Source organism: Pelophylax lessonae, assembly GCF_965119305.1.
Source record: "Pelophylax lessonae genome assembly, chromosome: 5".
NCBI lineage: Eukaryota > Metazoa > Chordata > Amphibia > Anura > Ranidae > Pelophylax > Pelophylax lessonae.
In genome coordinates, this window is record NC_138772.1 from 224,968,170 (window position 1) to 225,029,117 (window position 60,948).

The following is a 60,948-nucleotide window of genomic DNA, read 5'->3' on the forward strand; positions in this document are numbered from 1 at the left end:
ATGTTTCATTGTATTCATATTGCTTAGCGAAACCCATTAGCAAGTGTTGCAAATATTTTTTTTTTTTATGTAGATTTTGTTTAGTTTTTATGTCACCCATCCAACTATTTATTGAGAATACATGTCTTGTGAATAAATATATATTCCCTATTTAGTCTGTATTTGTTTCGCTTGGTGTACGCTTTTAAAAAGAAATTTGATTGACGAAAAGAACTCATAATTATCGTAGTACATTGAAAATGCACTTCAGTGTCTATCTAGGGCAAAGCGGTTCAGTGTGCTGTATTTGAAGAGTGGGTACTACCAGATACCTATGCACCCTGACGATAGAGAAAAGATGTAATTTATTTGCCCACTGGGGTTTTAAAAGAAGTTTAACAGGATGCCTCGGCATTGTCGGGAGCCCCAGCCATGTTTCAGCGGTTGAAGAAGCACACTGTTGAAGGCATGATCTGTTGGAGATCCTGGTATATCTGAATGATATCATTGTCTTCAGAAGGACTTTGGAAGAGCATTAAGCAAGGCATTGGAAAAATGTCAGTTCCACCAGACTTCTGTCATCTACCTGGGACATATTGTCTCGGTGAAGGGCATTGCCACAGACCGAAAGAATCAGGAAGCGGTTACTACCCTGGCCAAAGACTGTGACATAGTTGAGATCTTTCCTTGGGTTTTGCTCCTATTATCGGAGATTTGTGGTGAACTTTGTGAAAATCTCCTGGCCACACAACACAGCTTCAGACGGAGGTGGAGGGTGAAGATTGTGGGATGAATCATTGAGACATTTGCCCTGAAGTCAAATGAGTCAATACAAGGACAATGGACTTCTTAATGTGAAAAAGCTTTTAAGCGCCTCAAGAAAAGCCTCACAGTAGCCCCAGTATTGATCATGCAGATCCGGTTCATATGAAGTCATATAAACTTCATGTGGACGCCAGCCGAGAGGGATTGGGTGGAGCCCTATATCAGGAACAGGATGGTGAGCTCAGGTACATTACCTATGTAATCCGGATTTGATTCCGTCTGAAAAGAACTACCCTGTGCATAAACTAGAGTTCCTGGCCTTAAAGTGGGCTGTAGTGGCCAAGCTGAGAGATTATCTGGCCCCATAGCTGTGTTCGTGGTGAAAACAGATAATCTTCTGTCATATCTGTTGTCTTCAGCCAAGCTGGATGCCACCAGGCATAGATGGTTGGCTGTTTTGTCTGTTCCAATTCAGTCTGAAGCATCAACCTGGGACTGGAAATAGAGACGCAGACGCTCTGTCCTGAAAGCAGCAGAGTTCAGCCAGAGAGTCAGAAGACTGGACTCGTGTCGACTGACGGAGTGCGAGCTCTGTGTCAGGACGCTCCCAGAGGCTCAAGGGTGCTGTTGGAGTCCAATCTATGGTAGTCCAGAAATATGGACTCCTAAAGTGTTATTGTGACTTAACTCAAGTAATAAGTATACAGCTTCCTCAGTTGTCTAAAAGAGACGTGAAGTCAGATCATAAGCAAAGATTTGCTCTGTCGCTTGGCCATAAAAGCATTGTCAAAGCAAAGTCCTAGTCTATTGTCTAAAAGTGCTATTGTGGGCAGGGCCGCTGATAGGGGGGGACCACCAGCCCTCTTGTAGGGGGCCCGAGCACACAGGGGGGCCCACACATAGAGGGGGATTAGTGATGGACAACAAATACAGAAATCTTCCTCCAGCACCTGAATCTGATCTGTCCCTCTCCCTGCTATCAGCTTTTATCTGTTGAGAAAGACAGTCGTCCCTCACTAATCCCCCTCCCTTGTGTGGGTCCCCCCCAGCACTTATCTCTGCTCAGGAGTTTATTTGTAAATTGTAACTTTGTTTCTCTCTCTCTGTCTCTCTGATCACTGAGCTCCAACTGCCCAGCCTGTATATTTTTCTCATCTCATCTTCTTTTTTATTTAACATAGTTTTTTTAGATTTAGCAGGAATTATGCGAGTTATGTTATATTTGTGTCTGCGAATAGTAATTTTAGCTAAATATATCTTTAATATTTTCTTGGGGGGGCCCTGCCAGGTAGTTTGTACGAGGCCCCGCGATTTCTAACAGCAGCCCTGATTGTGGGCTCTAGGATAGTGCATCAGTGAAAAAAAGTAGCAGTTATTCCTCAAAGAAAAACATTGGCAGACAGCGCTGGCTGCACTTCGCGATGAGCATGGACACTTGGGCCCAGATAGGACCTTTTGGTTAGTTAGAGATAGTTTTTGCTGGTCCAATATGAGAGCTAAGGTAGAGAGCTACTGCCACTCCTGTTTACCATGCATTCAAAGGAAGACTTTACCAGTCACAGCTGCACCCATAGGACATTTACAAAGTCAGGGGCGTATGGAGTTAGCTTGCATTGACTTTCTGCATCTGGAACCTGATGTTGGTGGCAAAGGCAAAGTTTTGGTGGTGACTGATTATTTCATCCAATATGCCCGAAGCTTACCCTACCAAGGATCAGCAGGCCACCAGTGGCACAAATATCAGTGGAGAAGGTTTTTGTACATTATGGTCTAACCAGGTGAATACTCTCTGACCAAGGCAGTAGAGATGTGCCGGTTTTCAGTAATGCGATAAATCACGGTAATGCATAAGCACGGTATTGTTATCGTGGGCAGTTTAAAATACAGTTTGTTTTTCATCAAATAAAAGTATCTAAACCAGGAGTTCCCAAACGCGAGCTGCATTTTAATGGGTCGCCGGCAGGCCTTCCACGTTATGCCTGAGGCTCACTGACACCCGCTAGCGCAGCCCGATATCCTGGCTGCACTTGTCAGCCGTCAGTGAACCCATCAGTGAACTCGTCAGCGCTGCCGCTTCGTCAGTTTGGCTCTTCCTGTCACAGGCGGAGTAATATTGCACTCCGCCTATGACAGGAGGAGCCATGATGACGCGATTGGCTGAACAGCGCGCCACTGCACTCTGACACCTGCAGCTATCCTGTCAGTCGGAGTCCCCTGCCTGGAATCAATCCTTCCACATGCTGATGAGAGGTGGGGATGGGACCAGCATGTGAAGAACACACAGGTAAGATGGGTCACCTTGTACCATTCAACACCTCTACCTAGGTAGCCAAGACACCTCCTGTTCATGCCATGCCTCCATCATGCCATGGCCTCCTTCGTCATGCCATGGCCTTCTTCATGCCATGGCCTCCTTCTTCATGCCATGTGGCATGGCATGAAGGAGGAGACAAGGCATGAAGAAGGAGGCATGACATGAAGGATACAAGGCATGAAGAAGAAGACAAGGCATGATGCCCCCTTAATGACCAGGCCATCGGATTGGAGCCGAGCTCCAGGACGAGTCACCAGGTAGGCCAGACACTGCTTGATGGCTTATTTTAGGCCTGGTTCACATGTATGCGGGTTGGCGACCCACATTTGCACAGGCATAGCAGCCCATTGATTCGAAAGGGCTGCTACAGAAGAAAAAGAAGGAGAAGGACCTCCACTTGAAAGGATGACTAATGAATTGTTTGATGCATGTGTCTTTACAGAGGAAGATGTTCTAAGATTGCTGTCTAAAGTGAAGACAAATAAGTCACAGGGTCCTGATGAGATACACCCAAAATTATTAAAAGAGCTTAGTGGTGAGCTGGCAAAACCATTAACAGATTTATTTAACCAATCATTAGTAACAGGAGTCGTCCCGGAAGATTGGAAATTGGCAAATGTCGTGCCCATTCACAAGAAAGGTAGTAGGGAGGAATCGAGCAACTATAGACCAGTGAGTCTGACATCAATAGTAGGCAAATTAATGGAAACCCTATTAAAGGATAGGATTGTGGAACATCTTAAATCCCATGGATTGCAAGATGAAAAACAACATGGGTTTACTTCAGGGAGATCATGTCAAACAAATCTTATAATTTTTTTGACTGGGTGACTAAAATAATAGACGGTGGAGGTGCAGTAGACATTGCATATCTAGATTTTAGTAAGGCTTTTGACACTGTCCCACATAGAAGACTTATCAATAAACTGCAGTCATTGAGCATGGACTCCCATATTGTTGAGTGGATTAGGCAGTGGCTGAGTGACAGACAACAGAGGGTTGTAGTCAATGGAGAACATTCAGAACAAGGTCATGTTACCAGTGGGGTACCTCAGGGATCTGTACTGGGACCAATTTTGTTTAATATCTTCATAAGTGATATTGCAAAAGACCTCGATGGTAAGGTTTGTCTTTTTGCTGAAGACACAAAGATATGTAACAGGGTTGATGTTCCTGGAGGGAACTGCCAAATGGAAAAGGATTTAGGAAAACTAGAAGAATGGTCAGAACTCTGGCAACTGAAATTTAATGTGGATAAGTGCAAGATAATGCACCTGGGGCGTAAAAACCCAAGGGCAGAATATAGAATATTTGACACAGTCCTGACCTCAGTATCTGAGGAAAGGGATTTAGGAGTAATTATTTCAGAAGACTTAAAGGTGGGAAGACAATGTAATAGAGCAGCACGAAATGCCAGCAGAATGCTTGGATGTATAGGGAGAGGTATAAGCAGTAGAAAGAGAGTGCTTATGCTGCTGTACAGAACACTGGTGAGACCTCACTTGGAGTATTGTGCGCAGTACTGGAGGCCATATCTCCAGAAGGATATAGATACTCTAGAGAAAGTTCAGAGAAGAGCTACTAAACTAGTACATGGATTGCAGGAAAAAACTTACCAGGAAAGGTTGAAGGACCTTAACATGTATAGCTTGGAAGAAAGAAGAGACAGAGGGGATATGATAGAAACTTTTAAATACATAAAGGGAATCAACTTGGTAAAGGAGGAGAGCATATTTAAAAGAAGAAAAACTACCACAAGAGGACACAGTTTTAAATTAGAGGGGCAAAGGTTTAAAAGTAATATGAGGAAGTATTACTTTACTGAGAGAGTAGTGGATGCATGGAATAACCTTCCTACAGAAGTGGTAGCTGCAAATACAGTGAAGGAGTTTAAAGTGGAGTTCCACCCTAATTTTATACTTACCTCCATCTTCTCGCTCCGGGTCACCTGAAAAAGAAATGGATAATCGCATTATTTATTTTTTTTTACTTACCTCGTAGCGAAGAAAATATACTTACCTTACTTCCTTCTTCCTCCTTCCTCGGCCGCGGCCTGTCGTCACTTCCTGGCTCTGCAATGATTCCTGGGAGCTGAACGTCATAGCTCCCAGGAATCATTGCGCCTGCACCGGCCCCGACGTCAGTTCCGGGGCGCGCGCGTCATCCCCTTCTAAACAGCTTCTGGGCATTCTGGGCATGAGGGATGACGCGCACGACCCGGAAGTGACCTCGGGGCCGGCGCAGGGCATCGTGGGACCGAAGAAGGCGGAAGAGGACCCCGAAGAGGATCTCGCTGGCTTCAAGCTGCCCACATCTGAGATGGCAGCGCTGGACAAGACGTTTTCAAGGTAAGTATTTGTCCTAACAGGTAAGTGCAACCCGGGACAGATCAGGGGCTAGCCATTGTGGAATGCACTAGCCCTGACTGTCCCAGGGGTATTTAAAAAAAAAAAATAAATCCAAGGGTGGAACTCCGCTTTAAGCATGCATGGGATAGGCATAAAGCTATCCTTCATATAAGATAGGGCCAGGGACTATTCATAGGGTTTAGATATATTGGGCAGACTAGATGGGCCAAATGGTTCTTATCTGGCGACACATTCTATGTTTCTATGCCTGCGTTTTTCGGCTGAAAAAAAGGTGCATGCAGAATTTAATAAAATGCAGTAGCTGTGACTTACCTGCAGTTCCTGCACACGCAAACTGTGTTTTTAAATGCTGGACCCACGTATATAAGAACGCAGAAAGCTTGCCAGTGCAGGAACTGAAGGTAAGTCACATGGTGCAAAAGCAGGATGGATTTCAAGGCCACTGCATTTTTTTTTAAATGCTGCATGCACCTTTTTTCTGTGGAAAACGAGGGCATAGCAGCCCATTCAAATCAATCGGCTGCTATGCCTGTGCAAATGTGGGTCCCCAACACGCATACATGTGAACCAGGCCTAAAGCAATAGTAAAGTAATTTATAAATAAAAACACCGGTCCTCCTGCAGGTTTAACTACTTCTAGACCGCAATGATTTGCCCCCTTAATGACCAGGCCATTGGATCAAGGCCACTTGAAATGATATAATTGAATACCGTGATAATACCATATACCGTGGCAAAACCTTAATCAATTAATCGCAGTATGGAAATCGGATACCGTCACATGTCTTATATATATATACATATAAATACACACACACACACACACACACACACACACACACACACACACACACACACACACACACACACTGCCTAAAGTATTCGGCCCCCTTGAACTTTGCGAACTTTTGCCACATTTCAGGCTTCAAACAAAGATATTAAACTGTAATTTTTTGTGAAGAATCAACAAGTGGGACACAATCATGAAGTGGAACTAAATTTATTGGATATTTCAAACTTTGTTAAATAAAAAACTGAAAAATTGGGCGTGCAAAATTATTAAGCCCCCTTAAGTTAATACTTTGTAGCGCCACCTTTTGCTGCGATTACAGCTGTAAGTCGTTTGGGGTATGTCTCTATCAGTTTTGCACATCGAGAGACTGAAATTTTTGCCCATTCCTCCTTGCAAAACAGTTCGAGCTCAGTGAGGTTGGATGGAGAACATCTGTGAACAGCAGTTTTCAGTTCTTTCCACAGATTCAGGCCTGGACCTTGACTTGACCATTCTAACACCTGGATATGTTTATTTGTGAACCATTCCATTGTAGATTTTGCTTTATGTTTTGGATCATTGTCTTGTTGGAAGTAAAATCTCCATCCCAGTCTCTGTTTTTGTGCTTATAACAGACACCAGAGCTGACCTGCCTATAAGTGGGGCTCCATTACGTTGTCCTCTAACCCCTACATGCACACTTCTCTTCTCTTTTATTCCTTATGTATATAAAATGTTGATTGATTGGAGCATGGCAAGGATTGTTTGTCGCTCTATTTTGTAATGTTTCCAGGAAAAAAGTTTTCAATAAATACAATTGAAAACAGAAAAATCACAGTATTATTTATACGCACAGTTCTAACACAGAAAGAAAAGGTCTGAGCAGTTAAATTAGGAATGACCAGCAACATTTTTGACACATTCAACAGGTCCCACTTTCAATAAGCTGGAATCATTGTGGTACAGTTAGTCTGTCTTTCTATTTCTCAATCCATCTGTGTAACCCAATTCACATAAAGATAACTGTCTAGAATTCTAAGTTAACATGGAAGCTGTCAATCAAGTTTCAAAACGTATATTTGTGTACGATTTGGTGACAGATTCTTCTGTAGAGGTTTATGACAATGTCATGTTATATATTCATCAAAATATGAATCCTATTTTAAAATGTGATGCAGTAAAACTTTTACTCAAGATTCTATTGCAAACTCTTCAGAAATTACAGTCATAAAAATATAGAAAATTATGTACATAATAAAATGCATTCAACATTTACAAATTCTCTTTGCAAGGATTTACTGCCACCTAGTGTATTTCCAAAATGTTTGCACCTTTAATACATATTATAGGCTTTGCTTTATTTAACAATTATTTCCAATAAATACTTTTTGGTAACAAATGCCTAGCCCAACAGAAAACATGCATTAATCGGCTACTGATAAATTATGACAATACACCATAAGGTCACTAAGGGCACTCAATAACTACAATGAACAACTGGTTGTGTTTCAACTAGACATGGATCAAACTAGACACAAAGCAATCCTTTTCTGCCTAATTCTGCCATCAGCCTTTTATATCTCTAGGTCAGAATACCTATTTATCCCTGCCAGATGATTGCAGTGCAGCTCCCTGCCTGCTGGTCTATCAGCAAAATGATGTGTTGTGAATGTAAGGGGGGATACTGTCTCTCTTGTAATAAATTAGTGCACTGCTCATATAAATATGAGAGGTTTGTAAAAAAAAAACAATGTACAGTACCTTGCGTGAGCAGGAGGAATTTACTGCTGTCCACGTCTATAAGAATGGCAGGAAAACAATTGACTATGTTAACTATTCTGTCCAACTATTGGAAAACAAACAATGTAACATATGTAAATTACTCAGCCAAGAACAGCATATAAAAAAAAAACAGAGTCTGAAGGTCTTTTACTGATTTTCTTGTTTTGTTTAACGGAAAAATATTGGATATTTTTGTTGCATTAGACATGAGCCCCATTTCAACTACTGCATTAAAAACGTATTTTGAATTCAGTTTGCTTCTGGTTTGTATGCACTTTGCCTGGGGCTAATGTGTAGTCTGTAGAAGCACTTAGTACCAAAATGAATTCAACCACATAATAGCCAATACAGCTTGGTAATGGCCACATTATGAACACTACAGGCAGGATAAAACTGACACAACAGACAGAGACTAATTACCGCCATAGTGAACAATACAGATGGGGAAAACAAATACCACAAGCAGGGAAAAAACAACAGACCACCAAAGTAAACATTCAAGTTACTACCACAGTCTTACCATTAGATCATACCCACTTTGCTGTTATTGGTAAATCACAAGGTAAATACACCTTGTTCCTCAAAATAAAGTGAATGGCCAGCATTATTTTCTTGCTAAGTGTCATACAGTGCATCCAGAAAGTATTCACAGCACTTCACTTTTTCCCAGGGCTTTTTTTCAGCTTGAACTTGATGGAACTCAGTTCTCCCACCTCCGGCTCAGGCCCTCTGCTTTCTGCTCACCACTATCACTTGTAAACACAGAAGTTCGGCTTCTGTGTTTACAAGTGACAGCTTATCCCCAAGTGGCTCCCATTGAGTTCGGGATCGAGAAAAGGTGGATGCAGGTGCCCAGGGTGGAGTCTGGATGCTGACATCCCCACTGAGTGATCTCCCTGCAAGTGAAATAGGTGAAGGCACCTACAGTGTGTGGGGGAGGTACTAGAGCCTACTTGGTGCTTCAGCTCAATACAGCAACAAAAGTAAGACATGTGGAAGGTGGTGCCGCTTTTAAGGAGGGGAAGAAGATTGGGGCAGTGGGGAGGGGGGGGGGTTGCATGCAGAGGTCAGAGCTGAAGAGGGGTGAAAGTGAGATGTGGATGGGGGATGCAGAGGTAGGCAGCTGTAGAAGAAGGCTGAACTCTGCACTGTGTATTAACATTCCCAAACTCTGAACTCTGTATGTAATTCACTCCTTGTACTTTTTGCCCCTGTAAGACTCACTCACTGTTAGTGAAATTAGATCACACCCACAATTTGATGCAGTTTGGAGGTTGTGTGTAATATGGGGGGGGGGGGGGGGGAGTCATGGTTGAGTTCCTGCACCAATTTTCTGAGAAAAGAAAAGCCCTGCTTTTTCCACATTTTGTTATGTTACAGCCTTATTCGAAAATGCAATAAATGCATTATTTTCCTCAAAATTCTACAAACAATACCCCATAATGACAACGTGAAAGAAGTTTGTTTGAAATCTTTGAACATTTCTTAAAAATAAATAATAAAGAAGGGCAAAAAAGAGGATTGATAAGTGATATGATTCAGAGGATAGTGGGAGAGAACTCCCCTCACTGCATCCACCATACTTGCCAAATGTTCCGGATTTACCGTGACAGTCCTAGGCTAGGCTTGTCCCAGGCAGTGTCCCAGAATCTGGGCCGTGGGGACAGCAGCAGTCTGTCACTGGGGTAAATTTACAGTTGGAATGACATTGATGGCATTTCCTCACACTGAGTGCCATACCCACATGTGGCCATCCACTTGTCTAGTCACATTGGACCCCAAGGACTTGGACTGTAGACTCTGAGGGGTTCAACCGATTTGTTGCAGGCCCGTCATGGGTCTGGCCACAGGACTGTCCATTTCTATGGGGGGGGGGAGATATGGGATGGATGGCCTGATTTGTTTGGTGTGGGCCACAAGCTTGTGGCGCCATTTTTGTGACTGTTCTACATGTGTCTATTAGGGGCACAGGGTGACCGAGAAAATGATGGACAGCTACTTAATGGACACTGAGAATATGGTTTGGGTTACTTCAAATGGGGCAGTAATATTTACTCGCAATATCCCTCAAGAAATCTAAGATACATTAATTGCACTGTAACAGAATGATAGAACATTGTATGAGCTTTGCCTCAAACTATTGTAGACTAATGCCATGAAGTCTGTGACCCCTGAATAATCAAAGCATTGCTTACATGTGGATTCCATGTACTTCAATGTAGGACACGGACAGTTTGCCACTAGGGTCTCCTATTCTCTGTTTAATAAGGTGTTCTGTGTTTATACTTAGGATAATGTGTAATGTACTTTGTTTTAGCCTGTGCTGAGTTAATTAGCATGTTAATTATAACATTGTCTAGACGTGGATTCCCATTCACCTATTGTTTCTTTCCAGATGGCTAGTTAATTAGCTCAAGTTAATTATGTTTCTGTATACAATTACATCTGCATATGATAGTGTAAATCAGGCTCACCTGACCTGGTGGGGTATATATTCTGTATGGGTTTGTTCAATAGAGTCACTCCTGTAGTACCCTTCATCAAGTCTTGGCTGTTTGGGTAACCAAGGGCTCTTATCAATGATTTACCTGGGAATTGGGAGACTTAGAAGGCATATACTCGGTCAGAGTATAGGGGATCTGTTACAGAAATCCTCCCCCCCATGATCACATGGGGTGAATAGGAGAGATGGGCCAGCAGCGATCGGAGCCCACACAAGCAGCAGCAGCAAAGTGGGGAAAACCTGGGGGTGAGGGTAAAGAGGGGAAATGTCATTCTGATTATAGATTTAGCCCAGTGACAAATCAAAAAGCATGCATAGTGATCAAAGCATGCGTAGCGTTGGAAAAACACAGCCAAAGCCGACACTTGGCCTTTTACAGTACCCAAGGCCAACCGCTGTTCAACCCCTCTTTGGAGAAAGGTCAAAATCCTAGCCACCGAAAAAAGGCGAGGATGCACCTTCAACGATTCACACCATGAGATGTACAATTTCCACATTTTCATAGATCTTCCAGGAGGTAAATTTTCTAGCCTTCAACAGTGTAGGAATCACTGAGTCAGAAAGAACCCTGTCCTTCAATACATGGCTTTCAACAGTCACGTCGTTAAAGCCACCGACTGTAAAGCAGGATGGAAGATCGGCCCTTGAGACAGCAGACCTTCCCTGAGAGGAAGTCTCCAAGGAGCATCAGCGATCAACCTCTATTCTGCGCAGAAGCCCCAGCAGGAGTTTCAGCGGAGGGAACGCATAGATCAGTCAATACTGACCCCAAGGAGCCATCAGTGCGTCTGTGGTGCCAGCCAGAGGATCCTGAGACCTGGCTACAAAGACTACCATCTTGTTGAGTCAAGAGGCTAACAGGTCGATGTCGGGTGTCCCCCATCGGACACACAGCAGATGAGACACCTCCTTGTGCATTGACCATTCCCCCTGATCCAACACCTGACGACTCAGGTAATCCGCCTGCCAGTTCTCCACTCTCCTGGGATATGTAAGGTGGAAAGGGTTGGAACAAAATTTTGTGCCCATTTCAGGATCTCGGCCACCTACCGGGCCGCCAAGACACTCTTGGTGCCTCCTTGATGATTGACAGCCGTGGCATTGTCCGATTTAATCCGAACTGGACAACCCTGCAGACGATTTGTTCAGTGACTCAGGCAAAGCTTTATCGCTCTGAGTTCCAGAATATCGATCGGGAGTTTGGACTCCTCCACGGTCCAGGACCCCTGGACACACAGCTTCCCAAGCACCCCTCCCCAGCCGGACAGGCTGACATCCGTGGTTACCACGGTCCAATACAATGGAAGGAAGGACTTGCCCTGGCATAGGGCCAACGAGCGAAGCCCCTACAGAAGAGTACTCTTTGTGCTGTGACTCAACCGAATCATAGTGTCCAAGGATTTGAAGCTTTGTTCCACTTGACAAGAATTTCCCTTTGTAAGGGTCTCGTGTGGAACTGAGCAAATGGAACCTCGGGCCAAGGCTCGCATGCAAGTCCGCAGAGAGGACAGGTTCTTGGAAAACAGCAAACGAATCATCCCTCTGCAACTTTTGCAGCTTTTCTGGGGGGAAGAAACACCCTCGCCAAAGCTGAGTCCAGAGTCTGGCCCAGATAATCCAGTTTTGAAGACGGTACCAAAGCAGATTTTTTTAAATTGATGTTCCAACCAAACTCTTGCAGAGTCCGTACAGTGATTGTCAAGTCGCACAAACAGGACTGAATGCAAGTCTGCTCTTAACAGGAGATTGTCCCGGTTCCCCAGTACCGTATTCCCCGGTTGTCGCAATAATGCCAATACCGGAGCCAACACTTTGGTGAAGACCCTGGGAGCAGAGGCGAGACCAAAGGGTAACGCCATAAATTGATAATGCTCCTCTCCCGAAGTGAAGCAAACGCTGTTGTCCAGTGTAAATAGAGATATGTAGATATGCGTCCTTGATAATCGATGGAGGCCAAAAAGTCTCCTTAGTGAAGGGACGCCACTACCGTGTGAATGGACTCTTAAAACTTTTGTACCCTTACAAAGCGGTTCAGAGCCTTGAGGTCCAGGATTGGACGCACTTTGCCTTCTTACCTAGGAACAGTGGACAGGTTTCAATAGAACCCCCTGAAAGCTCTCCCAAGAGGGAACCGTCAAAATCACCCCTTGCAACAGCAGCTCTTGTACCACCTCTCGTAGATCCCTTAGCCGATCTGGAGATAGGCGTAGATTGGACGGAAAGAATCTGTCCGGCGGTCGAGAACTGAATTCGATCTTGTAACCCAATGGGATCAGTTTGTGGACCCATTTGTTCTGAATCAAGGAGGTCCGTGGTTCCAGAAAGAAGCGAAGATATCCCCCCACCCCTGCTACGGGTGAGGGCATCCCTTAATGCATACAGGGATTTGTCTGTAGATCTGGATTGGCCTGCTCTCGGCTTAACTGACCAGGTAGATCCTTTCTCCTGCGTGCCGGAGGCATGAAAAGGCCACCTGTGGGCTGTAAAATAAGGCCACCCGTCTATTACGTAGTGAGTTGCCCTTGGAGGATTGAGAAAGAAGAGTACTCTTCCCACCTATAAGACCCATGATCTGTTCATCCAATGAGGATCCACACAAACAGTCCCTCCGTAAAGTAAAGCTCTGATAGAGCCTTTTTTGAAGCCTGATCCGCAGACTAGCTTTTTAGCCGCACCATGCTCTAATAGCTACCCCACCTCAGATACTCTGGCTACAAGAGGAGCTGCATCTAGTGACGCATCACATATAAATGCTAGGGCTTGGATCATTTGGTCAGTTAGCTCTGCCCGGCCTGGAGGAAGCTGTTCTGTTTCTAGCTCACTTTTTAGTAACTTTGCCCATTCCGTTATGGTCTGGGACACCAGAGTGATCACGAAGATTGGTTTAAGTATTGAGCCTGCTATCACATGTAAGTGGAAGGACAGAGTGTGTCAATCCGTCTATCCACAGGGTCTGTAAAAACCGGGGACTACAGTAGATTTGTTCAGTCTGGAGACCGGATGGTCCACCTTCGGTGGAACGGTCCATTCTGCAGGAAACCGCGTCCTCGAATGGATAGCGCCTCTTAAAACGCATCGTCAACCCTAACATCTGTTTGAGGAACCCCCATTGGTCAGAGACAATTTTGTCAAAAAGTTCCGGACAAGGGAAAACCATGCCCGACTTCTGAGATTTGCGAGTGCCAAATGACACCTGCGTCAGTGACGCTGCATAATCATTCGACATAGGGGAGTGGCCAGCGCGGGACTGGGATGGTTGCATAATCCAGAGCTCAGGCATCCCTAGGAGAGAATCTAGCGCCATCCGCAGCGACATGGACAGATTTCACCCCAGACTGACAGAATTCTACTCACTGACTATCCTTACCATGTTTCCGAAGCGCAAAGAACAGAAGGGGCCACGAAAGCCGACTTCTTTCTTTCCTCCTCCGCCTCGAGGCGGCAGACAAGATGGCGCCGGCGGTCTGGGCCCTACCGCCTCAGCACGGGGAAGAGATCATTACACCGACCTCCCAGAAGACTCACCAGCTGATGAGGACCCACGAGCAGGTACCTTCTCCCCTCCAAAATCTGCCCCAACAAGTCCCTCCTGCTGCAGCCTTGCAAAATCTAGGATGAGACTTGAACAGAATGATCAGGCCCAGGAGGTAGGCTGCACTGTTAACCCCTCAGAGTCTGGGCAGCTAGAAAAATCACCTATAGCAGCCTTTCCCACTACTGACCAGCCTGTGCTGGATACTACACTGAAGGAGATGCTACTCTCTCTCCACACCTCACTTCAGGCAGACATGCTGTCACTTACAAAGCAGTTTTCTGCAGAGGTACACTCCTTAGGAGACAGGGTCCATAACATAGAATTATCCATGTCTGACATGGTCACCACAGTCAATGATTTAGTAGAAGCACATGAGGAAAGTTTGGAGGAAAGACACTGGATTAAAGCAAAGACCTTGAAGACCGCTCCAGGAGGAATAACCTTCACCTACCTTAGATTGTAAGCACCTTGAGGGCAGGGACTGATGTGAATGTGCAATGTATATGTAAAGCGCTGCGTAAATTGACAGCGCTATACAAGTACCTGAAATAAAATAAAATAAATAAACTACGTGGTATTCCTGAATCAGTGCCAGCAAATGAACTGAACGAATTCGCCGCAGATTTGTTTTCATCCATCTTGCCTGGGGCCACACCTCTAGACCTCATGATAGACCACATTCACAGGGTCCCAAAATCGTCCTTCCTCCCTCAAGCAACACCCAGTGACGTACTTTTGCGAGTTCACTTCTACCAAACTAAGGAGGCCATCCTTACCAAATTAAGGGCCATGGGACAGTTCCCTAACCCCTACTCCCCCATACAGATCTATGCAGACATCTCCATATTCACCCTAGACCAAAGGAGGCAATTATCCACGATCACAAACGCTTTGAGGAACCACAACCCCTACAAATGGAAACGCGATGATGCAGAACCCTCAGGGTGGCCATATCTACCTCAGAATCTGAGGATACAGGAGAGGCAGGGGAGGGCATAGGGCGCTTTTTACTAGGGTATTCTTTAAAACCAAAACTACTTTTGACAGCATGACAAATGGGGGAAGGGGATAAAATTAAAATACATAGGACAATCGGCGTGCATAAGGCATAAGGTAAAGACAGGTATCATGTGGATGAATCCATGCCACAATAGTAATTTTAGAAAAGCCGAAGGCCTAGCAACCTAAACACTAAGGAAAACATAAATAAGGGGGACAAGTGGGACTTTATATGAAGTGCATAATGGTTGGGGTGTAGAACATGGCTAGAGTAAACAAATGGGTGTGCAACCAAATAGCAGAAAGAACAACATTTTAATGATAATTGTCACCATCCATACAAAAGACCAAAGAGGCGTAAGTATATGTATAAAACGATGAATACAGAGTTAACACAATGGAATAGCGTATAAAAACATAGTAATCGAGAGCTGATGGATCCTGAACAGATGAAGCCAAGGCTAAAATTGGGCATGTAAAACCAAATCGATAAAATAGGTATTGAAAGGAATGCATGGTAACAGCTCTACGCGTTTCGTGGAGTAAATTCCACTTCTTCAGGAGCAGATGCATCCCTTGTCACTGCAAAAGAGAGAAGAAAGAGAACCCCCTTATAGACAGTAGTATAATAAACATGGTAGCAGATAAACAAGCATAAATGAAGAAGGAATATAACAGCCCAATCTGAGCCAGCTTCACCCTTGGTACTTACAGCTTAATGATGAAAAAATAGGGTAATATGCTGTGTGGGCAACAGTGCAACCGGGGAAGACGTCTCACCAGAAGCTGTGGGAGCCCGGTCTCCGGCCAGTAGGGGACAACCAGAGGACATCGAGAGGAAGAATTGAATAAACCCAGGTGTGTGGAGTAGATGGCATAGATGGGTAACTAGCCAAGGGATACTGCATGTAGAGAATGAATGTGAGAGTTAGTGAGAAGTAGGTAGAGAAATGGTAAGAATATAGAGCTTGGAGTGGCCAGGGTAATAAGCCACATCCCAAAGCAAGAAGCGGTAGGTATAGACCCAATAGAAGCAAAGAAACCAAGACTGCCAAAGGAAAGACTAGGAAAAAGAAAAAGGAGAGAAATGAATGAAGATGACCAGAGGAGATATCCTCGAAAAGTACCCAATGACGGCCACAGGACGGCTCCCATCGTCACGTCAGCACTCACAGGAAGGGAAGAGGATGCCACATCACGAGTGGCAGCAGCCAACCCGAGCTGTGGCGTCATGAACTCCCCCTATTAAGTAGTGCAGATGGAACCCAACGTGCCGACGCCGTGGCGCCAAAGTGATGACGTCACACGTAGCGGCACGGGATGCGTGACGCTGAAGCACAGCAGGCAAAACCCTACCACGTCAAGGCTGAGGGGGAGGAGGGAGGCTCCCGGTGTGCCTCGCAGCTCCCGGCGCCTGACGGCAGCCCGGACAGCACCACCGTCCACACAGTGAAATTAATCAATACATAGTGTAGACCAACATGATCATAGTACAGGGCAGGTGGTGGCAATTGTTGCAATCAATAAAATAGTGGGCATAGGGCACCCCATAATATAGTAGATAGGTAAAAAAGCCAAATAGCCAACCAAATAAGCACTTCCATCCCTGATCAATTGCAAAAAAAGAAAAAGTTTGGGACTTTATATGAGGCAATGCCTAATTAAGGCTGGGGTGCCTCCATCCCTGGTCATATATGACAAATGGGGGAAGGGGATAAAATTAAAATACATAGGACAATCGGCGTGCATAAGGCATAAGGTAAAGACAGGTATCATGTGGATGAATCCATGCCACAATAGTAATTTTAGAAAAGCCGAAGGCCTAGCAACCTAAACACTAAGGAAAACATAAATAAGGGGGACAAGTGGGACTTTATATGAAGTGCATAATGGTTGGGGTGTAGAACATGGCTAGAGTAAACAAATGGGTGTGCAACCAAATAGCAGAAAGAACATTTTAATGATAATTGTCACCATCCATACAAAAGACCAAAGAGGCGTAAGTATATGTATAAAACGATGAATACAGAGTTAACACAATGGAATAGCGTATAAAAACATAGTAATCGAGAGCTGATGGATCCTGAACAGATGAGGCCAAGGCTAAAATTGGGCATGTAAAACCAAATCGATAAAATAGGTATTGAAAAGAATGCATGGTAACGGCTCTACGCGTTTCGTGGAGTAAATTCCACTTCTTCAGGAGCAGATGCATCCCTTGTCACTGCAAAAGAGAGAAGAAAGAGAACCCCCTTATAGACAGTAGTATAATAAACATGGTAGCAGATAAACAAGCATAAATGAAGAAGGAATATAACAGCCCAATCTGAGCCAGCTTCACCCTTGGTACTTACAGGTTAATGATGAAAAAATAGGGTAATATGCAACAGTGCAACCGGGGAAGACGTCTCACCGGGAGCTGTGGGAGCCCGGTCTCCGGCCAGTAGGGACAACCAGAGGACATCGAGAGGAAGAATTGAATAAACCCAGGTGTGTGGAGTAGATGGCATAGATGGGTAACTTTGCATGTTGGGTTCCATCTGCACTACTTAATAGGGGGAGTTCATGACGCCACAGCTCGGGTTGGCTGCTGCCACTCGTGATGTGGCGTCCTCTTCCCTTCCTGTGAGTGCTGACGTGATGATGGGAGCCGTCCTGTGGCCGTCATTGGGTACTTTGAGGACATCTCCTCTGGTCATCTTCATTCATTTCTCTCCTTTTTCTTTTTCCTAGTCTTTCCTCTGGCAGTCTTGGTTTCTTTGCTTCTATTGGGTCTATACCTACCGCTTCTTGCTTTGGGATGTGGCTTATTACCCTGGCCACTCCAAGCTCTATATTCTTACCATTTCTCTACCTACTTCTCACTAACTCTCACATTCATTCTCTACATGCAGTATCTTTTGGCTAGTTACCCATCTATGCCATCTACTCCACACACCTGGGTTTATTCAATTCTTCCTCTCAATGTCCTCTGGTTGTCCCCTACTGGCCGGAGACCGGGCTCCCACAGCTCCCGGTGAGACGTCTTCCCCGGTTGCACTGTTGCCCACACAGCATATTACCCTATTTTTTCATCATTAAAGAGGTTGTAAACTCGTTTAAAAATATTTTTTTTTTTTTACAACCTGCAAGAGAAAGACATAATGAGCTAGTATGCATTGCATACTAGCTCATTATGAAATACTTACCTTAGAACGAGCCCCCGCCGTGCCGCTCTCTTACCTGTATGACGGGCGACATGACATGTCGCCCGTCTTCCGGGATCGCGGCATCCGGTCATCTGATTGGCCGGAGCCGCGGTGACGTCACTCCCGCGCACGCGAGCCGACGGTCACGGCACGGGGCTCTGAAGGAACGGCACGATCAGCCGTTCCTTCAGAGCGCATGCGCCAGTGACGTCACTGGCTGCATTAAAGGTAAATATCTCCTAAACGGTGCAAGTTTAGGAGATATTTACAGTACCTATAGGTAAGCCTTATCATAGGCTTACCTATAGGTACAACTTCCTGAGGAGGGTTTACTTCCTCTTTAAGCTGTAAGTACCAAGGGTGAAGCTGGCTCAGATTGGGCTGTTATATTCCTTCTTCATTTATGCTTGTTTATCTGCTACCATGTTTATTATACTACTGTCTATAAGGGGGTTCTCTTTCTTCTCTCTTTTGCAGTGACAAGGGATGCATCTGCTCCTGAAGAAGTGGAATTTACTCCACGAAACGCGTAGAGCCGTTACCATGCATTCCTTTCAATACCTATTTTATCGATTTGGTTTTACATGCCCAATTTTAGCCTTGGCTTCATCTGTTCAGGATCCATCAGCTCTCGATTACTATGTTTTTATACGCTATTCCATTGTGTTAACTCTGTATTCATCGTTTTATACATATACTTACGCCTCTTTGGTCTTTTGTATGGATGGTGACAATTATCATTAAAATGTTGTTCTTTCTGCTATTTGGTTGCACACCCATTTGTTTACTCTAGCCATGTTCTACACCCCAACCATTATGCACTTCATATAAAGTCCCACTTGTCCCCCTTATTTATGTTTTCCTTAGTGTTTAGGTTGCTAGGCCTTCGGCTTTTCTAAAATTACTATTGTGGCATGGATTCATCCACATGATACCTGTCTTTACCTTATGCCTTATGCACGCCGATTGTCCTATGTATTTTAATTTTATCCCCTTCCCCCATTTGTCATATATGACCAGGGATGGAGGCACCCCAGCCTTAATTAGGCATTGCCTCATATAAAGTCCCAAACTTTTTCTTTTTTTGCAAGTTTTTTACTTTTGACAGCAGGTTTTCCAAAACCACTGTTAAGGCAGATAGGGGTTGCGACCCAGAGTTTCCTGCAACCTCAAGGAAGGGATCTGTAGGTGAAATTTGTTCCTTGGACTCCATATGAACCCTGGAATAGCGCAGTGTCACTTTAAGAAAACTGTTAAAGACTGACCCAAACCGCTGCACCAGCAGTACTACAAGTCCCAGCCACAGGACTGCAGATAGCAGGGTGAGAGAGTCACCTACAGGGAACCCAATAGACATACCACAATTCGATATGGAGCAGACAAGGATTGGTCTGCTGTGCAGAGAAAATGATCTTCAAAGACAGAGAAGGAAGACATTGATATCTTTGCCCTCGTAAAACCGGAAACTACATGTATAGCCTGTTGTCCTGTCACAGAGCTTATACATCTTGACCCCGTATCTGGCATGCTTGCTGGGGAGAAACTGTTTGAAAGCAAGGCGGCCAGAAAATGTCATCAGTGACTCATCAACGCAGACAGCTTGTTGGGGAGTATACAAGGCTGCAAACTTCTGGTTGAAGTGATTTACAAGGGGCTGAATTTTGTGGAGCCGGTCATATCCAGGGTTACCCAAGGAGAACAGAGTTCATTGTCACTGAGCTGGTGGATATTAGAGACCTTGCGCTTCTCCACCTTCCGTTTGAGGATGCCTCACAGATGCTCAATAGGGTTTAGGTCTGGAGACATGCTTGGCTAGTCCATCACCTTTACCCTCAGCTTCTTTAGCAAGGCAGTGGTCCTCTTGGAGGTATTTTTGGGGTTGTTATGTTGGAATACTGCCCTGTGGCCCAGTCTCTGAAGAGAGGGTATCATGCTCTGCTTGAGTATGTCACACTACATGTTGGCATTCATGGTTCCCTCAATGACCTGTAGCTTCCTAATGCTGGCAGCACTCAAGCAGCCCCAGACCATGACACTCCCACCACCATGCTTGACCATAGGCACGACACACACTTGTCTTTGTACTCATCACCTGGTTGCCGCCACACATGCTTGACACCATCTGAACAAAATAAGTTTACCTTGGTCTCATCAGACAACAGGACATGGTTTCAGTAATCCATGTCCTTAGTTTGCTTGTCTTCAGCAAACTGTTTGCAGGCTTTCTTGTGCATAATCTTTAGGTTTTCTTCTGGGGTGACAGCCATGCAGACAATTTGATGCAGTGTGCAGAGTATGGTCTGAGCACTGACAGGCTGACCCCCCCCCCCCCCACCCCTTCAACCTCTGCAGCAATGCTGGCAGCACTCATACGTCTATTTCCCAGACAACCTCTGGATATGGCGCTGAGCACGTGCACTCAACTTCTTTGGTCGACCATGGCAAGGCCTGTTCTGAGGGGAACCTGTCCTGTTAAACCACTGTATTGTCTTGGCCACTGTGCTGCAGCTCAGTTTCAGGGTCTTGGCATTCTTAAAGCCTAGGCCATCTTTATGTAGAGCAACAATTCTTTTTTTTCAGATCCTCAGAGTTCTTTGCCATGAGGTGCCATGTTGAACTTTCAGTGACCAGCATGAGAGAGTGAGAGCGATAACACCAAATTTCACACCCCTGCTCCTCATTCACACCTGAGACCTTGCAACACTAATAAGTCACATGGCAGCAGGGAGGGAAAATGGCTAATTGGGCTCAATTTAGACATTTTCACTTAGGGAAGTACTCACTTTTGTTGCCAGCAGTTTAGACATTAATGGCTGTGTGTTGAGTTATTTTGAGAGGACAGCACATTTACACTGTTATACAAGCTGTACACTCACTGCTTTACATTGTAGCAAAGTGTCATTTCTTCAGTGTTGTCACATGAAAAGACATAAAATATTTACAAAGATGTGAGGGGTGTACTCACTTTTGTGAGATACTGTACATGTACATGGCTTCAAGTGGCTATACCAGAGTTCTAGCTGCAACTGTATGCCATAATCCGGTATTTTTTATTTTATTTTTTTTACAACCCGCAATGCTTTTTTATCTAAAAGCAATGAGGCTGATTATGGTCTAGGAGGCCAGAAGCTTCCAGTTAGGCAGATGCAAACGCTTTTTTTTTTTTTGTAAAGCCTGAGATCAATGTTTGTCTCATGCTTTCCAGGGTAGAGGAGAGATCTGGGGTCTTATAGACCCCTGATGTCTCCATAAAGAGGACCTGTCATCCCTTATTTCTATCACAAGGGATTATTATAAAATCATAAAAATAAATATAAAAATGAAAAGGGACAGCCTAAAAATAAAATATAATAATAATTAAAAAAAAAAAAAACTGCCCGTGCACAGAAGCGAAGGCATATGTAGGTTACACACACATATGTAATGAAAACGTCGCCTATGGAGATTTTTAGGTATCGTAGTTTGTCGCCATTCTACAAGTGCATGCAATTTTAAAATGTGACATGTCAGGAATCTATTTATGCGGAGTAACACCATCTTTAATTTTTTTTTACCATTTAAGGTTATATATAGTGTTTTTTTTTGCATTCAAATTCATTAAAGTGTATTTTTTCAACTGCATTTGAAAAACCACTGAGCAAATACAATGCGACATAAAAAAAAAAACTGCAATGACCACCACTTTATTCTCTAGGGCCTCTACTAAAAAATACTGTATTTATAGGCGTATAACACGCACAAATAATGTGTGCGTGATTATACGCTGATATTTTTTTTAAAAGCAAATCTGTGACGTACCAACGGGGGGGGGGGGGGGGGGGGCGAGTTCCGCTCCAGATGCCACACATTGGGGGGGGGGGGGTGTCAGGCCGGCCGCCCCGCCTCTCTTGGCCCTGGGACAGCCCTGCCAACATACTCTAAAATTAAGAAAAAAACCCTGACAGACCCTTTTTAAAGATCCTTCCTACATTGTGTCAGTGTCATTGTAAACTGATGCCTGTAAAAACCTTATTAGCTCTGTTCTTTCCAGCCACTCTCCTCCTTCTCCTCATGTAGCTTTAGAATGGAGGAGGAGAGCAGTCACGTGACCGGCCATGAAAGAACGGAGCTAATAAGGTATTTAATGGCATTGGTTTACAATGACACTGACACAATGTAGGAAGGATTTAGGAAAGGGGTCTGGCAGTGATTTTAAGTTTAGAGTACACTGGCAGGGCTTTCCCAGGAGACTGGGTGTCTCCTGGGAGAGCAGAGGGGCTGTGCAATGTCCAGGGGGACTGTTGAATTAATGCCAAATAGCTCAATTTTGGACTCATCTGACCACATCACATTCTCCCAATCCTTCTCTGAATCATTTAGATGTTCATTGACATGACTGTACATGTGCCTTCTTGAGGGGAGGAACTTGACATGTTTGGAGGAAAAAATTGCTGACTATGACCCTAAGAACACCATCCCTACAGACAAGCACACATGGGCGTCTGCAGAACTTTTTTCAGGGGGGGGGGGCATCATTTTAAGGTCGACCATGCTCCAGCCCTTTGTAAAAATGTAATGAAGGGGAGAGGCTTAGTTATTATACTTATTTTGAGTATTTATTTTTAAAAGGCAAACAGCAGCATTTATTTTTAAAGCATTTGTTACCTAAAAAAAAAAAAAAAAATAAAATGATCCTGTTTCCGTAGGTCGCCTCCCATAGGGAAGCTGCGGACCCGTTCTAATAGGAGCGACACAAGTCGCTCCGACTTAGAAAAAGGGTCCGGAGCTTCTTTGGGGCGACCAGGAGGCGACCGCCATAGACTTCAATGTTATGAAGTCCGTGGCGGCCGCTCCGAGGTCGCGGCGCGTTGCTCGCACCGTGACCTCGGAGGTCGCGGTGCGAAGTAGCGTCGCTCGTATGTGAACGGGTATTAAAGCATGTTATACAGCACAGTGCTTATGCTGTGTAATTTGGCCCCCCGGTATCACCTAAAATACCTGGCTGATCCTGCCTGGCTATGTCCTTCCCTCTGTAAACTGACCACGGTATACCATGGCTGCGGAGCCCTGACTTTGTGGTCAGTCTACATGCCTCCATCATCCGCAGCTCACCTGTCTTCCTCTGTCCTCTCTCTCCCCTCCCTCCCTGCCTGTCTGCTCCTGTGTCAGTGCCCCTCCTGCTTCTGTAGTTTCATTTAAAGTTTCATATCCTGTCTACAGTCTGTTTAATAATCCTGTGTGCCCCTGTGTCTGTGTTTTATAAAAATAAGCCATTTTTTACAAGTTTTCAGAGCGCCAATCGCTGCTCACATGATCCGCTGCCTCTCTCCTCCCCTCCTCTTCCCCTCCCAACTGATATCAGTGAGGAATCCTCGGCCCCACCCGCTGCAGGCAGCTGTCAGACAGGGAGAGGAGAGAGCTGACGGGGCATGTGAGCCGTGCTCGGCACTCTGAAAACTGGTAAAGAACGCCTTATTTTTTCAAAACACAGAAATAGGGGCACACAGGATTATTAAACAGACCAGAAAGGATGGTATAAAGTGGCTTAACAACCACTTTAAAGAGGAAGTTGAGATTCCAGGGGGGGGGCATTTGCCCCCCCTTGCCCCTACCTGCGGATGCCCATGCAAGCACAGAGGTGGAAACAATATGCTTTGAGGAAATTTCTCTGCTAAAGGTACAGGCAAACTTTGCCACTTTGAGGGGCCAATGGATGGGGCCATGTATTGTAAAATCTTGGATGAGAACCTTCTTCCCTCAGCCAGAACACTGAAGATGGGTAGTTGATGGGTCTTCCAGCATGACAATGACCCAAAACATACTGCCAACAAAGGAGTTGCTAAAAAGAAGCACATTAGGGTCATGGAGTAGCCAAGCCAGTTAGTCTTCAGACCTTAATCCTATAGAAATTTTATGGAGGGAGCTCAAACTTAAAGTTGCTAAGCGACAGGCAAGAAACCTTAAGGATTTAGAGAAGATCTGTAAAGAAGAGTGGACCAAAATGCTTTCCGGAAATGTGTGCAAACCTGGTCACTAACTACAAGAAACATCTTACCTATGTGCTTGCCAACGGGTTTCTCCACCAAAGTACTAAGCCATGTTTTGCTTGGGGGTCAAATACTTATTTTACTCACTGAACTGCAAGGCAAAGACATAATGCAGTCTCCCTTTCGGGTTTGCAAACTTCGGCTCTGTGACTGCCGGAGCCGTAAAAATGTCACTCACGTTCACGGGAGCCGCCGGTCACGGCACAGGGCTCTGAAGAATCGGCACGGGCAGCTATTCCTTCGGTGCGCATTCGCCAGTGGTTTCACTGGCTGCATGTACAGTAAATAACTTCTAAATGGTGCATGTTTAGGAAATATTTACACTACCTAAAACTTAATGATGGAAGTTTACTTCCTCTTTAGCAAAAAGAGTTTCCTACCACTTTAACCAGTTGCTGACCAGCGCCGCACTTTTACTGAGGCAGGTCGGCTGTATTACGCAAAACTATGTCCCTGTATGTCATTTTGTGTAATAGCTAGTGGGGGAACCTGCTGATTGGCCAGAGGGGGAGCCAATCAGCAGGTCTGGCAGATGCAATGTCCGTCGGGCCACACGCGATCGCTCCCAATAGAGACAGAATGGCGGTCTGTCCGCCGTTCTGTCACAGATGCACAGGGATCCTGTTTTCCTCCCATTCAGGAACACAGATCTCTATATTCATCTAGTGAGTCCATCCCCCACACAGTTAGAAAACACCCCATAGGGACACACTTAAGCCTTTGATCGCCCCTGGTGTTAACCCCTTCCCTGCCAGTGCCATTAGTACAGTAAAAGTGCATATTTTTAGCACTGATTGCTGTAGTAATGTCACCGGTCCCCTAAAATTGCTAAAAGTGTCAGTTAGGGGTCCGATCTGTCCACCGCAATGTTGCAGTCCCACTCTACTAGTAAAAAAAATAAAAAAGCTATAAATATATCCCCTAGTTTGTAGACGCGAGAACTTTTGCGCAAACCAATCGATATAAACATATTTGGATTTTTTTCAAAAATATTTGGCAGAATACATATTGGCCTAAAATTTTGATTTCTTTTATTGGGAATGTTTTATAGCTGAAAGTTATATTATATATATATATTAATTTTTTTATTTTTTTCAGACTAGTCACGCTTTTTTGTTTATAACCCTAAAAATAAAAATTGCAGAGGTGATTAAATACCACCAACAGAAAGTTCTATTTGTGGGAAAAAAAGGACATCAATTTTATTTAGGTACAAAGTTGTACGACTGAGCAATTGTCAGTTAAGGTAACGCAGTTCCATAACGCAAAAAATGGCCTGGTCATTAAGGGGGTAAAGCCTTCTGGTCCAGAAGTGGTTAAAGAAGGTGGTATACCTAGGAAATAAATGCCAGTAGAAACCCAATGGTTAAGCTGCATTTTTACTGCTCCCTCTTTAGCTGCAGAGGCAGTGGCGGGGGGCGTACAAATCCCGCAGCCGCAATGCTTTGTTTCAGGGCTGTGGCATGAACTAGAGCAGCAAAGGCAAAGCATTAAAGTGAATTGGGCCGCTCTGCAAGCACCCCCACGACATGAAATGAATACGGTTGCTAGGGTGTACTTAAAGAGGTTGTTTGAACCTATAGGTTAGCCTATAATAAGGCTTACCTATAGGTACTGTAAATATCTCCTAAACCTGCACCCGTGCCGGTTCTTTAGAGCCCTGTGCCGTTGCCGGCGGCTCCTCAATGCATGTGCGGAAGTGACGTCATGCGGCCCTGGCCAGCAGCACAGACGGAGTCGGCAGACCCGGAAGGAAGACGAGTGAAGATGGATGCGGCCTCCAGTGGGGATGACGAGGGCTTCATTTGGAGGTAGGTGTCACATAATGTGCTAGCACATTATGCCTTTACTTTTCAGGTAAGAAAAAAAAAATAGACTTTACTTCCTCTTTAAAGCAGACGGTGAAGTGGCAACACAAGCCCCTACACAGCCTGTCAAGTGCTCTCTGAAGAGCAATCCTAAGGGGAACACACTTCAGAGATCAAAGCAGGTGTGAATGAGCCCCGTGGTTCAATTGCCTGTTTCTACAGCCGCGAGTGTGAACTAGATCTAACATGGGTTCTGTGACTAACTCTATGATGAGCCACAGAGCCTGTGTAATTTACACGTGTGAGTTATGTGTGCCTAGGGTTACCACCTCATCCCTTTAATTCAGGACACATATTAATTAAACAAATTTTTTTTTTTATCCACTTGCTGACTGCCTAACGACGATTTACATTGGCAGTCAGCCCCTCACAGGCAAAGTGACGTAGTACTACGTCGCTAGCCTGTGAGGCTCTAGGGAGCGAGCGCGCGCCACTGGAGGCGCGCTCCCGCTCGCTCACGGACCCCCCCTTGCGTGCGAGTTGCGGACCCGATGTCCGCCGCTCACTCGCGATCGTCCATTACACCGGGAGAAAGGCAGGCGGCTGATGTAAACAAAGCCGCCTGTCTTTCTCCCCTGTGTAACAGCAGAGATCATACGGTCCTGCTATGTAGGACCGTAGATCTCTGCTGTTACACACACAGCCACATCCAATCACAGTTAGAAGCACGCCCCTAGGGACACACTTAACCCCTCCTTCTCCAATAAAGTTAACCCCTTCCCTGCCAGTGTCATTTTTACAGTAACAGTGCATATGTATAGCACTGATTACTGTAGTAATGTCACTGGTACCCCCAAAAGTGTAAAAAATGTCAGTCAAGGGTCCGATCTGTCTGCCGCAATCCCGCAAAAAAAAAAAAATTGCAGATCGCCGCCATTACTCGTTAAAAAAAAAATAATAAAAATGACAAAAAATTTCCCTTGGTAAACGCAATAACTTTTGCGCAAACCAAACAAAATATGCTTTTTGTGATTTTTTTTTTTACCAAACATATGTAGCAGAAAATAAATTGGCCTAAAATGTTAAAAAAAAAAAATTTTTTAAATCTTTTTTGGGGGGGAATTTCATATTAAAAAATGTGAAAATATTGTTATTTTTGCAAAATTGTCGCTCTTTTTTTGTTTATAGCGCATGATCAAAAAAAATCACACAGGTGATCTCCCCTGTGTAACAGCAGAGATCATACGGTCCTGCTATGTAGGACCGTAGATCTCTGCTGTTACACACACAGCCACATCCAATCACAGTTAGAAGCACGCCCCTAGGGACACACTTAACCCCTCCTTCTCCAATAAAGTTAACCCCTTCCCTGCCAGTGTCATTTTTACAGTAACAGTGCATATGTATAGCACTGATTACTGTAGTAATGTCACTGGTACCCCCAAAAGTGTAAAAAATGTCAGTCAAGGGTCCGATCTGTCTGCCGCAATGTCGCAGTCCCGCAAAAAAAAAAAAATTGCAGATCGCCGCCATTACTCGTTAAAAAAAATAAATAAAAATGACAAAAAATTTCCCTTGGTAAACGCAATAACTTTTGCGCAAACCAAACAAAATATGCTTTTTGTGATTTTTTTTTTTTACCAAACATATGTAGCAGAAAATAAATTGGCCTAAAATGTTAAAAAAAAAAATTTTTTAAATCTTTTTTGGGGGGGAATTTCATATTAAAAAATGTGAAAATATTGTTATTTTTGCAAAATTGTCGCTCTTTTTTTGTTTATAGCGCATGATCAAAAAAATCACACAGGTGATCAAATACCACCAAAAGAAAGCTCTGTTTGTGGGAAAAAAAGAACAACAATTTCATTTGGGTACAGCGTCGCACGACCGTGCAATTGTCCTTTAAAGTCACGCAGTGCCGAATCGCAAAATAGGCCCTGGTCAGGAAGGGAGTAAAATCTTCCGGGGCTTAAGTGGTTATAGCACAACATCTAAAAACTGCAGAGGTGATCAAATACCACCAAAAAGAAAGCTCTATTTGTTGGGGGGAAAAAAGGACATCAATTGTATTTGGGTACAGCGTCGCATGACTGCACAATTTTTCAAATAACGCGGTGGCGAATCGCAATAAACGACCTGGTCATTAAGGGGGTAAAACCTTCCAGAGCTGAAGTGGTTAATCAGCTATAGAACCTGTGTAATTATTGTGGGTCCTGGTTTAGAGGGATGAGGAGACAACTCTATGTGTGCCAGCTATGACTCAGATACACACTAGGAGACAGTACTACTTCCTCATCATTCACACTACAAGCCCATTACTTAGCTATGACTCAGATACACACTAGGAGACAGTACTACTTCCTCATCATTCACACTACAAGCCCATTACTTAGCTATGACTCAGATACACACTAGGAGACAGTACTACTTCCTCATCATTCACACTACAAGCCCATTACTTAGCTATGACTCAGATACACACTAGGAGACAGTACTACTTCCTCATCATTCACACTACAAGCCCATTACTTAGCTATGACTCAGATACACACTAGGAGACAGTACTACTTCCTCATCATTCACACTACAAGCCCATTACTTAGCTATGACTCAGATACACACTAGGAGACAGTACTACTTCCTCATCATTCACACTACAAGCCCATTACTTAGCTATGACTCAGATACACACTAGGAGACAGTACTACTTCTTCATCATTCACACTACAAGCCCATTACTTAGCTATGACTCAGATACACACTAGGAGACAGTACTACTTCCTCATCATTCACACTACAACTCTCTAGAATCACTCTTACCATTGCCCTATCTCCAGCATCCCTAGTAATACACAGAGCTCTGCAGCATTCGTGTTTCCCTCTCTAGCTCACACAGTATAATAGCAGATCACGTGGCCTCTGCTGAACTTGGTCACACGGCAGTGACGTCATCTCCACTTGCCGCTCTCTGCAGTGCAGAGTAAATCACAAGTTTGTATTGGATGGAGTGAAATGTATCGGCGGACAGACACCTGTGGAAGAAGGGATTAATGCCGTCATGAGGTTTCGCTGCAAGATCGTAGATGTCAGCTGCCTGAATCACTTCACACGTGTGTATCAAATGCTGGACCTAGAGTGCATTGTACTTCCTAATAATCTATGAGGAGCACTGGAGCTTCTATTCCAGATCCCCTCATTCTTGCTGAATGTATGGCGATGTCTTATAGTGATCACTATAGATGAGCTGGGATCTATAGACAGGAGATGAAGGGAAGCAGCTAAAGTATGTGTAGAAAGAAGTGCAGTGTGTTCTAAGTGTTTTTATTTATGTTTTACTCTTTTCTATACAGGGGTTGTGAACACAATCACAAAGCTGACTAAATCCTGCACCTTGAGACTGACTCCGGACAACCTTTACTTCATTCTCACCGACAAAGTGGCCAATGGAGGCGTCAGCATGTGGTGCGAGCTTTGCCAGGTAATCCACAAACAAATCTTTTCCCCTAAAGGACTCTGACACTAAGGCTGGCCATACACTATACAATTTTCTTGTTCAACTTTCCTTTAGATTTACCAAAACCATATAATATAAGTTCAAACCTGAACACTTTCAATTTGTATGCAATCAGGCAGGCCCTTGCACTACATAGTTGAAGGTAAATCTGAAGGAAATTGAATAAGAAAATTGCATGGTGTATGGCCAGCCTTACTTTTACTCGTATCCAATCATTCCCAATGAAAGTTGAGCTTAACCACTTAAAGCCGTGTTCCAGCTGTTAAAAAAAAAAAAAAAAAAAGTCAGCAACTACAAATATGGTAGCTGCTGACTTTTAAAGCGGAGTTCCACTCATTTTTGTGTATATTAAAAGTCATCAGCTACAAAAAGTGTAGCTACTGACCTTTAATAAACACATACTCACCTGTCCCACGATCCAGCGATGCGGCCGCCCGAAGCCTCACTCCTCTAGGCGGCACCGGCATCTCTACTGTGAGCACCCGGCTGGGTGCGCACTGCACATGCGTGAGTCGTGTTGTGAGTGGCCGGGCAATCTTCTGTGACGTGTCCCAGAAGATTGCAGGGAGGGAGGGGGAAAGGAGAACTTCCGCTCGGGCCGCCTAGGAAGTGGGAGCGGGTACCTGTCAAATCTAGGTACCTGCTCCCCCCCCCCCCCCTCCCTCCCAAAAAAATGACATGCCGAATGTGGCATGTCAGGGGGTTAGCAGTATTTAAAGCGAAAGTTCCACTTTTGAGTGGAACTCCGCTTAAATAGACACTCACCTTTCCAGGGAGCCCGCGATGTCCGCACCCCAGCCGATTTTCAGATCGGCTGTCAGGTGCTGCCGCACCATTCGTTCTATGGAAAACCGGCAATTAAGCCTTTTGGCTTCACAGCCGGTTCCCTACTGCGCATGCACGAAGCGTGCTACGCGTTCTAATTGGCGCGGGGGAAGGAGGAGGATGGAACCTCTGAGGGACAGCGCCCCACGACGCTGTCTCCCGGAAGTGGGGAAGGGTACCTGTCAAAAATAGGTACCTGTTCCCTCCTCCCCCCCCCCCCCCCCTGAAAGGTGCCAAATGTGGCACCAGAACGGGGGGAGGAAGCAGATGAGCGGAAGTTCCACTTTTAGGTGGAACTCCGCTTTAAGGACCAAGCCTATTTCTGACACTTGTTGTTTACAAGTTAAAATCAGTATTTTTTTTTTTACTAGAAAATTACTTAGAACCCTTGAATATTATTTATATATTTTTTTTTAACAAAGACTCTGGAGAATAAAATGGGGGTTGTTGCAATATTTTTTAGTCACGCGGTATTTACGCAACGGTCTTTCAAACACATTTTTTTTTTAAAAAAATCCACTTCACTGAATTTAAAGAAAACTAAACAGTAAGGTTAGCCCAAATTTTGTATATTGTGAAAGATTATGTCACGCCAAGTAAATAGATACCAAACGTGTTACGGTTTAAAATTGGGCACACTCGTGGAATGGCGACAAACTACGTTACTTAAAAATCTCCATAGGCGACGCATTAAAAATGTTTTAACTGTTACCAGTTTAGAATTACAAAGAAGGTCTTCTTCTAGAATTATTGCTCTCGCTCTGACCAACACGGCGATAACTCACATGTGTGATTTGAACACAGTTTACATTTGGCGGCGCGACTTGCGTATGCATTTTTTTTGGTGCGCGAGCTCGCCGGGGCACTTTAAATTTTTTTTTTTTTTTTTAACACTCTTTTTTTAAATAAAAATTTGATCATTTTTATTGCTGTCACAAGGAATGTAAACATCCATTAGCAAACAGTAATAGGCAGTTAACCGGTACTTCTTATGGAAGGATCTGGGGTCTAAAAGACCCCAGACCCCCCCCTCACGGCACTTCAAAGTATTCTAAACGTAATAACCAGCATTTTTGAATACTGACAGTTGTTTTAAAACGGCATCATTGGCAGACGAGTAAAAGTGACGTCGCGGCATTTCTTCCGGGTTACATAATCGAAGTCGAAGCCGGCTTCGTTCGGGACTCTAACCAGCTGGCGGACATGCCGGCTGGAGGCTCGGCTGGGACGGGAGACCCAGGCAGAGTGGTGGGCGGAGGGGGAACTTCCCCCTCCTGCTTGCTGGGATAACGGCCAAGTGGCTGCTAAACCACATCGTTGTTATCTCCAGAAAGCCGACCGCCGGCTCTAAAAAACAGTTCCTGGGATGATGCCTCTAGCTGAAGGCATCACCCCGATAAAACCACTTCTTTAAGCCGACGTACAGGTACGTCAGTTTGCTGGAAGTGGTTAAAGGAGTTGTAAAGTCAGAAGGTTTTTTTTATCTTAATGCATTAAGATAAAAAGCCTTCTGTGTGCAGCAGCCTCCCTAACACCCCTTAATACTTACCTGAGCCCCATTCCTGTCCAGCAATGTCCATGAGTCCCTCGGACGTCCGGGACTCTCTCTCTCTCCTGATTGGCTGAGACACAGCAGCAGTGCCATTGGCTCCCACAGCTGTCAATCAAAGTCAGTTGATCAGTCAGGAGAGGGGGGGTGGGGCCGAATGGTAGCTCTGTGTCTGAAGCTACTTGCTGTGGGGGCACTTGACAGGAGGGAGGAGCTAGGAGCAGAGAAGAGCTGAGACCCGAGAAGAGGATGATTCAGGCTGCCCTGTTCAGAACCACTGCACAGAGAAGGTAAGTATAACATGTTTGGTTTTTTTTTTTCCTTCTTACAAGACTACAATCACTTTAAAAAAGCTACATTACTTAACTGTAATGAAGTATGTTCCTCCTGGAGAAATCTTTACTGCAGGAATGCCCTTTCATCTTCCTGGCTCAATTTTGCAATACTTAAACTGGTTGGAAAAGTCAGGAGATTTTTTATCTTAAAGTGGATGTAAACCCGATTCATGAAATTTGACTTGGGCACATATATCTGTAGTGTTTACTCTCTCTCCGAAGCCCCAAGTCCTGTGTTTTTATGTTGCTCTGTTTTTCTGTCATCAGCATGATAACATCTGACAAGTTTATCAGAGATGGGAGATAAAAGCAGCTAAAAAATTTGTATCGGGGTGGGTGCTAAAAAAAAAAAAAAAATATATAGATTAGCAGAGAGCTGGTTTATTCACAGCACAGCTCTGCACATTCCTTCCTTCCTTCCTTCCTCTTCCTATGTGGGGGGTGTCTTTCCTCCATTCAGCTGTCATACAGTGTATGCCAATACTCCACTCCTGCAGGTGAAACAGGAAAGAAAAAAAATGTAACACAATGTATACTTTCTTAACCGTATATAAAGCTGAAGACCGCAGATATACAAATAAAACTTGTATAGGGATATTTGTTTCATCTCTGTGTATCATCGGAGGCTGTTCAATTCAATTCACTGGGTATAGGAGAGTGTTTACATCCACTTTAATGCATTCTATGCATGAAGATAAAAACCCTTCTGTGTCCAGCAGCCCCCCTATTACTTACATGAGCCCATCTTTATCCAGCGATGTTGCAGGAGTGTCTCAAGACTCTCCCTTCTCATTGGCTGAGATGGCAGCACGGTGCCATTGGCTCCTGCTGCTGTCAATTCAGTGAGCCAATAAGGAGAGAGGGGGGCGGGGCCAGGCCATGGCTCTGTGTCTGAATGGATACAGGGAGCTACTGCTATGCTCAGGTGCCCCATAGCAAGCGGCTTGCTTTGGGGCACTTATCAGAAAGGAGGGGCCAGGAGCACCGAAGAGGGACCCAAGAAGAGGAGGATCAGGGCTGCTCTGTGCAAAACCACTTCATACAGCAGGTGAGTATAACGTGTTTGTTATTTTTAACCAAAAGAAAATGAGACTTTACAATCACTTTAACCTTTTGTCAACCTTGGTATAGCCAAAAGACAGCTACAGCATGGTCGTCCAGGTCTGGGAGGGTGTCTATTGAAGTCCTCTCAGAACTCTATCCTAGGGGCGTGCTCTGTGATCTCTGTGTCTGATCAGATTAACCACTTCTGGACCGGAAGGATTTGCCCCCTTAATGACCAGGCCATGATTTGCGATTCGGCACAGCGTTATTTTAACTGACAATTGCGCGGTCATGTGACGCTGTTCCTAAATAAAATTAATGTCCTTTTTTCCTACAAATAGAGCGTTATTTTTGTGGTAATGGATCACCTCTGCGATTTTTTATTTTTGCGCTTTAAACAAAAAAAGAGCGACAATTCTGAAAAAATCTATATTTTTCACTTTCTGCTATATAACATTCCCAAAAAAAAAATTTAAATCAAAATTTTTTAACATTTTTAGGTCGATTTGTTTTCTGCTACATATTTTTGGTAAAAAAAAAAAATCACAATAAGCGTATTTCGATTGGTTTGCGCAAAGATTTATGTCATTTTTATTGCTTTTTTTTTTTACTAGTAATGGCGGCGATCTACGATTTTTAGCGGGACTGCGACGTTGCGGTGCACAGATCGGAGCCCTAACTGACATTTTTGACACTTTTGGGGGGAACAGTGACATTACTACAGCAATCGGTGCTAAAAATATGCACTGTTACTGTAATAATGACACTAGCAGGGAAGGGGTTAGCACTGGGTGATCAAGGGGTTAAATGTGGTTAGTTCAGTTACAATGTTTCCAGCTGTCTTTGAGGACTCCAGAACACTTCTCCCCATGTTCTAATGTGACAACTCTGCCCCTCCATAGATACTGCACAGCGAGTGACCATTGTCACTCTAGGTTAGGAAATGTGTTAGTGGCAGGATCACTAAATAAAAAAGCCTGAGAAAGAAACAAATGGAGCCTCCGCATCTGATAAACTTCTATAGTTTACAGCAGGGCTCAAAATTTCAAGTCCTGAGCTACTAGCCAGGCCTTAAAGGAGTTGTAAAGGCAGAAGTTTTTTTTATCCTAATGCATTAAGATAAAAATCCTTATCTGTGCAGCAGCCCTCCTGACACTTACCTGAGGTCCCTCTCTGTCCAGCGATCTCTACGAGTGTCTCAGCCATCTGAGATTCTCACTCCTGAATGGCTGAGACACAGCAGCGTCGCCATTGGGTGCCACCGATGTCCATCAAGGTCAGCTAGACAATCGGGAGAGAGAGGGTGGGGCCAGGTCGGGGCTCCGTGTCTGAATGGACACAGGGAGCTGTGACTCAGCTCGGGTGCCCCCATAGCAAGCTGCCCACTGTGGGGGCACTGAACAGGAGGGAGGTGACCAGGAGCACAGAAGAGGGACCCGAGAAGAGGAACTGCAACAGAGCAGGTAAGTATAACATGTTTGTTATTTTCTTAGGGAAAAAAAACGAGACTTTACAATCACTTTAAGAGTTACTCTCCACCAGTTGCCCCACCTGACACCTGCCCTGCCCCTAAACACGCCCTCATAAATTATTTCATGAAATGTCATTATTAAATGTTTTATGCAGAATTTAGTTATAAATAAATATTACAACAACAATTTTATCAGTGCAGCCTTATCAATACCCATCAATGCAGCCTGTCAGTGCCCATCAATGCAGCCTGTCAGTGCCCATCAATGTAGCCTCATGGGAGCTGATTCTTCTCCCAGTGATTGGCCATGGAACTGTGGGGAAGGAGGAGAGGAAGAGGAGAGTCGGCCAGATCACACAGAGCAAGGATCTCCATTGTCAAACAAAGTCCCTCCTCCTAGACCGGCTCCTATGCTAGACGTCACATTACTTCATTTTCCTGGCATTGGACCAGTGTGCTGTCTATCTTAGTAGCCTGTCCAGGAGGCTGGACTTTGTTTGACAGCAAAAATCCCCTCTCCTCTTGGTGTGATCTGGCTGGCTCTCCTCTTCCTCCCTAGTTCCTTCCCCACAGTTTCCTGGCTGATTGCAGAGTCTGCTCCCATTCAACCCTGCCTGCCGTTGTAGAACGCCCCCCTCCTCACTCACAGCTCCTCACTCTCTCTGAGATAATTTCCACTCACCAAATGGGAACAGGCGAGTGAAAATTTTGAGGACTGGTTTACAAGTATGTTTTGGCTCTTGAGTTTAGCTACCCTTGAAGTTATGCTAGAAATGTGTAATTATTGATGCTGGGGCCTCAATCCTAAAATGGGAGCTGGAGCATTGAGTCTGCAGGTGACAGCAATGGAGATCAGGGGTGTTTTGCAGCTGGAGCTGCTTATTTAATTTAATATGGTACAGGCGACAGCTTTTTACTGTAACTGTCCTAGCTAAGATTGGGGTTTAACCCTTTCACCCCCACCAATACAAGGGTTACAGGAGAACAGAATTGATTGCAGCACACCATGCAGTAAACTTTACGGCTGCTGCATTCTCTTAGGCTATAAGCTTGTGGTCCTACAGCGACCATGACCCTTCGTCAGAGCTGTACCTTATACTCTGCAAATTCATGAATGGCTGTGATCAGAGGCTAACAAGCTGTCGATCACCTCCATTCAATAAAAATATGGACGCTCCTTCTCCACGGAGCATGATGCCACTCCTCTGCTGCCCATCTTCCACTTTGTCTTTTCTGCTGTCCATTCTGTGCTGTGATTCCCCCAGCTGCTGCCACTGATGTAACTTACAGCCCTTCTCTATGCTGGTCTCATAAGCGGCTTTCTTTCAGGATGATGACCAGGAGATCAGTGAACATGGTAATTGTGTTTTGTCAATGGGTAGGTAATTAATTTATTCTTCCTGTCATTCAGTAGCTGCCTGCTTATATTGGAGGTATGGACAGACAGCTACACTGACAGAGTCTGCAGGAGCCTGAGATTGCACCCGTGATCTGCTGATCAAGGATGCAATGGTTTACAGGCTGTTAATAAAAAAATAAATACACTTTTTTTTTTACCTGCAAAAAAAATGTGCATTTATTATTATTATTATTATTATTATTATTATATATATATTTTTTTTATATATATAAAGGTGAACTTCTTCTTTAAGGGGGGATTTAATTACTATGTATAAATATGTGGGCCATGTAGTTAACTTGATTTGGTGTTGATTTAGGGAATATCTGATTGCCGCCTGAGGGATCAAGAAGGAAATTCTTCCCCTGTGGAGCACATTGGATCATTCTTTTTCGTTTTTGCCTTCTTCTAGATCAGCTGTGGGTGTAGGATTGCATATTTGGATGTTTTCTACTAGTTTTTCTTTTCTTTTGGTTGAACTTCATTTTATTTAAACTATGTAACTATGAAAAATATCTGCTGAATTTACCTTGCAACTCCCAGCAGTCATTTTGACAGTAAGGAATTGTGGACAACTGCATAGAGGGATGTGGCAGCAGGGCAAAAGGACAGGACATACTACACATGCTCTGTGTACTTTTATTACCATTTTTTGGACATGTGTATCACTCCCACTGTCAACAACTGAATACACCTTTAAAAAGTTGTTAAGTCAGAAGGATTTTTTTATCTTAATGCATTCTATGCTGCCGTTGTTGTCAGTCAAAGTCAGCTAGCCAATAAGGAGAGAGAGGGGGTCGGGCGGGCTCTGTGTCTGAATGGACACAGGGAGCTGTGACTCGGCTTGGGTACCCCCATAGCTGGTTGCTGTGGGGGCACTGAACAGAAGGGAGGGGCCAGAGTCACAGAAAAGGGACCTGAGAAGATGATCCGGGCTGCTCTGTGCAAAACCAACTGCACAGAGGAGGTAAGTGTAACATGTTTGGTATTTTTATAGGAAAAAAACAAACTAGACTTAAAAGGAGCCCCCGTTGTTTGCAGAAGCTTGTCAAGCAATGGTTAAAGGTTATTTATTTTTCTTTTCAGGCCAATTTCTTTGACGAATATCAAATGGAAGGAGTATCTCAGGAGCAAAATGAGATTTATTTGGAAATGGTGCCTGAAAATGTTTCTCGAGCTTTAAAAACAGCACAGAATGCCAAGGCTGTAAAAATCAAGCTGACAAATAAGCATTGCCCTTGTCTCACAGTGGCAGTAGAGTTGGTAAGCAAACTAACTTGCTTTCAAGGTACTTACTGTTCTAAATGCACAGTATAGGTTATGACTACATACTGACTTTTCATGCCATGTTTGTTGGAGGCAGCCATCCTTCAGAGCTTTTTCTGATATCAGAGCTACCACTGAAGACTAGTAGGGTAATTATCAATACACAGCAGGAGAGGCAGGGGAAAGCACAGATCCACAAAATATAATGACTTCTTTGCACAACAGGTTCTTAGCTACTGCTTCCTCCATTCAGGCAAGGCCTCAGGAAAACAGTAATTGTCAGTTCAACTAGCAACCTGCTGCAGTCAGAGGTGCAGTGTCTTGGATGATCTCACACAACATATATACAGCTGTTAAGCTACAGAAAGGAGTATCTAAACACAGTAGCATGTCAGGGAGTGCAATGCTATTTAAGGCAAAAAGTCCTTTTTTTACTTGCAAAAAAGTTAAAGCGCTTCCAAACAGGTGAGCTGGGAGGTGAAGAGAATTAAAAGAGAAGGATGGCTTTGGGTTTTTTTTTTCCAGATACATACTTACCTAGGTGGATGCAGCACTGGTTCTCCAGTGCCTCTGCACTGAGAACCAATCGATTGAACGCCGCCGATCGCTCGGTTCTGACCGCTCCCCAAGCAGAGAGCTGCTGATTGTCAGTCAGCAGCTCTGCTCTATATAATGTAGGGGTACAGCGCTAAGGTGAATAGGTGCAAATAAGGTGCTAAAATTATCAAAAAGTGACGATGTGCTTGTTGCAATACCCGTACTAAATAATATTGCCAAACTCCAATAATTATCAGTAAAAGTATCAAAACATATATATCCCAATATCACTGGGTGCAAAATTGCAATAAAGAATATAGTGCATAGAAGGTGCTAAAAAGTCCATAAGTGTCCACTTCAGCATATAAAGGGCTTGATAGATGTCTCCATAAAAAATGTGCCTGTGACACCACCACCAATAACCACAAGATGGCCTCTCACCTTATGTATAGATAAAGCAAGCAATGTTTCCTTAGTAGGGGTGGGTCCGTTAACCATGATGTTGGAAGCGGCTTCGATCGGGTCTCCGATGACGTAACCCGGAGGCGCCGTCCATGACGTCACTTCCGGGTTACTCTGCTGCAAAAGGCTGCAGATTTAAAAAACAGCTGTATGCAAAAACGCCGTTTTCTGCGATTTGCATACATGAAAGTGTAGTGGAGAGGTCTATGGTCTTTTAGACCCTCGATCCCTCCATAAAGAGTCCCTTTCTCTGCATATTGGTGTCACAAGGGATGTTTACATTGCTTGTGACAGCAATAAAAGTGATGAGATGGTTTTTTTTTTTTTTTTTAAAACCTGTAATAAAGTTAAAAAATAAAATAAATAGGAAAAAAACAATTTTAGCCGCCCCCCGTCACCGTTAGCTCGCGCACGAAAAAAAAACGTGTACGGAAGTCGAGCCGCGAATAAAATCACTATTCAAACCACAAAATTTACTGTTTAGTATTTTTTAAATGAATGAAATGTGAGTCTTTGCTAAAAAAAAAAATATATATATATATATATATATATATATATATATATATAATGTTAGGCGGGTTCTAAGTAGTTTTCTAGGGGAAAACAAAATGATTTTAACTTGTGAACAAAAAGTGTCCGAATTAGGGCTGGGGCTTAAGTGGCTAATACCCCCCACCCCCTAGCCCAGTAAGGACTGCCTTAGCAATACTGGTGATCTGGTTGCGCCATTAACCCCAATTTGCATGCAATGTGAATGTCTCCTAAACGGTACACGTTTAGGGCATATTTACAATACCTATAGGTAAGCTCACCCATAGGTACAAATTATAGGTTAGAGTATACTTCCTTTTTAACTACTATAACTGAATGGGGGGAGGCTATAACAGCTGTACAGTTGCTGATTTAGGCAAGCTACACCCAGTAGCTATCAGCTGCTTCCCTTCCTCTGAGAATGCGAACATGTGCCAGGGTCTCAATGCTTTATAAAAGATATCCAGAGTGTTTTATTTAATTTTATTTTTTTGTTGTTTTTTTGTGAATGGATTAAATCTTCTTTCCTGTTAATGTTTTCACTTAAGCCACATTTGAGCAGACATAAGGTGGACATTTTTCATTCTTTAGCCTTTTAGGTTAAATTAAAAGCAATAAGCGCCCGCCTCTCCTACGTGCCCTACAGACGAGCTTTGGCTTCCGATGGACCGTTAGGGCTCTACGCTACCTTGGTACCTACATCCCATTATGTTTGTCTAGGGTCTATGATTTGAATTTTCCCCCCTTGATCGCGGAGACACATATTCTCTTGATGAGTATATTGCCCAAACACATCTATTTGATAAGGGCTCTTCTGGTTCGGTTGCCTGCCCGGTATTTTCGTTCGATACATGCCCTTTTCATTAAATTTGTTTGGGCAAAGAGAAGACCTCACCTTGCGCGGACGCAATTGACCCGGCCAAAAGCGTATGGTGGCCTAGCTCTCCCTGATATACAGAAGTATTTCCAGGCAGCTCATTTGAGTAGAGGGGTTGATTGGTGCCGACATCAGGCATTTAAACTATGGATCAGTATAGAACAAGCACAGATGAAAATTCCTCTTAGGGGAGCACTTTGGTGCTACCCAGACTTGCCTCCACAATTGCGACTTCACCCTCTCTTGGGTACCACGCTGCGAACATGCCATCTGGCTAATATGCGGTATTCTTTTTCACCCCCTTGCTCCCCACTACTTCCTGTGATTGGAAACCCGTGATTCGGGCCGGGCCTTTCGTCACCAGATTTGGTGACGATGGGCACAGCCGGATATGCTCGGGTTGTTCAGTTTCTTGTAGCGGATAGCTTTTGGTCTGCTTTACAACTTCATCACTTTCTACATACTCTACCGAATCCTGTAGATTTTGCACGGAGCTTGACTAAATTTGAAGGCTATTGCCTGAAAGAGGGATCTTTGCCACATACCATTTCTCTACTCTACAGCTTACTAGCGATCCCGTTACATAACTCTCCTTTGCCATGCTTGACTAAATGGGAATCTGATCTACATCGCACTTTCACACCATCACAAATACAGAATATTGTTTCGTTGGCCTTTAAAACGTCTATCTGTACTAAAATCCAAGAGACCAACTTTAAGGTATTGACCAGGTGGTACTATACACCTTATAAACTTCATAGGGTCTTCCCAAATGTATCGGTGAACTGCTGGCGTTGCGGGGGGGAGGATGCAACGATACTCCCAACCGAGGGAGAGACATGCCGGAGTTCCTATGCTGTTGGATCCTACCTTACCTGAACAAACTATTTCCAAATCTCATGTGAAAACTCCATACCATTAGGAACCACATTGGACCTTTGGACCGTATTGCTAAGTCCAGCAAACATAAGTTCCTGTAGCATCTGGAGAAATACTGGGAAGGTATAACCATATGAAGTGGACACTTTAACATAATTGGTGATACATCCTTGAGAAAGGCCAGATACGGCCGAAACGTGTCGGATTACCGATTGGACACCCCCTCTGAATTAGTTCCTGTCGTTGGCACAAGGAACAGCAGAGCAGGAATGTCCTAAAAATCAATGTCACCAATAATCACCTGTAAACTCACCTTCAACTCTTTTCTACCACTCTCACTCAATGGGCCTTCACCCATTCACTCTCAAATGTTTGTACATATATTTATTATTTATTCAATAAATTGTTTTTTACCAACTACCTAAAAATCTACTTACTCCTGCCCATAATGTCCCCAACCTGACCTGAGGCACCAAATCACAAACATTTCTCTAGGGACGGAGGCAGAAATTACTACAGGTTTCCACTAAGATAAAAAAAAAAAACCCTTTTTCGAGGGTTATCTTACTGCCTGCCGTGATTATATGTTGTGGGAAGGTATATAAATTTAATAACTCAATGAGACCCCCTTGTGGGGGGTTCATGGTGGGGGTAGTGAGGATTTGAGTTACTTTTTATGATCGTCTGATCTTCCTCCTTTTTTTTGTGATAACTTGATTGATATGTACTTGTTTCTCTGTTTCGTTGTAAGCCTTTTATGTGTTTTGAAAAAAGAATAAAAGTTATATTTGGGGAAAAAAAAGCAATAAGCATAAAAGAAACCAATGACAATTCTTAAAATGACATATACAGCTAGTAAATAATCTCAAAAACAAATTCAGTGTTAACCAAAGTTCAGAATGCTCTCAGGCTTCAGGAGTCCTCTAATGTTAAAAATAGCATGAAATTGTTTCATTTTCCAGGTTTCTTTTTTCTGTCTTTGTAGCCTTCTTTATCAAGCAGCAGTCGTATTGTTACACACGACATTCCTGTGAGCGTCATTCCCAGAAGGCTGTGGAATGACTTTAAAGAACCTACTGTACCAGACTTTGATGTGAGTACCTTTTTTCTTACTGTTACTTTGATAAGAGAATGCATAACATTTAAATCATCTACTGTGAATTGCTATTTTTACTTTTTGAAACTTGAAAAAGATTAACACTCTTACTAGAAAAGCATAATGGGAAATGTAAACAGCAATAGTATAGTAATGCTTTGATGCTGTAACTTATTTGTATACACTAACAAACCAATTATTGTAGACTGGATTTCTGAAATCTGTTATACAGATTTTATTTGGATATAAAAACTGAAATTAATTAGTTGTAATCTGTTAAAGCACTAATTTACTTTATATTGTGCAAGATTAATCCAAATGGACCACTTTTACGTGTCTGAATATTTCTGGGAAACTCGCTAGGGGCGAAAAAATGAGTATCTAGGCAAATTCAACTTGCCTTGTTCCCCAGCCATTTTTACAGTTATTTATGAAAAACTGGCAAGTCATGTAGAAGATACATCATTTCTCATTTCTAGTAACTTCCTCTAGACCATTTTTTGCCAGGTTTACATGCATTACCATTTAAAACAGCTTGATGGATCTGGCCTATTGGCATTGTTGAATGTGTTTCTTCAGGTATATAACTCCAGCTAACACTTTATATTTTTTGGATAGAGTAGGTAAGAGTTAGAATATTGGTCAGTTTCGAAATACTCTGTGTATTAATGCACAATTATGAGTTTTTTTTCTTCAGTTCCTGTTATATCTGATGCTTATCTGGACAGGAAGTAATTCTATTTTATTATTTCCAAATATTTCATTTGGTTTGTACTGCCACCTACAGGCGGATTTGGACACTGGGCAAAAACGGTGAACAACCAGGTTAAACCCCTCCCACTCCCAGCATACCTCAGTTTTTTTCTAGTGTCCTAGAAGGATTGGCATTTTTTCTCTATTGAAGAAAAAAATTGTTGCTTAGTCTGTATTTCCTTTTTTTTCTTTCAAGATTATTTTTCTTCAATCAAGATTTTTCTATGCACGGCTTGCACTGGTCACTTTGTGCAGTTATGTAAATTCACTTATCCTCAGCAGTAGCTTTTGAGGCCATACCTAGATCCCTGCTGGATTGGACATTTGGAGATCCTTTCAGAAACCTTGTTTTCTCTGACTTGCCGTCCAAAATTACAACCTGCTCTGGTTCTCCTGTCAGTTTGCATTGACTTAGGGGAATGGATGCAACTTATGAAAGTAATCTGGTTTCCCTTCACAGTGATCTCCTATTTGTTGAGCATTTAGAGCTAATTCTGCTAGCATTAGACTGTTGAGTACTGTTGACTAGTAAGTGGATATCTTCAGTTTTGTTTCCTGAATAAGTCTCCTATCCATAAACATGTTGGTCTGGGGAGCAGCCACGTTCAAAGCTTCCACTGTGCATGTTCTTTATGGGACAATGTATCCTCATAGCTGCATTGAACACCCTCGTCAAGTCTCACCACCCTAACCATCGCTACCCCTGAGACCAAAAAGTGTTATTTCATTACTCCTAAGCTTTACATTTACATTAGGCCAGACCCAAGCCTGGTGCTTATTTCAACTACAAACCCTGGGCCTCTAAATCCCCCAAAACTGCAGACATGTCCTATAAAACCTAAAAGGACACCCCCACTTTCTATAGTAGGGGACATCTGTTAGTCTAGTAAAGTCTAAATAGAAAATTAACTCCTCACAGTACTCAACATTTTAATGATCGGTGTTTGAAGTAAATGCTATGGATGGTAATGTGCCAGAACCCGATACAAAGGTGAAAAGTCCCATCACTCCAAATAATTGCGTTTTAAATGTTTATTGTGAAGACCGCATTATATAAGGCATTTATTTGGAGTGCTGGTGAATCTTTGTGTTAGCCTTTGTGGACATCTACTCAGACAGCCCTGGGAACAAGAGCGGTTTCCACTGGCTACAAATTAGAGTTTTGCTCTCACCCCAACACCCTGCATTGTTTGTTGCAGTGGATTGTATTGCAGCACTGGATGTAGACCTCCAGGTTAATCAAACCAACCAGTTTTGCCTTCCGGTACAGAGATCCTCTGGCAGAAGCAGTGGGATCAGTACTCTCTGATATATACCTTTTTCTTTCTCGGCTGCTTCGTAGGATCAAGATGGAGGGCATTCTGGTGATCCTCATAGCACAGGTAGATGTGGTATGCTGCCTAATTAGATTTCTGGTAAATGTTCCATCGGTTCTTTTCAGATTGTCTGTCTGGGCCTTCTGTCTTAAGGATCATTCTGATTCACAGTTGTAGGCTTTAATGGCATGGATGTTGAAGTACTGGTCCTGAAAGACAGAGGCCTCTCTGAATCGATTATTTCTATGTCAGGAAATCCGCATCCTGCTAGGTCTGCCATCACACATGGAAGGCATATTTTGGTTTATGTGAGGAAATTAATGTTCTTTCCAAAAATTATTCAGTATGAACGTGTCCTGACCGTTCTACAATTAGACCTGGATTAATATTTGGCCTTCAGCATCATCAATCTCAAATCTTGGCACTTGCAGTCTTATTCCAGAGATTGCTAGCGTCCCATTCTTTAGGACCTTTTGTACAGAGTGTTTCTCATGTGGCTGATCTGTACATTCTCCCATCATTCCATTGGTTCTTTCAGCACCTAAACTCCCCTTTCAATCTGTTTGAGATCTCCCTCTTACCAAGCCTTCTCAAAAGGTTGGCTACCTTATCGCCATTACCTCTGCCAGGTGTGTGTCTGAACTGGATGCCTGGTCTTTGTCTTACACAGAGACGAGGTAATGTTGAGGCATTCTCAAGGTGATTTCAGCCTCTTGCATCAACCAGAACATTGTGCTATCATCCCTCTGTCTGGCTCCCGCAAAGTAGTACCAGCTTCACTATTTCCAGGGGGCTCAGGCATATCATTGTTCAAGCTCTGACCTTAAATATCATGGTCTACCCTTTCCTATCACGCTACACCCTACTAGATCTGTAAGTGCTTCTTGGGTTTTTTGGCAACAGGCATTTGTTTCCCAGATTTTGCATGGCTGCCCCTTGTTCTTTTGTTCACATGTTCTCCATATTTTGCCAGGAGGATGTTTGGGCTTCATCTGATGGTAGCTTCATAGGCAGCATTTTGAGCTTCAGGCGGTCCCCAGTTTTTTTTTTTTTTTTTTTTTTTTTTTTTTTTTTTTTTTGTGGGCTTGTTAGCATTGTTTGCTCTGTTGTCCACACATTAGTTGGACTGCTTTTGGACATACTAATGTCTCTGAATCCTGTGTTCCTCAAGTAATTTTAAACAAATAGGAATTTTTGCAAAGCTGAGTCATAGTGGGAGGGGTTGTAATAGATTAGTCACTTTTTTTGTTTGCTATTGTCTAAATACTCCTGTAGTCCATTGACAAGAATGTGCCACTGACATTGATGATGACCCTAAAGCAGGGTACACACTAGTAGAAAATCTGCCGAAAATTCCCTCCCGATGTGAAATCGTCCGATTTTTGCCTAGTGTGTACACAACTTTCAGCAGCCGATGCCGACATTTTCAACGAAAAAAACGGAGGGACAAACACCAAAATTTTTTTTCGTCCGTCCCTAGACGACCGATTTTCGTTTAATGTGTATGCAGTACGTCTGTGAAAAATTGGATACGAAAGACTGCGCATGATCTGAAGTTGCTGACAACCTAGAAGTCTAGGAACAAATGTGCCAAAAAAAAAAATCGTACGAGAAATTTCGTGAACATGTATGCACTGTCGACTAAAAACTGTAATGAACGCTGAGAAGACAGAGAAAAATCGGAGGATATTTCGTCCGATTTTCGTCAAGTGTGTACGGCCCTTAACACTTTTAAAAGGGCTTCCAACTTGAAGCAGTACACTTTAACATACAAAGAGGCATTGCTATTGTGCGGCCCTCTGGAAGTGTCTGGGGCCGCACTTGAGGACTTCTATTGTTTTCAAGTTGATAACCACAAATCTAATCCAACCTAGTCTATACTAAAATTAAAAATGTAAAAAAAAAATAAAAAAAATCTAAGTTGGACTTTAAGTTATGAAATTCATTTACATGAAACAATTTTAATGCTATATTATACTGTATTGACTAGATTCGTATTTTGGTTTTCATCTACTTAGGTAAGCATATATTTGCCAGCAATTAAAACTATGAAGAGTGTCGTGGAGAGAATGAAGAATTTAAGCAATTTTATAGTAAGTTCTGCTCACTTGATGATGATCAGTTTTAGGAATTGGCATACAAGTATATTTGTTTGTTTGAAAAAAAAGGATACAGTACATCCATCAAAGTCGACAAATATTGCTATTTTTTGCAAATATTAATAGTATTCATAGTATGTTGTGCTTTAAAATACATCTAGATCTATTTTTAAGCTGCCTACTGAGTCCACTAGAACCAGGTAATTTAGAAGACTAAAGCCAGTCCTAGATGGTGCGAATTTCGTCCGGTTCAGCAGTGACTGGCCAAATTTTGATCCATCTATGGGCAGGCTGGTTGTACAGAAGTCGACCTCTTGATCTCCTTCTGTAAAACTAACCTGTTAGAAAACATCCACTCAATCAGTGCCACCTGCTATAGCCCGCAGTGCTGATGAATGTATTCTGATGGCAGGAAAGCATACTCATTGTCAAAATACAATAGCAATTTAACTTTTAGCTTAAATCAGTCAAATTACTTCCTGATGCTTCGAAATAAAATGTTTAACCACTTGTCTACTGAGCACTTTTACCCCCTTGCTGCCCAAGCCTATTTTCAGCTTTCAGCGCTGTCACACTTTGACAATTGTGCGATCATGCTACACTGTACCCAAATTAAATTTTTATAATGTTTTTCACACAAATAGAGCTTTCTTATGGTGGTATTTAAATTACCACTGGGTTTTTAATTTTTTTTTTTTTTGCTCCACAAACAAAAAAGTCTGAAAATTAAAAAAAAAAAAAAATGAAATTGTTTGTTAGACAATTTTGCAAACCGGTAATTTTTCCTCCGCTGATGGGCGCTGACAGGGCTCCGCTGATTGCCGGCACTGTTGGGACTGCTCTAATAATCAGAACACTAATAATCAGTGTACATGTCCCCTTAACACAGGCCAGTTATCGGCTCCCTTCTTCTCTCCTCATGCTGTCAGTGTGAGGAAAGGAAAGCTGATAACAAGCTTTGTGTTTACATCGTGATCAGCCGTCGTTGGATACAGCTATTCACCTGGTAAAGGGCCGCTGTAATTGGTCCTTTACTCCAAACTGTATTCAGTCGGAAGGAGCAGCTAGCGAGATCACGGGTGGACATCCAAGGACAGGCTCCCGGCAAAGTTAGTTTTTCGGCTATACTGAAGAGGTTAAAGTATTACCGTTCATTTTCTTTAAAAGCAGCCTCAGCCTGCCACACCTAAAACAGAAAAGTCTGTGTCCTGTCAACATGCTGCAGAATGAGGCACTTACTCTTCTTTGAAAGTGTCCAACACATTCCCTGTTGATTGCAGAGTTAGTGGTCTGACTCAGCAGGGGTGTAAGGGTCCCAGTCTCACTCTGTAGCATGCTTGCAGGAACATACTTTTCTATAAGAATTGATATGAGAACTGTATTTTTATTAATGCTGAATCTGTCAGTTCCATTCCCAGCTCAGTGGCATAGCTGCATGATAGATCTTTGTAACCAAGTATATGTAAATTGCTGCCCATACTGTTGGTGCTATGTAAATCCTGTATAATAATAATCTTCTTAGTAAATTAACCCCAATATGTGATCACTAATGTTGGTATTACTTAGAAATTGCAGTTCTGGTTATCGCAAGTTAAAATATCTGTTATATTTGTATTTTCCAAAGGTTATTGAGGCAAACCGAAATGGAGAAATTACCCTAAAAATAGAAACTGACTTAGTATCTGTTTCAACTCACTTCAAAGATTTAGGAAATCCTCCTTGGGGTAAGTGATTTAAATATTAATCTTCTCTCTTTCAGACAATGTACACCGTTTCTTTCTTGTGGAGATGGGAAAGTACTATTAAATATTCATCCAAATTTCATTAAAAGATAATTCAACAAAAAGCTTTATGTGCAGGGTGGCTGGGGGAAGAAAATGTAAAAAGCTAATTATCCGTGTTCCTCTATTGCCTTGGTCTACAGATTTGACAGTTCTGGAGAGAACACCTATGTCTGGTATGAAGATTACTAGATTCAATTCAATGGATAAACTATGTTCAGGCAGCTCATATTAGTTATGGAAGAACAGAATGGCAGATTTATTCTGTCTGCAGGGGGATAAAGGTTCATATTTTGTTTTGCTTTAAAGTGGTTCTAAAGGCTTCACATTCTTTTTACCTTTATACATTCGCTGCATTAATGTACAGAATGTCCTAGTAAATGTCCTTTCTTGATCCAGCACTGTGCCCGCCGGGGCTGGTCTATGTTCCCTATGCTTTGGCCCCTGCTGCTGTCATTTAAATCCTGTAAGAAGGGAGTAGGGGGTGGGGCTGAGTCACGGTGCGTGTATCTATGGATACAAACAGCCCAGCTTGGGAGCATGCCCACAGGTGTACCCCCATAGCAAGCAGATTGCTATGGGGGCACACACACAGAAGAGGAGGAGCCAAGAGGGACCCCAGAGGAGGAGGTTTTGAAGCCGCTCTAAGCAATACTTATTGCACAGAGCAGGTTAAAAAAAATGCCCCAAGACTTCTTAAAACATTCATGTAGTATTTTTTAGACAGCACTTGAATAGTAAAGCATGCAAACGCGTATAAAGAAAGACTTTGCACTTTGTGCATATATATAATATTTATAATCAAACCCTAGTCCTGTGTTTGAAGTTTGCTCCTGTGCTTCTGATCCTGCTGCACTTCTCCATATGAGCACATGTATTAGGTCACTGCGATCACAATAATTCTGTATTGTGTTATTATTGGAAAGGTGGTAATTTAATTGAATGTGCTTAGTCTAAACCGAAGCGTCTCTTTTAAGGCATTGTACATCAACTGTGTATTGGAACAGCTGTACCTATTTTCTGTGAAATTATAAAATAATGTAGCAATAAAAGCTGAATAATGCTAATTGATTATTTAGTAGAGTCAGTAATTGTATATGATAAGTGAAGCAATAAATCTACTGTAATGCACTACGTTACTGTTTTTGCCTTGGCTCATAAAGAATTACAGGGTGAAGCCATGATTATGAAATCAGAACATGTAGCATGTAAAGGGTGTAGAAGCATAGCCATTCATTAAAGTTCTAAAAATGGATGCAGGAAATGTGGTTATAGAACGACTTTTCAATATATATTTCAGTGTCTGCTTTGTACGTGGAATAAAATCTAGAATTGCAACCCGAGGGACAAAACAGTTCTATCATTTTCATGTCATTTCCTTGGTTCATAAGATTATGAAATGTGCAATGATAGGTGTGTATAACTAAATGAATCTTTTCAGTGAATAAATGTTTGAACAAAAATGATTAAACCTTATCTGTAGCTTGACTGGAGTGTCACATCATCATGGAGAATTTTGACCCACTCTTAAGTGCCAAACTGCATTTCGGTGTAACATTTGCCTTAGAGCCCAAATTTAAGTCAAAGAAATGGATATTCATTTGCATAAATATGGTCAGACACAACCCCTCTCTTCTCCCAAAATGAGGGAAACCCCCTTTTAGATAGCTGTCACTAAAACAATTGTCTCCATTGGAAGATTTCATCAGATTTTTCCTCACTTTCAGTCCCAGTGACCGCCGTCACAAGACAAATAAAGGATGTCTCCCTAATCATGTCCGAGAGTAATACAAACTTACCATATAACCACTATATCAAAACAAACATAAAAAGTTTTGGCTTTGGATACAGTTTAGAGGAAACTTTCCTGGGATAAACATAAGGCCCCTTTCACACGTATGAGACGCGATTTTACAGCGACTTTGCCGCGATTTTGAAAGCAATGGCTATGGCTCAAAACGCAATCAAATCGTGGCAAAGTAGTGCAGGAACTACTTTGAAGTCGGTGTGACTTCAAAACGCACTGATATGAATGGGGCTCATTGAAAATAACGGAAAACGACTTGTCATGCGATTTTGCGGTCCAAACTCACGGGACAAGTCGCACTAGTGTGAAAGGGGCCTAAGAATAACTTTTCATTCTGCAAGTGTTACCTGGATATCATACTAATCCTCTAAATCCTCTAAATTCAATAATTTTATTTCAACTCAGAACAGGTAGATAAAGACTTCTAAATTTACTCTAACTTTTCTCAAAATATCTGGAAATGTCATACCTGTCTGTGATTCAAAAAAATATTGAAGGGGCACATGCGCATCTTGTAAGATGGCCAACACTTGACCTCCCGGCTGCCTCCACTTATGGATTGCTTCCTGCTTAGGCCGCAATCCCTGGCCTCAAGTAATCGGGAGGACCCGCCAAAGCTCGCTGATCTCTTTACGGCTGCCGATGGGCAATCTACACAGAAACCCTCAACCCCACTGCCGAAACCCACCGCGACAGTGACTGTGGAGGTCCTAGATTTAAAGCTACATACTCTGCTACAGGATTTAACCCACAACATCACCAAAGAAGTGTGGAAAATTTTTAAACGAGCTTAGGGGTGAAATTACTCAGTTGATACCCTGGAAAATAAGTTTGGTGAACTGGTGCAATACGTGCATGTTCTGGAAGAAGATAATGCTGCTCTTAAGCATACAGTCTCACAAATCCATACAAATCCATATGCAACAAGAGCACATAGAGAATAGGAAACGCTGCCAAAATGTGCAGATTTGGGGAGTCCCTGAATCTTTAAGTGACCAGGAATTACGTCCCCTTTTTCTTGCGTCTTTTGACACCCTGGCCCCTCCGGACATAGATTGGTGCCTTGATCAAGCTCACAGATCTTTGGCCCCAAACCATCATCAGGCGCAAATCCTAGAGACATTGTCCGTTTTTTTTCTGGGGGTTCCCTTTTACAGTTTTTTGCCTCAAAAGATGGGGTGCACATCAAAACCGCTTTCTACCCCTGGAAAAATCTGGACCCCTTTTCGGCAGAGATAACAGAAAGCGTCTTCCACTCCACAACGTGCTGCTCATTCCATATACCCCACCTGACGACTTCTTCCTGATCATCATGCTGCTCTACATTTACATGGATGACTTGCCTTCATCCGTGTGTTGCAGAGTCAAGTTTAAAAGTCTTGATTCCTTACGCATGGGAATCACCTGAATTATCATAACCTGTTTGGTCGTTTCCACCTATGTATGTTTTTTATTTACACGGTTTCGGGGCCTAAGTGTCAAAGCCTGCAGGTCACCTTGCTCCTCTCCACTGTCCTAGGCACCGGCCTTGGACTCCTGAGGGTTTTTGTCCTTCTCAGGTTTCTCAATCATGTGTTTGTTTATTTTTTTATGGTCCTTTTTTGACTTGTATTTGGTTTTGCATCTTATCTCAACTGTTGTCTCCAACTCCTCGAGTGTTTATATACTGACTTTTTTTTTTTTTCTTATGCACCATAGACCTTGCTTTTTGCCCTTATTGATTGGATAACGTTTACACTGCCTTCTTGTTATAAGATATGGCTTTAAGTATTTTCTAGTGTAATGTGAAGGGCTTGAACTCCATTCATAAGAAATGGCTTGCTCTGAAGGAGTTCAAGTCTTCTAACTAAGATGTGGTCATGTTCCAGTAATTTTTTAGAGCAGGGGGATTATTTAAGTTTTCCTCTAAACATATCCCTGCCGTCTTTGTAGCTTCAGATCCTTCTGGAAAAGCTGGCGTAGTGATTTTAATTAAACGTTTTATGCCCAAAACACATTAAATCCTCTTTTTTTTAACCACCTGGTCAGTTTTTTTAATTCTGAGTTGTGTTTACATTCTTAACTTTGGTTAACATATATGCACCCAACTCAGGGCAGATCAGGTTTCTTACAGAGGTTTTTGAGAGAATACAATCTTTTTCACAGCCATTTATGATCATAGGTGGAGATCTTAATACATGCATTTCAAACTAGCCCCACCCATCCATATTCGCAGGTTATCCACCTCCTTTCTCGAACTTATCAGCTCCCACAACCTTTTTGACTCATGGAGGATTTAACACCCTACCCATAAACAATATACATTCTTCTCTCCTTCACATAAACTTTTTTGTGACAGCACCTCTTATGATACGTTTAGTAGCTTTGGAAATCAATTCTATTACTTGGTCTGAGCATACGCCTATAGTTTTGGATCCTACCCTATATTTACCGACCACAAAAACTTGTCATTGGAGTCTTAACTAATCGTTGTACAGTTTTTCTACTATTAAAGACCAACTTCACCAGAAATTGTCAGAATTTTTCCAACCTAATCATGGCACAGGGTTTAAGACTTCCACTCTGTGGGAAGCCCATAAGGCCTTTTTTTAGGGGTGAATGTATCTCCGCTGGTTCGCGTTTGAAAATGTGATACTAATCTTCAGAGATATACGCTTCTTACGCAACTACGCACAGCAAGGACGCATCTACTCCTTTTTCCCAGTGTTCTCTACGCAACCGTATCAAGTTGTTAGATATGGTTAAGATCTCAAAATCCTTGCTATGGGCTAGACAGACTTTTTATGAGTATGCTAACAAACCCCATAGAAGGCTAGTCTGTAGGCTTAAACCTCGTCCTTCCCTTTCCATTCCTGACTTCTTACATCAGCCAAATGGTATTCCTACCTATTGTCCCCATACCGTGTCCAAGTTCTGATCCACTATCCCAGTTCACGCTGGAAAAATTTTAAAAATGTTTTTGACTCTCTAAAACTACCTAAATTTATCTTCAGCCTACCACTCTAAACCTAATGTGCCTATTACTGCTGAAGAAATAGCAGAGGTTATCCGACACATTCCATCGCACAAATCGCCAGGATCCTACTTTACTTCTATTATAAGACCTTTCTCTCTATTCTCTCCACACATATATTAAACCTTTTCACCTCTCTGATGAAAGGCTCTGTACCTTACCCCCCTATTCATACATGCTTTTATCACAGTCTTTCCGAAACTGGGCAAGGACCCGTCGACACCTGATAATTATTGTCCCTATTGCATTATTAAATTTGGATTACAAAATATCTACAAAACTGCTTGCAAATACTCTCACATTTACTCCCCTCTCTAATCCATAGGGATCAAATTGGGTTTGTCCCTACTAGTCATGCTGGTGAAAATACAAGAGACACTATTGAACTTTTGTCTAAAACTAAACGCCCTACCATAGTCCTAAGTCTAGATGCCCTTTGGTCATTTAAATTTAATCCTTTGTTTGCAGTTCTTTGTCACTATGGCTTTTCTGGTCCCTTTATTCATGCCCTACAAGCGTTCCATTCCAAAACCTACCTCCCAAGTGCAGCTTGCCTGCTATTTGTCGCAATCGATCCCCTTGAGTAATGGCGTGCCTGCCTCCAAAGACGCCCAAAAAATGCCTGATAAATGCCTGCAACAAGGTGGAGAGGAGCCACTACCCTGCTCTATTAATAATTATAAGAAAAATGATCTTTTTTTTCTGGTTCTGGACATGCTACAGAGCTGAAACTTCACAGGTACACTTTTTAGAACCCCCCCCCCCCCCCCCCGACACTAAATCCAAAAATCTTTTTTTTTTTTTTTTCAATAATTTGCTCTCTATCAAAAACGACAATTTTTAAGAACTTTTTTTGTGTGATTTGAGCATGACCCAGAACCATCATATTCTGATTGGAAAAATACAAAGTCGTCTATCATACAAGTCGCGCTGAATACGCGCAAAGTCGCGCTAACAAGTCGCCCCTTATGAAGCGACTTAGAGGTCGTGGCAGTGTGAACCGGCTCTTAGATGGACACCTTAATGACCACAACACACAAGGATATACAATGTATTATTGACATAAATAAATATATATATAAAAACATACCTAGACCCTTAGGCTCCTTTCACACGGACAAAGCGCCCGACGTAGTCCGTTCGGCTCAGTGGGGGATTAATCCACCCATCCCCGCTGAGCAGGCGGATTTCAGCTCCATCTCCGCACTGTGTGCACAGACGGAGCAGTCAGGTCCCCGCTCTCTATGGGGAAATCGGATGATAATGGACCGCCTGTCCGTTCATATCCGATCCTCCAGACGGATGGAAAGTAGGGTATCCATCTGTCCGGATTTCACGGACAGGATCGGATCCGATAGCAGCGGGTCTCAGCGGAGTTGACTCTGCTAACATCCGCCGCTCCATAGGGCTGTATGGAGCATCCGGTCCGCCTTAAAAACTGACGGGCGGATCGAATCGGAAAGCCCACGTGGAAAGGGGCCTTAACCTATACAAAACAAAAATAAATGAAAAAAGTTTTGGCTAGGGTAAAACTGTTAAAGTTTAGGGTTTATCTGTTAAATTTCATAAAAGTGCGGAAGGTAGGTCTTTACAGCTATATATTGACGTCAGTAAAGTAGTTTATTATAAAGTCATTCTTTATAATTTAACAATACATATACTAAATAACTTTTGTAGTGCCAAATCTCTATTTCTGTTTCTTTCTATTGCAGTCTCCGATGACGTTTCACAGAATAGCACTCCGGAACGAGACCCAGATCTCATGTCAGAAGCCAGAGTTGACATTAAAAAACTATTGCAGTTTCTTGCAGGGCAGCAAGTAAATCCTAACAAAGCTATATGTAGTAAGTTTTGCTTTCAAAATGTTTATAGTATAATATTCCCCTTTTTTTTCCTTTGACCTGTGGGCTTTATCTGTTTTTTTGTTTTTTGTTCTGCCATCCATTTTACAGCCTCAAAATTTCTAAATGAGTTAATGCAAAATACAGTGACTGGTTACTGTAAGTTACATCATATATTAAACTGAAATCCGACTGAACTGGGTTCTTTTCAGTGAAGCACTGTACTATTCACTACCTTCTGGACTGGAAGATTTTCCCTTTTAATGACCAGGCCATATTTTGCGATTCAGCACTGCGTTAATTTGCTATATAACATTCCCCCCCCCCAAAAAAAATAAAAATTATTTAACATTTTAGGACATTTTGTTGGTAAAAAAAAATCGCAATGAGCGATTGGTTTGCGCAAAAGTTTTTGTGTCTACTAACTACGGGAAAGATTTGTCATTTTTGTTGTTGTGTTTTTTTTTTTTTTTTTTTTTAACTAGTAATAGCGGCAATCTGCAATTTTTAGCTGGACTGTGACATTGCGGCGGACGGATCGGACCCCTAACTGACATTTTTGACACTTTGCTTTGACACTTTGCTAAAAATATGCACTGTTACTGTAATAATGACACTGGCAGGGAAGGGGTTAACACTATGGTTGATCAAGGGGTTAAACGTGTACCTAGGGGACTGTTTCTAACTGTATGGGGGTTGGGCTTGTGAAATGATCAGAGACCTGTGATCCTATATAGAAGGATCACAGGAGCTCTGTGATCATTCCAGAGAGAACAACGGTCAGCTGTGTTTACAACAGCTGACTGTTCTTCTCTCTCAGCGGGGAGCGATCGCGGGTGGCAAGTGGCAATCGGAGCTGCCTGCCCCGTGCATTGGAGTCCCCGCTGCAGAGTGGGGGCGAAAGCACGCCGCTGGCAGCGCACGCTCGCCCCTGGCTGCAGGCGCGGCTGATGTAGACCTACGTCATTTCGTGCAGGAGGGCCGCCCTGCCGCAGTAAATCGGCGGTGGGCGGTCAGAAAGCGGTTAAATAAAGCTGTTTGTTAGATTTACTAAAACTGGTGCACACGGAATCTGATGGAGCTGTGCATAGATGGTAACCACTATCAGCTTCCAGGTTTTATTGTTAAAGCTTAAATGACCAAGCTGAAGTTAGAAGCTGATTGGCTACTATGAACGGCTGCACCAGATTCTGTGTGCACCAGTTTTTTTTAGTAAATCTCACCCTGTATGCATGCAATTTGACAGTTATGACTTGGAAATACAGTGCCTTGAAAAAGTATTCATGCCCCTTGAAATGTTTCACATTTTGTTATGTTACAACCAAAAACATGTATTTTATTGGGATTTAATGTAAAAGACCAACACAAAGTAGCACATAATTGTGAAGTGGAAGAAAAATGATACATTTTTTACAAATCAATATCTGAGAAGTGTGGCGTGCATTTGTATTCAGTCAATACTTTGTAGAACCACCTTTTGCTGCACTAAGAGCTTCAAGTCTTTTTGGGGATGTCTCTACCAGCTTTGCACATCTAGAGAGTGACATTTTTGCCCATTCTCCTTTGCAAAATAGCTCAAGCTTTGTCAGATTGGACTTGGATTGCATTTTTTGAACAGCAATTTTCAAGTCTTTCCACAGTTTCCCAATTGGATTTAGGTCTGGACTTTGACTGGGCTATTCTAACACCTAAATATGCTTTGATCTAAATCTAAACCATTTCATTGTAGCTCTGAATGTGTATGTTTAGGGTTGTTGTCTTGCTGGAAGGTGAACCACCGCCCCAGTCTCAAGTCTTTTGCAGACTCTAACAGGTTTTCTTCTAAGATTGCTCTGTATTTGGCTCAATCCATCTTCTCATCAACTCTGACCCACTTCCCTGTCCCTGCTGAAGAAAAGCATCCCCACAACATGCTGCACCATGTTTCACGGTCGGGATGGTGTGTTCAGGGTGATGTGCAGTGTTACTTTTCCTCCACATGTAGCGTTTTGCTTTTAGGCCAAAAAGTTCAATTTTGGTCTTATCTGACCAGAGCACCTTCTTCCCCATTTTTGATGTGTCCCCACATGGCCTCTCACAAACTGCAAATATGACTTCTTATGGCTTTCTTTCAACAATGTCTTATTTCTTGCCACTCTTCCATAATGGCCAGATTTGTGGAGTGTATGACTTAGGCTGCATTCACATGTCAGCTTATTGATCGCGGGCAGAATCGCCGCGATTCTGCCCGCGTCCGAAAATCATTGCAAATCGCGGGACGCCTGTGTGTTGCCGTGATTTGCAATAGCACCCCAAACGCTGTGCGATGTTGCCGCGATTTCCGCCTGCCGAATCGCGGTAACATCTCGCAAAAAAAATCGTGGGACGCATTACGCTCCAAAGAAGCTCGTGTACTTTTTTGGGCGTAATGCGTCCCGCGATTTTTTATTTTTTTTGCACGATGTTACCGCGATTCGGCAGGCGGAAATCGCGGCAACATCGCACAGCGTTTGGGGTGCTATTGCAAATCACGGGCAACGCACAGGCGTCCCGCGATTTGCAATTATTTCCGGATCGCGGGCAGAATTGCGGCGATTCTGCCCACGATCAATACGCTGACATGTGAATGCAGCCTAATAGTTGTCCTGTAGACAGATTCTCCTGCCTGAGCTGTGGATTTCTGCAGCTCCTCCAGAGTTACCATGGGCCTCTCGGTTGCTTCTCTGCATAATGCTCTCCTTGCCGAGCCTGTCTGTTTAGGTGAACGGCCATATCTTGGTAAGTTTGCAGTTGTGCCATACTCTTTCCATTTTTGGGTGATGGATTGAACAGTGCTCCATGAAATGCACAAAGCTTGGGATATTTTTTTTTTTTTTTTTTTTTATAACCAAATCCTGCTTTAAACTTCTCCACAACTTTATCCCTGACCTGTCTGGTGTGTTCCTTGACCTTTTATGATGCTGTTTGTTAAAAAAACATTTATTTTCCTTCCACTTCACAATTATGTGCCACTTTGTGTTGGTTTATTACATAATATCCCAATAAAATTTAACTGTTTTTGGTTGTACCATGACAAAATGTGGAAAATGTCAAGGGGTATGAATACTTTTTCAAGGAGCTGTAGATTACATGAGAAAGGAAAGTGTAGCGCACTAAACCTAAACAAATATCATTCAAATGTACATGTAAATGAACAAAAATATAAAATTAAAATGTATCCATATCAGTCCATGCATCCCAATGTCATAAATATCAATAGTCAGTGGTAAGGCAACCAATCTTATGTGCAGAATAGATGGTGTTCGACTGAGTATTGCCACCACCAACAAAAGGAGTGCAAACTCCCCAGATGTCAAGGCTGCCACTACAGCAGCAAGAGAGTCTCAAAACACTTATGTGGGTCCCTCTGAGAAACAAGACATCAACAAGAGTGGATATACTTCTTTTTTTTTTTTTTTATTGGATATATTGGATTATAGCCGAAATTATTTTTTTTTCCTAAATCTTTTCGTTTTATATAACAAAAAATGAAAAACACAATGGTGATCAAATGGCACCAAAACAAAGCTCTATTTGTGTGAAAAAAATTATATAAATTTTATAAATTTCATTTGCACATGTGTTGCAAGACCGCGCAAATGCCAGTTAAAGTAGCGCAGTGCCAAATAGCAAAAAACGATGCCCTGGTCATGAAGGGGGTAAAACGTCCCCGGATCTTGAATCTAGGTTCACATCTGTGCTTTTTTTAGTGCGTTTTGTAGTTTGCAGAAACGCACTAAAGTCTATTTAACATGGTTTACTATAGTACACGTTCATATCTATGCGTTCTTCAACAGGGTCTTTTTTCCCACAGCAGATTGCGTTTTGCATGTAATACACTTCAAAAAGCACTTGCATTTTGTGCTTTATGTCTGTGTTTTGCTTTTTATGGGCCGGGAAGTCGGCCGCTGCATCCTTAACAACCGATGAGTAGCTGGCAGCGGGCTTCCCTGCTGACAGTTGAATGTAAAAACAAGCATTGCCAGCAATAAAAGAAAAAAATGGGCAAAAAAATGATGTGGATTTCCCCCGCCCCATTCCTTACCAAGTCCTTCAGGTCTTCCATGGATTTTGAGGGGAACCCGATGCCACAATTTAAAAAAAAAAAAAAAAAATATAGGATCCCAAACCATACCAGGCCACATGCACTCAACATGGGCTCTGCCCCCCCTCCCCATCCCAAAGCACTTTGTCCCCATGTTGATGGGGACAAGGGCCTCTTCCCCCACAACCCTGGCCGGTGGTTGTGGGGGGGCTTATCAGAATCTGGAAGCGCCCTTTACCAAGGAGGCCCACATATCCTGGCTCCCCCCCTCTGTGAATGAGTAGAGGGTACATAGTACCCCTACCTATTCACCGAAAAAAAAAATGTCCCCCGGTGTCAATCCATCGTCAATCACAACACGGGCCACACCACCGAACCCGAAAAAAATGTAAAAAGCTCTGCTTGTTTCGGAGGCTCCCGCCGTCTGCTTGCTCCACCGTGTGACTGTTCTTCAATAGCTAAGAGGTGGGGCTACCTGGCAATGTCACCTGGTGGTACCGCCCCCGTGACATAGGGTACTCTGCATGCATTAGTCGATGACATTACAGGGGGCGGTGCCAACAGTTAACGTTGCCAGGTGTCCCCACCCCTTAACTATGTAAGAAACTTCTCACAGGCAGAGGTTGCGAGCGTTACCTTTTTTTTTTTTATTTTTTTGGGTCCGGCAGTGCAGTGGGCATCATGATTGGCGATTATATCATGCGGGGGACATTTTTTTTTTTTAATAAAGGACTTGTCAAAAACTCGCATAGTGTCTTTATTCACTTTTTTAATGAATGGGTAGGGGTACCCAATACTCATTCACATAGAAGGGGGCCGGGATCCCACAGACCCTTTTCTTTGTTTGTTCCCTCCCTTTCCTGACCTGCTGGGCTGCAAGCTCGGATAAGGTTGAGTAGGGGATTTGGGGGGGTATGGGAACCTATACCATTTTTTTTATTTATTTTTTTTTATTTTTGGCTGGCAATGCTTGTTTTTACATTCAGCAGGGAAGCCCGCTGGTAGCTAATGACTGCTTGGTTGTAAAGGATACGACAGCCGGCTTCCAGGGCCACACCTTAACAACCAGCCATACACTGTTTGTTAAAGAGGAAAAAAAAAATGCAGGAAGCATCGAAAATGCATGTTCAAAAAATGCAAAATGCACTGCAAAAACGCACCTGAAAACCGCATAGATGTGAACCTAGGGTAAAGAGGAGCTCCAGGCTCCCCCCCCAAAAAAAATGAAAAGTTAGCGGCTTCAAATACTGTAGCTGCTAACTCTCTTAATATTAGGGCACTTACCTGTCCAGGCATCCAGCGGTGTCCTCGCCTGAATCGATTTTTCTATCGGGTGCTGGCGCCACCATCCTGACTAAGGGAAACCAGCAGTGAAGCCTTCTCAGCTGGTTCCCTGCTGCACTTTGTAAATGGCCTGAAGTCTTCTTCTGGACCTGTGAAGTAAGAAGTGCAGGGGGGGGGGGGGGTGAGAACTTCCGTCTAAGTTCACCAAAAGGTGCCAAATGTGGCAGCGAACATGGGGAGTAGGCAGACGAGCAGAGCTTCCCTTTTTGGATGGAGCTCCACTTTAAGCTGGTAAAAGATACATACTCAGTAAGTGATTAAATCAGCTGCTGGATGTGCTTAAAAAAATTTAGTTTAATATCCTTTTAATACCTACCATAATAGGTATCTGTGTTCATATGCTGGTAACATAGTCAGTGATGCCAGCAGGGAGTCACTTCCCCATTCCACATCCAATTCTCTACATCATTGCCTACTGTTTCCTGGCCAGGAATTCTCTATTTTTCATATCCTAGTTTGAGTCTGGTGAGAAGAGACTTGGTGGGGGAAACCTTTTTGGTAAATCAAGACATAACGTCCACAGTTTTTTTGCATGCAATGTTTTTACCACAGATTGATAAGTCAAGCCCATGTTTTTGTGTTTTCTGTTGCATTGAGCATACCGAAAAGCCTTTATTTAGCTTTTATGTCTTTATTTTTTTGCAGATCTTGTTCATAAACGGATGGTCCATTTCATTCTACTTCACGATGATGCCACCCTGCAGTATTTTATCCCAGCCCTTGCTTAAAAGAAAAAGGGAAAAAAACTTACTTTTTTTTAATGTAAACTTTATTTGATTTTTCATGTGAACACATTTCACATCATAAAATAATATGCAATAGACACATTACCTCCCTATTTCTTCCATTTCCCTACCCCTCCCACACCCTAGATGAGCCACCTGGAAAAAACCTTACTTAAAACTGTTTGACAGAAATTATTTTTCTTTTCATAAGGATGAGCAACAATAATTCTGGAATTATTGCATTTTAAATTTACATGAATAATGCACCAATTGTTGTAAGTGTCAGTTTTTATCTTTGTTTTTGTTATTTTTGTTTTGACCAAAAAACCTTTTGATACATTCTGAGAATGTTTAAAATGCAAGAAATGTGCTGTATAATAA

The 60,948-nt window shown here is 43.0% G+C and overlaps 1 protein-coding gene across 2 annotated transcripts; it reads left to right on the plus strand.

The window, feature by feature from the left end:
- Positions 1–28,973: 28,973 nt before the first annotated feature.
- HUS1 (HUS1 checkpoint clamp component) lies at positions 28,974–60,570 on the plus strand (the record flags this gene model as incomplete). Of its 2 annotated transcripts, XM_082258277.1 has the most annotated exons (8): positions 28,974–29,150; positions 29,391–29,518; positions 37,264–37,440; positions 41,715–41,822; positions 45,913–45,987; positions 47,618–47,717; positions 54,307–54,438; positions 60,488–60,570. In XM_082258277.1, exons 1-8 carry the CDS (start codon positions 29,099–29,101, stop codon positions 60,568–60,570), a joined length of 855 nt encoding a protein of 284 aa, XP_082114403.1. In that variant the 5' UTR covers positions 28,974–29,098. The 2 variants fall into 2 exon arrangements, with proteins under 2 accessions (XP_082114403.1, XP_082114404.1); XM_082258278.1 differs by lacking the exon at positions 45,913–45,987.
- Positions 60,571–60,948: the final 378 nt, after the last annotated feature.